The 72,089-nt window shown below is 34.2% G+C and overlaps 2 protein-coding genes across 9 annotated transcripts in view; both read right to left on the bottom strand.

The window, feature by feature from the left end:
- The window catches only part of LOC117915385 (high mobility group B protein 15), a 9,194-nt gene extending 3,512 nt beyond the window's left edge, over positions 1-5,682 (bottom strand). For 2 of the 6 annotated variants that reach the window (XM_034830955.1, XM_034830959.1), the window contains exons 1-2: positions 4,746-5,150; positions 1,897-1,975 (exon numbers count right to left, since the gene is read on the bottom strand). In XM_034830955.1, the coding sequence (XP_034686846.1) occupies positions 1,897-1,975; positions 4,746-4,972 (306 nt within the window). In that variant the 5' untranslated portion in view covers positions 4,973-5,150. Of the gene's footprint in view, positions 1-363; positions 733-1,896; positions 1,976-4,112; positions 4,236-4,745; positions 5,151-5,283 lie in introns of those variants that run through there. The other 4 variants (XM_034830958.1, XM_034830957.1, XM_034830961.1 and 1 more) reach the window with 4 other exon arrangements.
- Positions 5,683-36,186: 30,504 nt separating this feature from the next.
- LOC117914581 (myosin-binding protein 3) lies at positions 36,187-44,793 on the bottom strand. 3 transcript variants are annotated; one of them, XM_034829963.1, is made up of 6 exons: positions 44,682-44,793; positions 43,704-44,592; positions 40,461-42,124; positions 40,085-40,211; positions 36,836-36,900; positions 36,187-36,605 (listed from the first exon to the last, which is right to left on the bottom strand). In XM_034829963.1, exons 2-4 carry the CDS (start codon positions 44,416-44,418, stop codon positions 40,197-40,199), a joined length of 2,394 nt encoding a protein of 797 aa, XP_034685854.1. In that variant the 5' UTR covers positions 44,419-44,592; positions 44,682-44,793; the 3' UTR covers positions 36,187-36,605; positions 36,836-36,900; positions 40,085-40,196. The 3 variants fall into 3 exon arrangements, with proteins under 3 accessions (XP_034685854.1, XP_034685853.1, XP_034685855.1); XM_034829962.1 differs by lacking the exon at positions 40,085-40,211 and having other exon boundaries at positions 44,682-44,792; XM_034829964.1 differs by lacking the exon at positions 40,085-40,211 and having other exon boundaries at positions 43,767-44,592; positions 44,682-44,792.
- Between the last annotated feature and the right edge of the window lie 27,296 nt (positions 44,794-72,089).

The following is a 72,089-nucleotide window of genomic DNA, read 5'->3' as shown; positions in this document are numbered from 1 at the left end:
ACAATATGAGTTTACAACAAGGTTTTCAAAGGTGTTTTTCAAGCATGACTTGAAGCACGCCTGAGGGTGAAGCGTAGCAAAAACACCTTGAGGCATTGAAGAAAAAGTGAAACTCCAGAAAGGCATGCTCCTTTCACAGCAAGGCATGGCTGAGGCATGCATTGGATGCACCTTTTACGCACTGAGGATTTAGGTGTACGCCTCTATGGGTCTTTGTGACTTAGGTGGCCATGTTAGAAAAAACCAAAAATTGAAGAAGATATCAACACTTTAACCCAAATATCCCATGGAGAGTGAATGAGAACTGAGAATAGAGAAGAAAATGGAAGAAAAACCCTAACCCTACATTTATGAAATACTTACCTCATGATTGTGGCTTCTCACTCCGACAACACTCTCACTCTGACGACAACCTGTCTGCCTCGTCTCAACAGTCGATGCCTTCTCCATGTAGCCTCTTTCCTTTCTCCTTCATCCTTTCTACTTTCTTCTTTGTCCATGCCTTCACCACAACCAGTTATTTATTTTTTTATCCTTTTTCTTTTCTTAGGCAAAACCAAGATATTGTTTTCTTGCTTTTACTCTTCAGATCTTCATCACCATGCCCTCTTCGCCATGACCACATTTTTACATCTTGTTTTATTGTCTTTAGTTTGACCACCATGAACACTTACCTCCCCTTACTAGGATGTCCACCCACTTTCCACTCTCACCTTTCATCTTTCTTTTCTAATGGAAAATTGTAAAATCATATAAATAATTAGGTTTTTATATTTATCTTAATGATTAGTTATGATAATATTTAATTTTAAAAGTTTTATTATTAAAGTTTTATTCTCTTATGTTCTAAAAGAATTATGTAATTTATTTAAAAATCTTTATGTAATAATTCCGTATTATATTTTTGTATATTTATTAATTATAAAATTCCGGGTCTCAAAAGACTTACACCTTAATGCTTCAAGGCTTGCACCTTACCTCACAGAACAAAATCGTCTCACCTTAGGCTTTCGCTTTTAAAATCCTCAGTTTACAAAACCCTAACAAAACACAACATGAGCTCACAATACCCTCAAAATATAGAAATTTCATACCCCTCAATCACATGGCACATTGTGATTTGACCAAATATATGCTAGTGAAGCCCTGATGAGTTTTGTAATTTTTTTATCCCACCATTTTCAACAGGTAGATTTCTTGCATAAATGTGTAGATCCTTTTTTACAATGGTGATTTAAAGATGGTAAGCCATTAAGAGGTAGATACATCTCACACAAAATCAAGCAGTAATACCAGCAGGACTAGAAATGTAATATTAATATCAATTTCCATTAAAGTATGAAATGTGAGTAGGCAATAAAAGAAATGCAACCCAAACCCAAATCCCACCACCCTTGTATTGGCTTGGCACAACCATGAATGATGTCATTGGTGCCCACAAGGAGTTTAGAACCCCCCACCCCTCCTAAATTAAGTCCTTGAGCTACTGCATTCCATCAGATCCAGTCATTAGAATGTCGGAAGTATCACATCACTTAAGTCTATGCAAGTAACAGAAACCTATTGGTTTTGGGATCTTGTACTAGGAAATTAGTAGCACTTGAAGGTGTCAAACAGGATAGAAAGAAATGAAAAAGAAAAAACAAAAACACGTTACTCTAGATGCAACTAGAATATAATCAATTTTCACCTTTCAATTTCAAATTAATCATGAATCAACAGAAGCCTTTAACTGATTACAATCTGAATTATGGCTCATTAGAACATAAAAGGTTTTTGCAAGCACAAAATTTGCTAGATTACTGCATCTTTGTATAAACCATTCATATCAACAAAGGAGTTCCAATCTTTCTATTTGAAAGAAAGCATCAACTATTTGCACAAATTTCAACTCACCTTCTCCAAACCACCACGAGAGGTTACCTCCACAAAAAGCCGATGCAGATCTAGCTCCTTTCCCCCTATAATTGGTATCCTACAATTAGCATCACATAAAATAAAACAATGTCAATTTCAGGAGAGAATTTCAGGAAGTACTCAATGAGAACAAAAGACAAACAGCATATGCTTAATGAAACTACTACAGTTCTACAACTCAATCTAAGAAAAGGTATACACTCTGAAGAAGAAAGACATGTAAATGTAAGATAAGGCATACAGTTTTCATGAAGAAAGACAACCAGGTGATTCCTATGGTAAGCAGTCATCCTTCAAAATAATTGGCCTCAAGTCTAGTATAGACATTTAGTGGAGGAGATTATGGCATTATTAGTCCAACTTCAAAGAGATGCAGTTATAACTGTTACATTATTAACCATAAACCTTTCTCCACTCTTAATGGTCTAAATCCCTACAGCCTAATATCTACAATATTCTTGTTTGGATTCCTTTTCGTATTTTGGTTATCTGGTTTGCCCATGTTTTCTCTCTCAGTAACAACTTAGCTCCTCAAGCAGTTTAGTTTGTTTTGGTTGGGCATTGATACCACAATCACATCAGGCATATATCAAAAATCCCTGCCATAATTTAAGAACTCAAGCAGATTAGTCAATCTGACTCTGCCTATCATATATGGTAGAATATGTAAATTATATGGACAGAATTTGAAAAAAAAAAAAATCCCTATTTTAAGGGTCAAAATCCATATATGATCAAATAAACTAAAGCCTTTATCCACTCTTAATGATCAAAATCCCTATTTTGTAGTATTTCCAATGTTCTCCATTTGATATTTTTCTCTTTATTTGGGTAATCTCTTTTGCCCATGTTCTTGCTTTCAGTAACAATAGCTTAGCTCCTCAGCAGCTTTAACCTGTCTTGTTTGGGCATTCTTGCACTAAACATCTCAACCACTTCAGGCATAGCAAAATGCATGCCGAAATTTAAGAATTCAAGTAAGTCGATTTTTATCATATATGGTCAGATAGGCAAACTTTATGGAGGGAATTTAAAAAAGATGATTCTTTTCCCCCTAGGCCACACCTCATTAGGGGATGCCAGATCACACAGGTGCACCTGATGCTTTCCTATAGGTTCTGAATCTTGGATATGCATATATATTTATAGAAATTAGACAAGGATAATAACTATCAGTGAGTTAAATGTGGCAAATTCCATCACAAGAAGTTTTCCTTTCAGCTTTCCTCCCCAACAAATATGCCAAAATATCTGTTGGATTTTTTGATAAATATGAAACTCCATTGTGCCTCTTGTTTCCTAAACGACAAACCCATCAGAAAACTTGTGCGCATTTTGTGTGTGCGTGAACACATATATTATTTTAATTTTTACTCCAAACACAAAGACATACAAAAGATCAAATAATTCAAGGTCTAGATTTGCATATTTAGGGGAAGTAATTGCATCCTCAATGAGGTTTATACAATCCTTTTACCAAAGGTTGGGGAATTTAAGAAAAAAGAAAAGAAAAAAGTTTTGAAATCCCACATTGATCCAACCATCCAAAAGCCTTATGAAGTTCTATCAACCAATATCTTAGTAAGTGGCCCTCACTTCAAACATAGAACCAAACCAATCTAATGGATATGAAAGCTTATGCATATTAAATAATCAAATGTTAGGACCTGGCAAATTAACCTAACAAACCCTTGCAACCCTTTGTAGCAGGGTTTATAATTAATGAACTCAATTCTACTTTAAATAGAGCTTAGTAGTTACAGAAACTCATTATCAGAATTGGCCAACATGCATAAGAATGAGTCACGATTTAGAACATGCACAAGAACCAGGTCCCATAAAAGAGCAACAAACTACTAATCTATTTTCAGTATACTCTTATGGCTCAAAAACTGATGCATCAACATTTGATAGCCACAATAAATAACGTTAGAAAATTTGTAATTTTTTTGTGAACATATTCTTTGCAGGTTAGCTAGTTTAAGCTCATGAGCAAAGGTAAATAATAAGACTTCAACCACCAAGCAAAGCCACAAACCGACTGCTAAGTAAAACCTGAAAACTCAACAAGACATCTTCATAACAGCACTAAAATTGTTGAAACAGTAACCCTATCAATAAAAATGGGGTGAGACCATGAGAAAGAATCCAGCAAGGCACAAGATGAAATGAAATGATGACAACAGATTAGTTACATTCCTCCTCAATAAACTGGCATGGAGAGTTAGAAGAAGTGAAAGATTAACATGCTTCAACCATCCATTTAGGCATATACTAAGCAACTGAGGGTTGGATTGTGGGGAATGTGAAGGTTATTTGGGGGCCACAAAGACATGAGAACCTAAAAGCTTCTGTTCACATAATATAAAAAGTGTAGATAGATAAGGCATCCATATCATGAGGTGCTAGTCGCAACCACTAAATAAAACATATCTTTAAATAAAAAAAACACTAAATAAAAAACACTTGTTTGTCATAATTTCTTTCCATTTCACAGAGAAATCACATCCTAATCAACATACCAACAAGATCAATGCCTTTTACCTTTCATAAATATATATTGGCATACTCATCATATTAACTAGATCAAGGTTTATACTTCAATGCAAAAGGTAAAAAAGAAGAGGAGGTATACTGTATACATCATATCCATCCTGGATTTCTAGATGAACTTGATATTATTCATGGACTGAAAGAAAAACTAATTTCTAGATGTATAAACCATGCATCAACATCATTATGTAGGAGTTTACAAGTGAAAAGAGAAGAAACCAGGGTAAGCTTAAGCAAGGGTACCAAGATGAAAAACTAGGAAAGATAAAGCTTACATGAACTTGGTTCCCATTACTGCATGGAGCTTCTCCAAAGTGCCCATGAAAAGTTTTGGACTGGAAACGATATCTTCGTATTTAGCAAGTGGTGGTGGATATGGATGATAGTTCGAGACTGTTTCATTCCTGAGAGATGGGCTCTGATTTGCAGAAGACTGTGATGTCATTCCCAACTCTTTCCCACCCCCACCACCTTCCTCTGTCTTTCCCTGTTCCCCCATCATCCACTATCCCATTTACCTATTTTTCACTGCAAAAGAACTATACACACATTAAGCCAAGTGAAACTAGAAATCGCCAAAAGAAAGAGTTGAAAACCATCAAACAGAAAGGTATTAGCAGGTTAAACTAACTGCATGCAAAAAGCAGGATCCAAAACAGAGAAACCCAAAAAGAAATTTGCCAGAAAGACCTCTTGCATGCAGAATCCAAAAAGGAGGAAAAAGGCCAAAGTCTGAAGAGAAACAGACAAACCAAACAAGAAAAGGTAAAGAAGCTTTCATAAAAACCAATAAACAGAAATACAGAAATTCACCATGCAGATCAGAGTGAACTGAAAGGTGCAGGGAGGCTATCCTGATCTATGATGGTAACAGGGAAGAAGAACAATCCATTTGGTGAAATAACTCTCTCCAGCAAATGGAGAGATTCAAAGCCCAAGAAAAGTTTATGGTACAGCATAGCTGTCACAGCCATGAATTCCTTCAGAGTACCAAGGATGGAACTGAAAAAACCCATCAAAGACAGACCTCCTCTCAAGAGAAAGGCTAGGAAGCAAGAGAACCTCTTAGACTCTCCTAATAAAGAACAGAATACAAAGGCCCTCACAGGCCTACTTGGGCTATAATCTTTGCCTGACATTCCAAAGATATGATATCCAATATTTATGTAGCAGGGAGTATATGTATGACCATAGGATTTTTCTGTGAACAAAGTCCAAGACCCTTTTCTTTTTTCCCCTCTCTCTGACACTGTTTCAGGAGAAAAAGATTTTAGAAGATACCAATACCATTACCATGGGTGAGGGGTAAGCCCTTGTGGGGTAGCGCCAATCAATCAAGAAAAAACAAAACCAAAACTCACCTTTGCCCGATACCCACCTTGAAATTTCTAATCAGAACTGTCCTTCCTCTTTCATGGAAGACAGAGAAAATATTTTTTAATATTAACAATTACCCACAATGGAATGCATCACTGTTTATTATTATTTTAATCTTTTTCTATGTATATACAGTACATAAATTAAAATTTTTAAAAATAATATTATTATTAAAATAAAATGCAAAACCCAGATGAAGAAATGGCAGACGGAAAGTTTTTACTAGGGGAAAAAAAAAAAAAAAAAAAAAGGAAAAACTTACCACCACCAACAGTGAGAGAGATTCGGGCAAGCCAACCGATGGTTTATTTATTTTTATTTTTTTTGAAAATATAATTTCAAGATTGGGGGATGGAGGGGAAGAAAACTAACCCTAAAAATATACATACCTTTTTCCGAGGACGATTTTGCCCTCACTAACTTGCCCTATAGCCCTAGATGTAGAAGGGCAGGATGGGGTTTTGAGAGCCTTATTAAAAGGAGATGGTGCGGGGTGCCCAAATCAACAGACCCCCTAATTATAGGAAATACACAAAATTATGTAGTTATGGAAGCGGGTGCAACGGGGGAAATCAAAAAGCGTCGTTTTGAGTGCCCAAAGCAAGACCCCAACGGGTGAAATGGGACATCTCCCACCTCTCACTCCGTCTTTCGTTACCTTTTTTGTATGATGTGTAAGAGGGAGAGATAAAAAGTCTGGATTGCAAAGGAGAGATGAGATATGAGTGCCGTAACAGCTGCACTTGAATTAAAGAAGGGCATTTACGCCTTGGACTAAGTCCCTCGCCCCTTTTTCTCTCCACATCTCTTCTTCCCCTCTCTCCCTCTCTCCCAAGTCTTTTTAACTCCATATTTAGCATATTTAATACCCCTTTAATTACCACACCAACCCCTTTATTTGGTAATAAAGTTGTTAACATATTTGGTGGTTGTTTCTTACCATCTTTGAGCCTTTTTTTTATTCTTAAGAAAATATTTAAGGCAAGCTAGTCAAAGGGGTGCCCCACAAAGCCTAGGGCTTATGTCTCTGTAGTTGTACCTATTCTTTAAAGGGTCTCTCTTGGGGTACACAGAGAAAGTGATTTGGATAGGTCCTATACAATCTCTCATCCAAGTTTTCAATTACCATTATAATTATTTCCACCCCAATCCTAAACTTTATCTCATTCATTAATTCTTCTTTCCAACCCATCCTTTATGTTCTCTCTCTCAAACTCTAAGAAAAGTCTGGAAAATTTGGAACCGTGTCTAAAGAGCCTGTGAAATTTAAAAATTATAATAATAATAATAACTATGTGCTCAACATGATTTGGGAAAGTTTTCCAATAAAGTAGGGTATGAAAGGAAAGAGATAAATTATACCAAATTTAGTAATTAAGTACATTTTATATATGTTGATACTTTATAATAACATAAATATTAAACAATTTTATATTTTATAAAAGGTTGTTATAATAAAATTAAAAATTATGACTTTACGAGATCATGATCAATAGACACATACTTGAATGCGGTGATGGGGATTCAAATTTTAAGTTTTGTTTTCTTTTTTCATTTACTAGTTGATGAAAAAGTGTTATACATGTGGAAGTGTATTTGCAATTCAAGTGAAATGTGAAAGTAGAGATGATAATGGCATAGATTTTTTTGGGTACTCATCCTATCATGCTACTGATAAGATAAGGTTTTTTGGGTACTCATTCTATCATGCCCCTAATAGGATAGGTTTGAGAAATATGTAAATGGCTTTGGACATGATAGAGAAATTTTTTTTAAAACTCCTAGTTTGGGATGGGCTTTTGTTGGACTTTATCTCACCATCCCACCTTGATTATATATAATATTAAATAAAAATTTATTTTTATTGATTTTTTTTTATTTTTCAAAATTTTAACATATATAAAATATTTTTTTTTAAATAAAATTATAAATACTTATAATATTTAGTAATTTATAAATTATATTTATTTTTAACATCATTTTAAATTTTATAAGTAAAAAAATGAAACAAAAAACTAAAAAAAAAAACAAGTAAAAAGGTAAAATGGGGTAAGACGGGTATGAAAATTTCTTATACCCACCCTGTTCCATTTAAATTTATTTTTTGAATAAGAATAAGAATAAATATAAATAAATGGGATAGGGTTGGAATCAGAGTGACCCATCTTGAACTTACTCCATTGTCATCCTTATGTGAAAGTAAACGTGGATGGTGTGTTGTTTTTCTAATTTATTTATATTAATATTTATATGAATTATCATTTTTAAATAATAAATTTATTGTAAAAAATTTGTATGCATTTGTTTTTAACATTTTATAGTCATCTAAACTTTTATAAAAAAAAAAAAAAAAATTCATTTTCATTTCTAAATAACAAATTTATGGTATAAAAGCTTACATATGCATTTGATTTTATAGTTATCTAGACTTTTATCTAATTATTATTTCCATGAAAATGTTTTAAATAAAATATATTCAAATAACTCTATATATTAGATTATTTAATGTTTAAAAATTAATTTTTATAATTAGTAATGATTTGTATTATATTTTATAAATTATTTCATTTTTATAATTAATGATATTCGTATTATACTTTTTTTCAAAAGAGATATTTAGATAATTAGTAATTATGAAGATTTGATTTTATTATTTTAAATACACTTGTGAATTATTATTTTTTCCATATTTAATGAATTAATTTAAATTAAATTTATATATATATATATATATATATATATATATATATATATATATCCATTATTAAGAAAAGGAATTTGAGACAAGTTATTTTCTTTAAACCATTTATAAATACTTAAAATTAATTAACATAATATATAAAATAAAATAACATAATGCACCAATAAGTCGGTTAAGAATATGATATTAATCATAATATTATAATATATATATATATATATATATAATATTTCATTATATTAATAGATAAATTGAAATTTATTATGGTAATTTTTATAAAATAATTATTAGTTTATGTTTGGTTTGAAAAACATTTTTTATTTTTCATTTTATGTTTTCTCCTTTTTTGATAAAAAAAAAATGTGAAAACTATTTTTAAAATATAAATTTATAAAATCTTGTTTTTAAGCTTTCATTAATGCAAAAACATGTGAAAAAAAAATATAAGTAAAGTTTTATATAATTTATATGTAATGTTATGAGATTTATTATTATAATAGATGTGATATTAGGTAATAATAATAATAATAATAATCATCTATATTATATTATTGTATTAAATATCATATTTTACATACCTCACATTTGTTTATTATTTTTTATTTTAAAACATTTTAATAGAATATTCTAATATATGTATAATTAATCAACCAAATTATTATTATTATTATTTATAAAATTAGATTGATTTACAATAATCTACTATAAAAAAATATACATTTATAAGATATATAATAGTTGATTTCAAATATATACAAAATAATGTTTTATTTATATTAATATTTTTTCATATTAATAATATTTTTTTTTCTTATACACATTTTATATGATTTTATTACCTTATTGGTTTTAAAATTTTGAATAATTTAAATTAAATTTAAAATTTATATATATATATATATATATATATATATATATATATATATATATTCATATATTCATTATTAAAAAAGATAGTTTGTTTATAAATTATTTAAAGAAAATATTTTTTATATATTTTAAAACTAATTGAAATATTATATAAATATATAAAATAACATAAATAACTCCCAACACAATTATCTTTATGAATTTTTTAAAATATATATATATATATATATATATATATATATATATATATATATATATATATATATTAGTGCATTTATAAAAGAAGAGAATGAAAGAAAAATATGTTAATTTTTTTACAAAAGAAGAAGAAAAAAGAAAACAAAAAGTGTTTTTATTTTCTTTTTGCTTTTCAACAATAAATTTGTTGTCATTATGTTAAAGTAAAAGCTAAAACCCTACATACATCAAACTTCAAGTAACTTTTTACAACTTATATTATAATACAATGGATAAAATTTAAGAGTTTTAGAGTTCAGAAATAATGTATTGATACTTTCAATATTATCTCCTATTTATCCCAATTAATAAATATATAATAAATCTAATTTTATGTATGTCAAGCATATGATAAATACTCATTTATGAATTTTAGTGCAATTAGAAATAACATAAATGATGAATTTGTTAGTATTATTAAGGATGGGATGATAGATAATAAGTTATTAATAATAGATAATAAACTATTTTTATAGTATCTTGAGTAGTTATAAAAATGTCCCAATATAATGTATTCAAAGATTTAAAGATTTAATACTTAGAAATAGATGTATAAAATATATTGTTCCAACTATTAGTAGCTAATATAATGTAATATATTTTAGTAATACAAAATTAATGTAAGATTTATCTTTTATTTTTTAAAATTATTTTATATTTGTTTATAGTGGAGTTAATTGGAATATCTTATAACTATTATTTAGGTTGATCATTACTTAAAATAAATTCTTTAAATTGAAATTTATTATAATAACTCTAAAATTATAGAATCTCATAAATTTCATATTTTAAAATTAATTTAATTATTAAGTTTTAATAATTAGTAATATTTTCTATAACTTTTTCTAATACAAAATTTTAAAATATTAATAATTACATAAAATTAAGTTATTATCTATTTATTATTAGTAATTAAGTTAAGATAATAGTGAAATTAAGCTAACAAGGCATATAGGTGATCCCAAGGTTAGAAGAGATAACTCTTCATGAGGATTTGAATTTACCATTTTAAATAATTAGACTTTTGTGAATTATTTTTTAGCATATTAGATGAGACAATTTACATTAAGTATTAAAGTTTTCTATTTAAAATTATGCATGCTATGTTATATAATTTGACTTACTTTGGCTCAATTTTGGCTTTGGTACTGTATATTAGACATAATGAATATGTTATATAATTTAGACTTGTCCTAACCACTCTAATTTTTTTGGATGAATCTTATAAATTATGCATGCTATCCAGGTACGCTCTTTATCACTTACTTTTCGAAATTTTATGAACATGCACGTTGTTGTGAGCCTTATTTATGTTTGATTCCATCATTAGGTGTCTAGATGTCCGTGCAATTTGCTTTGATAAAATACACGTCGTATGTTAAATTTTTGTGCTAACTTTAATGTCTTATGATAGCGATTGAGAGGCAGTCTAGGTACACATTCTAACCTTTCTTTGCGATTGTGATTTGATTTCCTTTCTGTCATGCTAGTTTTGAAATCACCTTAGTCTACCTAGGTACCTTCAATCAATTGATTAATTGCCACTTTTCCCTCAACTTAGTCATTAGAGACCTCTTTAAGGCTTAGAGGGGTGCTATCTCTTAGAGGTACTTTTCCAATAGGTAATCTAATCCCCGAACCAAGACTTGGGTTTTTCAAGACTTGCTTTTCCAAAACTATGGAGACACTTCTTTAAGGTTTTTTTTTTTCTTGTTTTATTTTCCATTTTAAAATAAAATAAAATGAGTGGCGACTCCAACTTTTCCAAAATGAATTTTTCACCAATAAAAATGAGTCCTGCCATTGAGTGGGGACATATGTGAAAAATGTGTATCCACAAATTGGTGGCTCCACTGGGGTTTTTGAGGATTAAGCTTGAACACTAGATTGACGAAAATGTGGCATTTAATTGATTGATTAGAGAGTACACTTTTTTTTAGGCAAGGTGATCTAATCTGCTTGCTTGTATGGTATCTTATCTTAACATGTTTGATTACATTGAATGATCACTTGATTGCTTGCTCACTTAAACATGATTCACTTTCACATATGTTAGATAGGACTTTATTTGTATGATACCTATCTACTTGGTATGACTGCTTGTTACATGAAAACCCTTGCTTCTGCATGATTGTATGATTGCTTGTCTCTATTTACTATCTCACTTTAGATCTTAGGTTTTTCGAATGCATCCACATCTTTCACTGTGCACTTTAGATTATCCTTGAGTGTTGAGATATGAGAGAGCCTTCACCATTAAGAAACCCCTTGGGAAAGCGAGGAAATACATGTATGAAGGTGATGACCACATTATATGGAAGCACACCGTCTCCCCTAAGGTGTGCAGAGGCTTTTGTACCGCCTGAGAGTATGATTGCTTTTGCTAAGGATCCTTTAACCCACCCATTATGTCTTATAGAGCCACATTAACCTTGTAAGCTGGCCTAAACCTAATTAAGATTTCATTCCTACATGTGGGTGCATCTTTGGACCTTCAGAGCTACCTTGATCATAGTTGGGTTCAGTTATCCTCTCCGTAGTCTTCTTTTGGTGTGATCAAATATGGGTATCAAATTGAGTACATTTGGGTTATATTTCTATGCACTTATCAGCTGGTTACTATAGAGCTACTTTCATAACACACCTTATCCAGTGTTTCCATATTTTTAGGAAGATTACATGACCAATCTAGATTTGCCTTCGTGGATTAGAGTTGGAGGTAGATTGACTAGAGTATCAGACCAGTTAGAACAAGGATTAGATCAGAGGGATATGGACTCACAGATAGTTACTGTTAACCAGTTTGTTGTAGCCATGGCTTCGATCCAGGAGGCTTTAGCTAGCCTTGGCCAAATGATAGATGGGTAGTAGGCCCAATAGGTCCCATTTCAGGAGAGTGCCCAGTTTGATACTACAGTACCACCACCCCCTCCACCTAGTCAGTTAGCACCACAACCTATACCTTTCACTCTACATAATCAGACCGAGGTTGCCCTACCTCCTGTCAAATTATCTATCCCAACCTTAGAGGACCCACATGCACGTGTGGACAGACCTGAGCAAAGGATGAGGCGGATGAGGATTTCAAATGGAGCTATTACTTGGGAGGATTTTGATGGAGCACTAGTGGCCAATTTACCGACTAAGTTTAGGATGCTTGAGATAGAGAGATACACGGGCATAGGTTGTCCTTGCATCCATTTAAGGCTCTATAGTACGTTTTGAGGGCCCACATATTGGATGAGGTCCAAATGGTTATATTTTTCCCCATGTCCCTAAGCGGTGAGGCATAGCGTTGGTTTGCTTCATTGGATTTATCACGTCGTAGGACTTGAGATGATTTAGCCTAATAGTTCTTGAGAAAGTTTGCATTTAATACCGTCATTAATGTTTTGGGGAGAAAATTAGAGGCTTTGAGACAGAGGCTAGACAAGTCAGTCACCTCATTTATCTCCCGCTGGAAGGAAAATATTTCACAGATTATTGATCATCCTTCAAAGAAAGAGTAGATTAGTATGATCATGAGGAGCTTACAACCTGAGTTTGCTAGGCACTTGATGGGATTTCCTTATACTGATTTTGGATCTTTGGTACATGCTTTATATGGTACAGAGGAGGACATAGCTAGAGGTTTGTGTCCCGAGTCTTCCCCTACTGACTTTAAGGGGAAGAAGCCTTTAGGAGGAGAGAGATCAAGAGATATTAGTACTATTAGTTTAGTAGGGTTGAGACCTCCTAGACACTATCATACAGTTGGGCAGACTTCTGGATTCTACTACCCATTATCACCTCATGTGCAGTATAGGCCACCTGCTCCTCCCAAACCTATGACTCCTACTTATCTACATCTAGTCTCACAGTTTGTTTTTGCTGCACATGTCACAGAGAGACCTCCTGCCTCATACACTCGACCCCGAGCTCTGTAGACTACTACTTATGTGCAAAGGCCATCATGTCAATTTGCTCAGTTGGGTATGCCTCTGAGTCGAGATTTTTAGAAGCTCATGAAAGGTGGATTATTGACTCCATTGGAACCTAAGTCAATACCACATCCAGTGCCGCCTCGCTTCAGATTAGACTTACACTGTTCTTATCATTAAGGGTCAGGATATGACATGGACCATTGCAACACTCTTAGACATGTTATTTAGGATTTGATAGACCAGGGTTTGGTTAACCTAGGACAGCCAAGTGTAACCACAAACTCTCTTCCTACCCATTCTACACATGCAGTACCTCCACCTCCAGGAGATATCCATCACATAGGCTTTATAGAGGATGACAATATACATATGTTGAGTTGGGATGATGGATTACCTGAGTCGATTGTTTTGCATGACAATTATGAGGTTGATGGTGTTTCATTGAGTCCTTAGGTTCCCGCACCATTTAGTTTGATCCTAGATGGGGCATTGTTCCAGTTGACTCATTCTACACCTTTGGTTATCAAACGTTGGGATACCTTTGTTACGTTCACTTTATGGCCAGAGGATGATGATTCAAAAGAGAGAGATATACAGATTGTGACTTGTAGTGGGAGGATAGCTCAGTCACCACCACCAATAGTCAGGCCATTTGAGGATACAACCTCTCTAAGGAGGTTAGGAGAAAGGATGATGCGGTTTTAAGACAGTTATAGAGCATCCAAGCTCGTATTTATATTTGGAGTTTATTAGCATCATCTAGTACTCATAGAGATGCTTTGATTTAAGCCTTGAGTCAGATTAGGGTAAGGACTACCACCACTCCAAAGGGGTTGATTTATATGATGAAAGGCTAGTAGGGCCATTTGCATTGTGTTTTTAGATGATGATTTGCCACCTGAGGGTTTAGACCACGTACGCCCTCTATATATCACAGTTGGTTGTTTAGGCCATAGAGTTCCATTTGTCCTATTAGACAATGGCTCAGCCCTGAACATTTGTCATTTAGCCACTGCTATAGCCCTTGGTTTCGCACCTTCAAATTTTGTTCCTTCTACTCAAACAGTTAGAGTGTATGATAACACTTAGAGGGAGGTTATGGGTACCTTGGTGATTGATTTACTGATTGGTCCAGCCACATTTTCTACTTTGTTCCAGCTTTTGAGGATTCTTACATCCTTTAACCTGCTACTAGGCTAACCTTGGATTCATAGAGCTGGAGTTATTCCTTCTTCCCTTCATCAGAAGGTGAAGTTCATTCATGATGATCAGGTTATCATGATATAATCTACTAAAGATATGTTTGCCTCTTCTGAGCTAATACTTCAGATCAGCCACAATAAGGACGACCTATTTTTGACTGGGTTTACTTTTGATGAGATACAAACTCTTGAGATTGAGGATTTTTGCAGAGATTTTGTAGTTATGTCATTTGATCAGCACAGTAGCACAGTGGTTCTTGACATGATGAGGGGTATGTCTTTTCTACCTGACATGGGGTTAGGACTACGTTAGTAGGGACCTAGTGAGTTTACAGCTTTCATTAACCATGATACAATATTTGGACTTGGGTTCATTCCTACTGAGGTCGATTATCGATACATGGCATGACTACACAAGGAGAGAATGAAGGCTTGATTGTTTCACACACCATTTGATTATCCTATTCAAACCTATAGGAAGAGTTTGGCTGATTACTTTGTCAGAGGATTAGAGATTTAACTCCGTCTAGATAAGATTGATAGTGTGGTTTATACATATAGACAGATTGAGCTTCAACATCTATTTCACCAGTTATAGTTGAGTGATAGGGCTCCTACCACTTTTGTTTCTATGGCGATTACTTCTTCGTCGCCAGATCGAGCTAGTTTGTTATCCTTATGCTTCCTAGATGAGGTTACTGATGATGGAGTCGTCGTTGATCCCACTGAGATGATTGGTGGAGTTTTTCCCCATGATGAGTACCGAGATGAGATGGACATGATGCTCAACTTCAACATGTTTCACCATTTGATATGTTTGGGGTGTTTATCACTGAGGTTATTGAGAAGACCCAGACTATTCCTGTTCTAAAGCTTTTTAGACGATGATAGTAGTTTATTTGAAGACACTATTAGCCCAGTTGAGGGAGTGTCCGACCTTGTGGACCCACCTCTTTCTTTTGATGTTTTATCGGGATTTGTTTTCCACTCTAACGATGTTTATATTACTTCATTTATGGATTTGAGTATTTTTGAGTATTCACTTGTCTCTTGTGATTGTATCTCTATATCTGCACCCCAATCACCCACTCCATAGATATTTGATATAGATGATGAGATTGCACAACCCGATTCAGATAGAGATTCATTTTTTCATGACTCAGATCCCATAGATGAGAGAGCTTTACCTGCTACAGGGGATGTTGAGACTATTGATTTTGGCATAGAGGATCAGCCTAGAGAGCTGAAGATTAGTTTACCCCTATCTACGAATGAGAGGGATAGACTTATTTATTTACTCAGGTCATACTTGGATGTCTTTGCATGGTCTTATGAGGACATGCCTGGTCTCAATCCCTCTATAGTCCACCACCACTTGCCTATCATGCCACATGCTAGACCAGTTAAGTAGAAATTGAGACGATTTCACCCACGTTGGAGTCTGTAGGTGAAAGAGGAGATTAAAAAATAGCTCAGTGTTGGATTCATATCAGTGGTTGAGTATCCAGAGTGGTTGGCTAACATTGTCCCTGTTCCCAAAAAGGATGGCAAAGTTAGAGTTTGTGTTGACTTTAGAGACCTTAACAAAGCCAGCCCTAAAGATGACTTTCCTTTCCCACACATTGATTTGTTGGTCGATAGCATGACAGACCATTTGATGTTGTCTTTCATGGATGAGTTTTCAGGGTATAATCATATTTTGATGGCTTTAGAGGATATGGAGAAAACAACCTTCATTACTGAGTGAGGCACCTACTGTTACAAGGTTATGCCATTTGGATTAAAGAATGTAGGAGCCACTTATCAAAGGGCCGCTACTACTTTATTTCATGACATGATGCATAGGGATGTTGAGGTATATGTGGATGATATGATTATGAAATCCTGAGGTAGAGTAGATCACCTAGCAACTCTAGAGAGATTCTTTGAGAGGATTCAAAAATTCAAATTGAGGTTGAATCCCAAGAAATGCACCTTTGGAGTGACTTTTGGGAAATTGTTAGGGCATATGGTTAGTGAGCGGGGCATAGAGGTCAACCCAGATAAGATCAGAGCCATACTTGACATGCTTGTGTCGAGAACTAAGAAAGAGATCAGGGGCTTTTTGGGTAGGTTATAGTACATCAGTCATTGCATAATCAGATTGACAGACATATGTGAGCCCATCTTTCGTCTTTTAAGGAAGGACCAACCAATAGTTTGGAATGATGATTGTCATATTGCATTTGAGAATATCAAAGAATATTTGCTTTCTCCTCCTGTTTTAGTGCCTCTCATGCCAGGACATCCACTTCTTCTATATTTGTCAGTTTCAGACATGGCCTTGGGATGTATGTTAACCTAGCTTGATAACTGAGGGAATGAGCGAGAGGATGCTGGAGTATAAGATGAGACATGTTATGATTGAATGCCTTTCCTTAGCATTAGTTTGGGCTACTAGGAGATTGAGGTATTACATGACAGAATATTCAGTGCATTTAATATCCCGCTTAGATCCGTTGAGATACTTATTTGACAGAACTGCATTGACTGGTAGACTGATGAGGTGGCTCGTACTTTTGACAGAGTTCGATATCTAGTATGTTTCTCAGAAGTCTATTAAGGGGAGCATTGTCGCCGATCACTGAGCCTCATTACCAACATCCGAGGATAGACCAGTTGATGATGATTTTCCAAATGAAGAGTTTGTTGCTATGACTAACTTATCAGGATGGTGCATGTACTTTGATGGTGCAGCCAATCAATCAAAGTATGGGATAGGTGTTCTGTTGGTATCCTCTCAGGGTGATCATATTTCGAGGCTTGTTTGTTTGGCCTTCTCTGATCGACATCCTACCACAAATAATATAGTTGAGTATGAGGCTTGCATCCTTGGTTTAAAGACTGCATTGGAGCTTGACATTAGATAGATGAATGTATTTGGTGACTCCAATCTAGTACTCAAACAGATTTAGGGAGATTGGAAGACTAGGGATGTAAAGCTTAGGTCGTATCACGCTTATTTGGAGTTACTGGTTAGGAGATTTGATGACTTGAGATATGTTCATCTGCCTAGAGTGTAGAACCGGCTTGCTAATGCTTTAGTTACCCTAGCTTCTTCTGTAGACATTCCGATTGATGTGGTTGTACGTCCATTGCTGATTGAGTTGAGGTATGCCCCCGCCTACTATTGTCTGATTGGAGAAATAGAGGTCTAGGATGGTCTACCTTGGTATCATGACATTTATCAGTTTCTCATATTGGGCACATACCCTGAGGTAGCCATAACCAAGGATCGGAGAGCACTGAGGCAGTTGGCCACTAGATTTTTGATCTATGAAGAGACCCTATATAGGCGATCAATTGATGACATGCTTCTATTGTGTTTAGATTGAGATTTCGCAAACCGTATGATGAGAGAGGTTCACGTAGGAGTTTATGGTCCACACATGGGAGGACACATGTAAGATTATGAGGATGAGTTATTTCTGGTTGACTATGGAGACAAATTGTTGTTAGTTTGTTCAGAGGTGCTCGGAGTGTCAAATTCATGGTGATCTCATTCATGCACCGCTATTAGAGTTACACGCTTTGACCTCGCCATGATCATTTTCAACATGGGGTATTGATATTATGGGAAGATCTCACCAAAATCTTCCAATGGTCATGAGTTCATCCTAGTTGCCATAGGTTATTTCACCAAGTGGGTGGAAGCTACATCATATGCGAGGTTGACATATGTTAGAGTTGCCATTTTCATCAGGTCACACATCATATATCGTTATAGGGTTCCTCATGAGTTGATTTCAGATAGACAAGTGCACTTTCGAGCTGAGGTAGATACTTGATTACAAAGGTATGACATCTAACATCACAAATCATCCGCATACAGACCACAAACCAATAGGGCAGTAGAGGCTACAAATAAGAACATTAAGAAGATTTTGAGAAAGATGGTTGAGACTTCTCAAGATTGGTAAGAGAAACTCCTTATTCCATTGTAGGCATATCGTACATCTTTCCGCATCTCTATAGGAGCTACACCTTACTCTCTAATGTATGGTATGGAGGCTGTTTTGCCAGTCGAGATAGAAATGGGTTCATTGAGAGTAGTTCTTGAGCAACAAATTTCTGAGACAGAATGAGTCCATGCTCGATTTGATCAGCTTAACCTTTTAGATGGGAGGAGATTGAGTTCAGCGGATCATGTTTAGGCCTATTAGAGAAAGATGGCTCGTGTCTTTAGGAAACGGGTCAAGCCTAGACCATTACAGAAAGTGGGTTTGGTTTTAAGGATTCTTAGAGGTTTGGTTGGAGACCTTAGAGGGAAGTTCAGACCTAGTTGGAGTGGGCCTTATGTTATTCGAGAGTTGACTCCAAAAGGGGCCACATGGTTGACCGACTTAGATGGAAACCAGTTTTCAGAGCCGACTAATGTGGATCAACTAAAGAAGTACTACGTTTGAGACTATGGTCACAGGATGGGTGACCATAATTTTGGTTAGCCTTATACCTTATCACCTTTATTGATATATTAGACCATTACTAGCTCATTGAGCCTCATGTGGTACACTATAACCTTTTCTTTCCTATAGCCTTGCTTATCATTTCTACACCTAGGTTGGGGCCTTTTGATGTATAGTTACGCTTTGCTAAGAAAGTCTCATGAGCTTTGGACTTATAGGTTTATCTTCCTTATCCTTGCTACTATCACCTCATCACCCTGTTTGTTACATTTCATTATTTTCACATTTTCACTTCAATCCTTGCTTTTTATCATTGGTTGCTATGTTTCATATTTCCTTCACTTGGAATGATGATTCTTCACATATTGATGCATACAGGGTAGTCATATCACTCATTTCATTCCATCATTTGCCACTGATTTGAAGATTTCAATTTGAAAGGTTATCTCATGGGATATGGTTTCATGTGTTTGTCAGTGATTTGAGAGTTTATTCATTCCTTGTAGTTTCTCATTGGAGTATGATTTATTGATGTCCAGGGTATGCACATTCAGTAAAAAAAAAAAACAAAAAACAAAAAGTGCAGTGATATGTTTGTACTTGATATCCTACTCTATTGAGCATGTGTTGTTATTTGAGGGTTATTTATTAGGTTTATCATTGAGGGTTTGTGCGAGTTTTCCATCAGGAATTTTCGCTCCTTGAGTCACTTTTGTTATGCAGTTGGAGGGATGAAAGTTTTTCGTGAGAGTTTTGAGTTTTGTGAGATCCTTTGTTTCTTGGATCAGAGTTGTTGTACACTATAGGTATGAGAGTTGAGTAACCTCATTAAGGTCTCCGAATCAATGTTTTCTTTACTACTTCATTATGGGTGATATGATTTACCTTTGTTGCATTGATATGCGTTGCTCATCATTCCTTTTCACTTTCTCACTACCTTTATTTGATTTCCCATCATTTCTTTCCTACTATTTATTCATTTTTTTCCTCCCATTCCAACACCTATACACCTTCCCGATTCGACACCTTTCTTCACATTGTTTACATGATCCACTAATGGCTTGACCACTTTTTTTTTTTTCGTTTCACCATCGATATTACCATTGACTCCTCTTAAGTTCACATGCTCATGAGATTCTCCTACGCGTTGTACACTATACATGAGGGTATGGGTTTGATCATTAAGTATTTGAGCCTATATTTCGTTTCTTTGTCTTTCATCCTAGCCTATGTTACGTCCCGTGTCTTAAGACCACCTTGAGGCCATGAGATTAGACGTTATCTTTGACAGTCTTCACTTGGATAGGCTTTTTCAAATTGGTTGAAGTATAGTCGTTACTATATTTTCTCTCATGGAAGATACTTTTGGAAGCATTTGGTTTCTCTCTCTTGCTTAGCATATTGATGTTTGATGGATTTTTGAGTTTGGAGACAAGTCATTGATGATATTAGATTCATCTTTCTGATTGTCAATAAAATATCCATACTAGGGCATATTTCTCTATTTTTTCTCCAAGGTTCCTAGTTGTTGTTGGGTGGTATGGTTATCCCTATTCATGGTTATAAGGATGTTTGATGGATCTTGACAGATTCTTTATTGTACATTAGATATCCGTACTAAGGCATATTCATCTCTCCTTAATGAGATTGTGTTTGGGCAGTGGTACGAGGATGAATGATCATTATTGTTTGTTTACCTCATGAATTTGACATTAGATATCCATACTAGGGCATATTCCTCTCTCCTTGATGAGATTGTGTTTGGGCAATGGTACGAGGATGAGTGATCATTGTTTTTTGTTTACCTTATGACTTTGACATCAGATGTCCATACTGGGGCATATTCCTTTCTCTTTGATGAGATTGTGTTCAAGAAACAGTACATAGATGGATGATCATTGTTGGTTGTTTACCTCATGACTTTGACATCAAATCTCATACCGGGGCATATTGCCCCATTTTCTTTAAGTATCCTTGAGATTGGGACAACGACCAACTTGGTTTTAGATTGAGTACTAGTCTGGGGCTTTCGACGATTGATTGTATCAAGACCACCCTACATGGATTTGTTGAGATAGAGATGGATCACAACAGGTTTCACTCGAAGAGCATGGATGGATCCTTTAGCCAGATGCTCAGAAGATAGATTGTTTTTGTCATTGTTACCTTGCATATTGGGTTATCCAGATGAGCAGTATTTTTGTGCACTTTGAGATTTGCTTTTAGATGAGTCGCACATACAAACTCTGATATTTACCTTTTGAGATTCGTTGATATTAAAGTTTTTGAGACATAGAGAGTTCTTTCGGTTCAGATTTTTCAGAGGTTTGTCATGATGCATCAGTTTCTGACCCATTGATTTCAACGGATGATTGATTTACTGGTTGTTTAAGTAGTGCGAGCACCCTGGATACTAGGGCATATTTTCCTTCTTAAGTTTAGTAGTTCGACCCTTGGCATTTTGAGTATACGACTTTGAGCCCATTTACTTCCTATCCACTTTCGAGTTGGTCTTCTTTATCTGTTCCTTTTAGGCCCTGAGTCTCCTTGCTTTGAGCTATCCTTCTCTTCTTAGCCTCTGAGCCTTGTAGCCTTGAGCTATCCGTTTCTTCTAGGCCCTAAGCCTCGTAGCCTTGAGCTATCCGTTCCTTTTAGGCCTTGAGCCTCGTAGCCCTGAGTTATTCGTTCCTTCAGGACCTAAGCCTGGTAGCCCTGAGCTATCATTTCCTAAAGGCCCTGATAGCCCTGAGCTATCCTTCTTTCCTTAGGCCCTGAGCCTGATAGCCCTAAGCAATCACTTCCTAAGGACCTAGAGCCTTTCCAGCCCTGGGCTGAGCCTTCATCATTTGGTCGCCCATGAGTGGTTTGACCTGGAGTTTGTGTATCACACTCTCCTTCTAGCTGATCAATCATAGAGCCTAGAGCTTATAGCCCTGAGCTATTCATTGTAACCCTAAGTTACTCATTGTATCATGACCCAGAGTTGTTCATTCCATCCATGACCCTGAGCTATTCATCATGACCCAGAGTTACTCATTTCATCAATGACCCAAAGTCATTCATGGAATCCTAAGCCCTGAGCTTACAACCCAAAGTCGTTCGTATCCTTCACATCCTTGAGATGTTTCATTTTCATCATTCTAACCATTTGTGAGTGGCCTCGACCCGGCACCATGAGCTGGAATGTATCTTGATCGGGTATCCATTTAGAGCCCTGAGCTCACGACCCTAAGTCGTTATTCTTTTTTATGACCCAAAGTCATTCTTAGCATTTAGAGCCCTGAGCTCACGACCTAGAGTCGTTCTTCTCATTTGTGACTCAAAGTCATTCTTATCATTTAGAACCTTGAACTCATGACCTAGAGTCGTTCTACTCATCCACGACCTAAAGTCATTCCTTTCATCACTTTCCATCTTTGTGCTACTTATCATACACTTTTCTCCCTTCATTCTCATCCCTCCACATAGAGTCGTCCCATCCATGTCATCGCGACTCCATCTTTTGACCTTACCTCTTCATGTGCTAGGACAAAATTTTTGGTCCTTTTCTTTTAGTTCTTCGGCACAATTCACTTTGTTCCACTTATTATTCATATTTCAACTCACATTCTCTACACTCGTGATCTCTACTGAAGAGAGGCATATTTGTAGACCCTTCATTTTGTCCCTTTAGCACATGTGTTTAAGTTCACTTCCAGTGCTCCATAGTAGTTCTTTTGTGGTCCATTGCTACTCATACTACTTACCCTTTTTTTAGCCACCTTGGAGACTTTGGTTAAGGGATTTATCTAACCCCATTATGACTCTTAGCAATCCTAATTTAGACTTAGGTTTTTCATTCCCTTTTAGGATAGCTTTTAGCATTTTTAGGATAGCACACTTAGGCATGTTTAGGTCACTTAGATAATGTCCTGATCACTTTAGGTCGCTTAGACACTGTCCTAAACACCCTAGGCCCACTTAGTTACACTTGGCCCATCTAGGCATACTAGGCCCATTTAGATGCATTTGGCCCACTTAGGCCCACTTAGGCTCACCTGGGCCCATTTTGGCATGCCTTAGCCCATTTTGGCACGCCTTGGCCCACTTAGGTTTACCTAGTCTTGCTTCGGTCACCTTTCGAGTATGAATGCATGGCTTGTATGACTAGCATATGCTTGATCTTTATTTTATTTTATTTTATTTATTAGTTTTATTCATTTACAGATTCATTGTTTAGAAAATTGCATGAGAATTGAGATTTAGTTTTTCCTAATTACATGAATTGATATATCATATATATTTATATATTTACTTTATTTATTTATTTATTTTTGCAGAAAATTGCTTAAGCTTCATGATTTTAATTTTTTAATGCGATTGATATTTTAGTTTTAATTATATACTTTTAATTTTTTATTTTCAATTACAAGATTTTTTTTATCTTACTTTTTAAGTTTTTCAAATTTTACTATTTTATTATTAATATATGGTTAGTAACTTCTAATTTTTTTTTTATTTTTTTATAAAGAGGATGTCACTTTGGAAGGTGAACTTACCATTCCGAAAAGGAAAAGAACCCTATGAGCTTCACATTTAAAGGACACGATTCCTTACATCGTTTGAGGATTGATTAAGTGGGCGGATTGCATAATTCTCGGTAGACACACAGACTTAGACATTCTTTTTATTCTTATTATTTCCTTCATTTTCTATTCTTCCATATATTCTTTACAGGCTGCTATGTAAAAATGGAAACATGTTGCATATAAGAGCAAGGTCAATACACTGCCAAAGGAAAATGTGGCATACCTACCATACAATAGGAATTCAGAATCACATTTGGTGGAGCTTTTGGAAGGATGCTCAGCTTATCATTCTGAACATGGCAGAATGCTAAAGTGAAATAAGGAATGAGATATTCGGTTAAGATTGAAGGATTTTGAAAGATTGGTCAAAGGGAGATTCAGGATATTTTTGGAAGGAAGATTCTTTAAGCAAGATCCAGCAGCACGCAATAATCAAGAAAGGGGTTTTGTCTTTGGGAAGAGCACACAACACACGCAGGATGGTGGGGATTTTTCTCTAGCAGACACAATTGAAGATTTTCTGCAAGGTAGTATAGACACACTATCATTGAAGATTCTTCTTGTGGCACACATCATTGAGGCTTCTCCAATAGGCACGCACCATAAGTTTGGAATCGACCACATTGCCAGATTTTTGGAGTAGTAACCGCACTGCCATATTTTTAAAGCACGCACATGGGGTTGAAAAAGGATCACACGACTGCCACTTTGGAATGGAGACATCAACAATCATCATAATTTTGCAAGGGTTGAGGCACCATTAATAGGAAGGACTTTTCTCCAACATGGAAAGCACTATTTAGCAACCTTTGAAAGTAGAAGCACGCACCTTGAGGACACATAGCACGCAATGTCAATAAAGTGGGCTGCATCTTTCGGATTTTTAAATAAAGTCACACCCTTGGATTGATTGTTGGAAGGAGAAGGACGACTGCTTTGAGAAAGAGGCACGCACCGTTGGAGGTATAAGGATCATCAGATTTTGAAAAAAGAAACAGGGATAATGTGAGGTGATAGGCACCATAGAACTTTTTCAAGAAGGAATTACGACTTTTGAAAGAAAGATACCTTTTTTTTAGAGGCGACACCAGTAATGCACAAAAGAAGGGGGCTGCAGAATCCTCAAAGAAAAAAATAATAATAACACATTGTCACACCATTGGGCATCAAAGTTGATCATTTAGGAGCCACCATATTTTTCAAGACTTTGTGGGCTACAGTTTTGGAGAGCACACAACTACATATTTTGAAAATGCAGCAGGCCACCGTGGCAAGATGCACAAGTGTGAAATCTTCTGTCTCCACCACACATGGGATTGGTGGCCACTTTGAGAGCATAAAGGCATACAGAGCCGCACCACTTTGGATTCTCTCTAAGGAACACACACAACCCATATAAAAGAACAACCACACCACTTGCACCAACACAACACATATATATTCATGGAAGATCATTTTTTTTTTTAGGCAGTGGGAAGACTCCACACATTTCTAGCAGCACACCACTTTGGAGAAGAAAACAACTTGCACCTTTGGATTTCGAAACAACCCCTATGCATTGATCTGAAAGGTAAGTTCACATTCTTAAACTCATTTTATTTTAGTTTAAATTTATCCCTTCGGTTTAGATTTTTTATTTCTTGTTATTTCAATCCATTGGTAAAATTGTTTTTGTGCTAAAGTTTTTTTTTTTTTTTTTTTAAAACCTGTTTTTATCCACTTTAGTTAGTTTGGATTTTAGTTTTGATAAGTACCGATGTATTCGCTATATTAGCTCTGATGATTGGATTTTAGTTTTGATAGGTACAGATGTAGTTTGTTGTATTGGTTTTGATGAATAATGGACTTTAGTTTTTTAATAACTGTTGATGCTAATTTGGATTTTAGTTTTTGATAAATAATGAGGTTAGTTTGAGTTTTCAAATTTTCATTAAGTATTAGTTTCTTTAAGTTTAAATGTTTGATGCCTTTAAAAAAACTTATTGAGTATCCATTTGTTTAAATTCACATGCTAGATGACTCTTAAAAATGTACTGAGTTTTAGTTTGACTAAATTCACATGGTAGATACCTCTTAAAAAATTCATTGAGCGTTATATGGGATGTTATATGTGATTGAATTGTTAGTTCTCTTTATCTTTTATACTTATTTTATAGGCACCTTAAGGAATTCTTGAGTTTGAACTTTCTTTTAGAAAATATTTTTTGTTAGATTGATATTTTGAGTTGATTCAAACTTTCTTTTTTTCAAAAATGAATTTTTCCATCATAAGTTTGGCTCCTTGATCCCAAATGAAAGGTAGTAAAAAAAGGGATCCAATTAAGCTTTTCTCTTATTTTCAAAACCCTTTTAAGTTAGAAATAAAAAATCTCTATGTTATGTCTATTGATTGGGATTTAACAAATCATTGGGTTTTTTTTTTACTTCCCTTAAAGTCATTTTCAAAAGCATTTAAATCACCAATAAAAGGTTTTAGAAAACATTCATTCTAGCTTTAGGCAAAGAACACACTTTCTATTAAAATTATGCAACTCATTTCATTTAAGTTGCATTTCTCCTTTGTCGGCTTTTCAAAAATTTGGTTTTTATTCACATAGGTTTGGACTTGTGCTCCCAAACTAATGGGGATACACGGCAAAAAACTTACGAAAATTGAATGGGGACTTGATGGAATCCCTACATAAGAAATTTTTTCAAAACTCTTCCTTGTTGCTAGTTTTCACTTAACCATTGACCCTTTAGCTTTAAAATTCATTTCAGCAACTTCAGAATATTTAAAAAAAAAAAAAAATCTAAAACTTGAATGATTTTCCTCACTTTTTGAACTTGAATCTAAAATTTTGTTTGATTTAGAAAGCAATTCTGGAATAGAAGATATAAATGAGTTTTTAAGAGGGCTCTGTTTTCACCTAATTCTGGATACCCGAAATCTTTCTATAAAAATAAAATAATAGATGACTCTTTAAATTTGACTCGATATTTTTCTTTAATTCTAGACTTCTTGAAATTGATTTTAGACATATAAAATATTGAAAAATATGCATTTTTTTATGAAGATATGATTTTTCAAAATTGTACCTACTGTACATGATAGATTCTAGACATCTGATTAGCTGGAGTGTTTTAAAAATATTTTTGAGTACTACCCAACCCTAGATTCATTTTTTCTATGATATAGACACTTTGAAATATGTATGTGATTTTTCTTAAGATTTTATGTGATCTCTTATTATTTTAAAAAAAAAATCATATATGCATGCCACTTTTTTTTTACTTAATCTAGACTTTGTAGAACATTTGGGTGTCTTTACTACAATATATCATTTGAATGAGTGTTTGGTTTTTGGTATGTTGTTCTAGATGTGTAGAAATTGTTTCTTGAATTTTTTTTAATTAAATTCCACTCCGAGACATTTTTTTAGAAATTGTTTTGTGATGCTCCCTTTTTTAATTACATGTTGATGATCTTGTGCCTTGCTTGAATTTGTTATCTGCTTTTGGAGTCATTTGACTTACCTTGGCTCAATTTTGGCTTTGGTACTGTATATTAGACATAATGAACATGTTATATAATTTGTACTTGTCCTAACCACTCTAGTATTTTTGGAGGAATCTTATAAATTATGCATGCTGACCAGGTACACTCTTTATTACTTACTTTTTGGAATTTTATGAACATGCATGTTGTTATGAGTCTTATTTATGTTTGATTCCATCCTTAGGTGTCTAGATGTCTGTTCGATTTGTTATGATAAAATACATGTTGTATGCTATATTTTTGTGCTAACTTTAATATCTTATGATAGCGCTTGAGAGACAGTCCAGGTACACATCTTAACCTTCTTTTGCGATTGTGATTTGATTTCCTTTTTGGCATGCTAGTTTTGAAATCACCTTAGCCTACCTAGGTACCTTCAATCAATTGATTAATTGTCATTTTCCCCTCAACTTAGTCATTAGAGACCTCTTTAAGGCTTAGAGGAGTGCTACCTCTTAGAGGTATCTTCCCAATATGTAACCTGATCCCCGAACCAAGACTCGAGTTTTTCAAGACTTGTTTTTCCAAAACTATGGAGTCATTTCTTTAGGGTTTTCTTTCTTATTTCATTTTTCCTTTTAAAATAAAATAAAATAAGTGGCGACTCCAACTTTTCCAAAACTATTTTTTTACCAATAATAATGAGTCTTACCATTGAGTGGGGATGCATGTGAAAAATGCAGGTCCATAGGGACAAACTGTCTCAATCCCAAGAGATATCATGGTGCCTCTATTGAGAATACATATTGCTACCAATTTCCATCAATAGTGACCATAAGGAATATATGATCAACTTACGATCTCGCTTGTAGGTCAAAGTCACTACTAACTTCAGCACAAACTCAATATTCTCTCAAAGTTAAGAGACAACACAATAAAACAACTTGGTAAAGTCATGACTACTTGATAGCCTTAAGTCATAACTCACTATAGGTCATGTCCAATATACAACCATACACACAAGTGCACTCACCATGAGAAGCCCATCCCAATAGCCAAGACCAATCATCCTTCCAATTAGGAGGTAATGCACTACAACCTCTAATGGGTTGCCTAGACACATGAACCGATTGTGAACAAGTCATCTATTTTCAAGAAACCCATTACTTGGATCTTTCATGTAACTCCTAATACACCCATATCATGTACAATGCAAAAGATGCATGCCAAAATGTTTACAAGATATAATGCATGGAAAAAGGATAGATAAAAGTGAACTAGAACTTTATTAAGTAAATAATAAAAACCATGAGTTTATTACATTATGTCATGTTTTTAAGGGCTTTATCCTAGTAGTAACATTAGAGAAAAATCACAACTACAAAAAAAAAAAAAAAGTGAAACACCAATAGCATTAAAGAAAAATCATAACTACAAAGAAGAGTGAATACCAATTGCATTAGAGAAAAATCACAACTACAAAGAAGAGCGAGCACCAATCCCTTAAAATTAGAAAACCCTTAAACCCTTCAAAAAATGAAAAAAAAAAAGGAAAACTTATAAAATGAGAGAAAATGCCCTTAAAAAGGAAAATATATAGAAATGAAACTGAACAATTAGAATAAAGGAAAGAGAAAAAGAAAAATAGAGAATGAAAAGGATGCATACCATTGAGGGTTTTCCAAATGGCAATGCAATAAGGAGAATTAATTATTGTTAATTGAATCAAAGGTGAAAACTCAAAAGACAAATTTGTTGAAGGGGTGCTATAGGAAGGTGTCAATTGAAAAGGCAACACCAATTTAAGGGTAGGTGTTAATTGAAAAGTTAATCAAATCAATGGTGGAAACTCAAAAAGGAAAAATGGTGATTGAAGGTTTTTGTTGGAGGAACGTTATGGATAAGTGTCAATTAAAAAGTTAGCATCAATTTATTGGAAAGTTTTTTTTTAGGCTTATAAGGTGATAAAAATTTTTGAAGGGGTATTTTAGGTATCAAAAGTTTTACAAGTCCCTGAAGCTATGCATAAACCTATTCACATAAAGTAAAGTTATTTATAAAATGGGGATTTGTATCAAATCTACTACCTAAATAACTACTTTACAAAAACCAAGAGTCAAGAAAATATGTGAAAAAATTTACCCTCATAAGAAATCATGTGTGAAGCCATAATTCCATGTGGAATTCACCTTTCCATGGCTTACCCTTCATGTATCAAAAAACTCATATTTAAATCCAATTTTTCTGCTCCACATCAAGGTATTATTTCAATCCATAACAACCCATCTCTCAAAATCAATTAACAATCCATTGTATCTAGTTTAGATATATCTCACTGAAAAACATAACCCTATTCTTCAACGCCATCTTTGTTAATGTTTATTAATGTTTTTCATCCAAATTGATCCACTTTGAACTGTCATTTTCTACTAGTCTAGCATTCAATGACTCTCTTTTCATATCCTCTTTTTTCTCGAAAATTTGAGCTCATATCAAACCAAATGGTTCTTTACATTTTTCAAGCCCTCTTCATGTCCATTTATGACTTTTTTTTTTTAAATTTTATTTATATGTTTGGTTCCCATCAAATTTAAAGAAAAATGCAAGAGAAAGAAAATATAAAGGAAAAGTAGAAGGAAAGAAAAAGTGAAGGAAAATAAAAAAACAGATTAAAATTGATAAATTATTTTTTTTGTTACTTCAAACTCATTTTATTTATTTTAACTCATCAATATAAAAATTAAATAATTTAAAAATACATAATTTTTTAATTAGTTTTAATTATATTTGATTTTCTTTGATATTTTTCATAGGATAACCAAACATGAAAAAATCATTTTCCTTTACATTTTTTTTCTTTCTATAGTATTTTTTGGAACCAAACATAACATTAATATTCACCAAGAATGAATCCTTTCTAATATTTTTCTTATTTTTATGAATTCATGAAAACTAATTTTCCAAGACATATTAGTGAAAAAAAACATGATTGAGAAAATTTTCATAAGTATCAAATTTTATTGTAAAATGACTTGTATATATCATAAAATTTTATTTTTTTTTATTTTATTTTATTATTATTATTATTTTTTGCTACAAGAATGTTGACTTATAGCCATTATACACTATCAAAATAAATATTTACCATTAAGTAAACCCAACACATGGCAATCAGGGAAAATCTATCGATAAGGTTTTTCTGTCACCAATAAATTTTTTTTAGCAATAGACTAACAAATGGATTCTAATTGTCTCCATTGCCAATGGATTAAGTTGGCTGGGAAATGCAAATAAAATTCTAATGACTAACTTAGCAACAAAACAAAATTGTTACTCTTGCCAACTTATTAAGTTAGTCAACATAAACTAAGAATAAAAAAGTTTTAGTCATCAACTAGCCATCGACTACACTTGAAAACTTGTAAAAACAATTTCATATAAATTGATAATCCACACTTTTTAAAGTAATTCAAAATTATATTTAACTAATTAAAAAATAGTAGAAATTTAAACTTCTATATACACAAATATGAAATATTCTACAACATTTAAATAAGACCCTTAAAAAGTAATATAAAATTCAAAAATGACCTTTTTCCACCACAAAATGTTCATTTTCACTTTTCCTTCTAACTAGTTTTTGAGAGTAAGCCCTATATGACCTTTATTCAAAATCTCTTGAATTGTATTAATTTAAAAGGATGACTTGAAAACATTGGCTTGCTCTCGTTCGTCTATGTGATATAAATTCTAAAATATAAAATGAATTAGAATTCCAACTTACTCGCAAGGAGAAGAGAGGATTCTTTAGAGCAAAGTAGTTTACGCAAAAAGAGCAGTCCTTCCAATTAGGAATGGCAACGGGGCAAGTTCGGGACGGGTTGCCCCCATCCCAACTCCGCCCCGTTTATTCAAAACAAATCTCATCCCCGTCCCATTTAAAAAATTAAACGGGGGGGGGGGGGGGGGGGGGGGGGGGGGGGGGGGGGGGGGGGGGGATACCTGCCCCGCCCCGCCCCGTTTTTTTTTTTTTTTGAATTCATAACTAAAACAGCCGTTGCCCCTCCTTCGCGTACTGCCACAGTGCCGCTGCGATCAGATCTCTGACTATTGAATCTGGCGACATCACAACCTGGACTGGCCCTAAACTCTTCTGAACGGTGAGATTGAGCAGCAACTTGGTCAACCGTGGCCCTCCCTTCGGGGACAGTCCAGAGACACTCCTACCTGAGAGCAGGTCCAGCAAGGTCTTTGGACGGCAAAGCTCTGCCTACGGGGCTATAGTCATCGGAATACCGGAGTAGAACGACAACGATCTCTGGGCCAACTTCCCCTTTAGGTTCTTCTCTTCGTGTTCTCTCCGGTGAGTCTTAGAAGTAGACATGATGATAATAGTAGATTTCTAAAAGGGCGGGAAGGAAATTTCAATGAACAGATTATCTCAATCGATAGTAATGGAAGAATATGAGGTGAGGGAAACCAAAAAATGGAGAAGAGCTAGTGCTCTTTGGTTTTCGGCGACAGGAAGCCATACCCAGAACGGTGGAAGAGTGAATAAAAGAAACATTAATCGGGGCGGGGCGGGGCGGGTTGGGGTGGGGCAATACCCGAACCCGCCCCGGGTTTTTTAAACAATTTCCAAACCCGTCCCAAGCCCGTTTATTTAAATTTAACCTTGTCCCATTAGGGACGGGGCGGGGCGGGTACCCGAAAAAACCCGCCCCATTGCCATCCCTTCTTCCAATAACAATCTAAACTTTTCTTTATATTAACGTGAAATTAAAAGGATTTTGAGAGACTAATTAAATTAAGGTGGTGTTTGTTTTTTTACTTAATTCTAAATAGAACCTTAATGCTTAATAGTGTTAAATATTAAGTTGTTTGTTTTTGTAGAATTTTATTTCTATTAAGTATTAAAAAGTAAAAAAAAAAAAAAAACTAATATGTTGTTTTTTCTATTTATAAAAAACTACATATTTTGACTTTTTCTATTTAGGAAAAAATTTATAATTAGTTATGAAAAAAATAAAAAAATAAAAAACCTAAATTCTGAAAACAAAATGCTTTTAGTAAAAAGTAAAAAAAACAAACACCACCTAAGTTGTTCAATATTTGGTTTTGACCAAAATCATCTTGGACTTTCCTCTTCACTTGGCCCAAACGACCCAAACTCTCCTTCTTAGCCCAATGCCCAAGAAGCGTACAACCCTTATAGCTAGTACCTATAAGTGCAGCTAATTTATACAACTCAAAAGGTTTGTGATGTTCTGATGTGATTATAAAAAGAAAATTTTGTCTTGGAAAGCATTTGAACCTGGGTTCTAAGGTTCTCAAAATGACAAAACAACCACCATGCAACACAATTCCTTTAACAAGTATATTGTTACATATTATATTAATGCTCTTTTCAAAATTTTATAATATAGTGCCTTCTGTTTATATTCATGTTTATTTTTATAATAATTATTAACAATAAATAAAAAAATAATATGAATTAATTAATATAATAATTTTTAAAATTTTAAAATAATAAAATGCATAGATAGTAGATACATGGATAAAATTAAATATTATAATTTTCTTTTTATATTTAAATATGATACATATTCTATTTAACAAAATTTGACATAGTAATACATTTATATAAAAAAAAATGAAATGTTATTAAAAAATTTAATTTCATATATATATATATATATATATATATATATATATATTAAAATTATTTTTATTTTTAATAAAATATAAATTATATATTTATGACATCACCAGTTTGATTGTAGTTCAACCATTGGGAACCGTGAATCGATAACTTTTCTGATTCAATGACCAGTATGATTATAAAAATATTTAAATTTATCATAAAATAATTTTACCTTTGAATGTGGTTTTCTATATTATTCATAAATAAATTTATCATGATGATAAATACAGTTAATCAATAATGCATATCTCGTGACCTAAAACATTGTTTTTCACTTTTGAATAATGAACCTGCTATTTAACAAAGTTTTACTTAGAAAAGTAAAAGGTAAAGATAATTTTATTATTTACTTGAATGAACTTGCAAATGATAAGTCCAATTGAAAGTTAAAATTTCCATAAAAATAATCTAATAAATTGTGCATTATTAATCTAGTTTATTATTTTGAAATAACGTCATAAATTATTTTATATTATCACATCAATATAGTATATTTAATAAATTTGTTATTTTTTTGTTACTCCTTCGGAATATATTGGTCAAAGAAAAAATTATAAAAATTTAAAATAAAAAACTATATAATATTTTCTTATTTTATTATAAGAAATTAAATTATTTGAAATACACTTTTTTTTCAAGTTTTTTTTTTTCAAAAAAATTTGAGATTTTTTAGAGAATCGAGTAAAAAAAAAAGTTAATTAATATTTCTTAAATAAACACCATAACTTAAGGTTATTATGTCATTATATATATATATATAATACAACAAAAAACTTTGTTACCCTAATAGAAGGAACAATTATTTTTCATGAGCACTTATCAATTGAATAATAAACAACTATTTATTTGGTAATATGGTATGTGAATTTTTTTAAAAAAAAAGTAAATTAAATGACGTTATAATGTTAGTATATTTGTATTATAAGTATAATACATTTATATCATACCTATATTTTAGGATGAAAGCAATAAATTAATAATTCTAGAAATGTCTATTTATAACTAATTGATATTGTTACTAACACATGATATCAATGTATTAACATCATTCATTTAATGCATTAAAATTATTTAATAACTTTTATATATTAAAAAAAAAACTACAACCTCGAAACTATTACTTTTATAAAAAAGTTCAAAAATTTTCCAATTAGATTTTATTGTAATGTATTATAATATAAGTATATTTATATTATAATTATAATATATTTTTGTCATACTTGTATTTTATAATAAAAACAATAGTCTTAGAGATCTTGTTTATACCTCATTGATATTATCATAAGCGTTAACACAGTCCACTCAATGTATTGAAAATATATATATATAAATTAAGAAAAAAACACTGTGTAAAGGAAAAAAAATAGAAAAGTTATATAATTTTTAAAAATAATTTTATTATAAAAAGTAAAAAACAATTAAACATTCTCTATCATTTTCTTATTATGTTTAAACAATCCAAGTGAAAAAGTAAACCTTCTATCTTCCTAGAACTTAATACAAAAACATGATTTATCAATTTAAAATTATATATATATCTATATATATATATATATATATATATATGGATAGATGGATAGATATATAATTCATCATTCTTATTACATAATTATGAAAATTGTTTTGTTTCTAATAAAATTAAAAATTAGAATAAAAATAAAAATATGTAGAAAAATACATTAGATGTTATTTTGAAAATATTTCTTAAAAGTAATTTGGTTTTAAATAACAAATTATACAATTATTATATATAATAATTGAAAGGGTTTAAAACCCAAAATTTTGATTTAAAAATTGAGTTGTTAATGATTACAACTAAGATGGGGCCACACACCTTAAATGTCATAACAAGAAAAGGTAAAATGTTTAAAATGCTTTGAATTTAAAAGCTTTTGGTCGAAAGACATTCACGGTATTTCAACCCATATTTGTACGGAATGGAGTTGGCGAGAATTCTCTCTTTTGTCCTATTCTGCCTAGGAATTATCAAAGTAGATAACCTTGGTCATTATCATACCCAACCCACTTCATATAATAATTTCCCCCAAAATTTAAATAACAAGACTTGACTCCAACAAAGTTGGAGTAGAGATTTAGTCAATGATAACTTTCTATTTGATCTTATATCTTCAACAGTAGTAGTTCAAATGAAATTGCAAAAAACTCAAAACTAGAAAGAAAAAAAAAAGAAAAAAAGAAAAAATGAAAAGAAGAATGTTAAGGATATTGGGGAAGAAAGAAGAAGGAGAGAACTTTGCTTTATGGCTTTAAAATGGATAACACTTCAATCTTTCTTTACTCATTGATCTCTGGTCTAGGATTTGGACTTCATAGATCAAAAAGAGAAAACATGAACTTGGAGAGAACTAGGTATCGAGAAATGAGTAAGAACGGGAGAAAAATGACAATTTTAAAGGAAATAAAGTACGGTGAAAGTGCCTAAAATGGATCATTTCTAGTAAAAATGAATAAAAGAGATTATATTTCCAATTTCAACGGTATTTTAACCCTTTTAACCAAATATTATTTTTTTCTTTAATTGTTAAAGTATGATTAAAGCACTTGCCGGAGGGGTAACAAGTTTGATAATAATACCTCAGCTTTTCAGTGCTCCAAGGTGTTGAATTATATACTGAAGCACTTGAAAACAAAAATGCTTTTAACAAAGCCTGATTCATTTTAAACATAGAAAGAAGTATATGCCCATTAAGGGAGCATTGATTGCTGGAACCTCATTTCTGCCTTGAACTCCTTTTTGGGCAGGAGAAGGCACAAGAATGGCAGTTCAAAAGTGCTCTTTTCTCCTCCTCCCTTTCCACATATAAACAATGAACATCTTCATGCTTTATGAATACTCCTTTCAGAATGTAAGTGTGGCATTGTAATTTCCATTTGGCCATTTCTACCAACACCACACTTGTCAACAATCCTTCCCTAAAACAAACAAACAACACAACACAACACAACAATTTTCAGACAATGTAGTGTTCTCTGAAAGCATCCCTTTTTAACTGTTTCTTCAAACACCGTTTGTTTCCAAGTGTAAAACCAAACAGGTTTAGAAATTCTCTCTTCTTTAGCAACACTGGAACAGGTTATTTCAACTGTTTTCTGTTTTTTCTCGTCTCCAACAGAAAGATTAATGTGAGACATACCCAAACAACCCATTTATTTTTCACAAGTGTTCAAAAAATTATTCCCAACATAGTAATAATAACAATAATAACAATAATAATAATAATAATAATAAGTATTATGTACAACCTAAAACTGCCTCATATTACTTTTATTCATCCATTATTTCATTGTCTCCTGACTTTATCCAACTAGATATGTACAAGCACGGGAACTGAATCAATACAAGTACAGAGTAAATGCAGCTCAAGATGCAATGTACTTGGCTGCCACTATTGTCTAAGAGATTACCCAGCTAATAAGAAAGACAAGAATCAAGATAAACCAACTTCCTGAGGGGTAGCTACCTGGCTAGAACTCTTCACAAACTATGCTGCTCATTAACTTTACAACTGCAATCCTACCATCTCCTGTTAATGATTAAGTCGCAACTTCATCCAGTCTCAATGATAGACATGCTGTTTGAAGGCTCAGGTAAGGCTCTCCAGAGGAGTTCTACAGCACAGTTTGTATGTCCACAGAAATTAATGTCAAGAAAAATGACTGTAGAATACTAATACAACCAAAGCCCATGTAAGTGAACTCCCAAGTAACAAAAAGAAACAGAATGCTCAAGTGCTAACCATCTTTCTTGTAAATGATTCCAAGTACAAGAAAGTTCTCAAGCATTTAAGGTAGTCAACACAACACAACCAGCTCTGTTGGTGTATAAGTAATAGTTTTACCTGATTTAAGTGCTTTGATGCACTCCTAAGGATGTACTTCGCCAGCGCCTTTTCTTTGACATAACCTGAAAAAATAAGCTCTGGCTGATTAGCAACAATTATAACATTTAAATTGACAATAAAACCATCAAAACTAAAAACCATTAGGAAAGGAGACGGTGATTCTAACTTCCTGTCGCACCAAAGTCCTTCCAACACTTAACAAGGCTAACAACTTGCATGACTTGCAAACTTAACTTTACTGTCTAATTTGTCTTAGAAGTAAATCCATCTAACATTTCTTAGCTTCCAGTTATGAAAACTACATCTTGTCACATGGATGATTGGGATGCAAAAAAGAAGTGGTCAAGGAAGAATCTGAATGCCCACAGAAAAGGGAAGATAACTCTGAGTAATTTTACTTCATCTAGACAAAGTGGATTTACTAACTATGACCTGAAAATAAGTGAAACTAAATAACAAGATACCAATTGTTCTTTTCATTTCTTATATAGACCCAAAACTTCTAAACCAGAAACTTACACAATAAGTACAAAATTACATGGTACATAAAACCAACAAGAAGCTTAACAGGAAGCTTAATAAGGTTCTGTATAACTCCAAAATAAAAAAGAAACCAGTGGGTTCCGCAGGGAGATTGAGACAACATGACTAGAGTGCACCAAAATGTAGTCCCCAAAAAATCAACCCCAGGTTGAAATTCCCTAACCTGAATCCTTATCAGAAATGGAATCTGCCCAAATTAAGTCAACAGCAGTTTGACCTCAACAGATGGGGAAAAAAAAACCCTTTGCCTTTGCTTCTTGCCATTTAAAATTATGTTTTAAGCCTAAAGCAATTGATTATGTTCAATTGGGCTTCGGCAAGTTTCAAAACCACCCAGCCCATTTACTAGGAAATAGGACAGGAAACAGCCCACAACCTAATTACATTGAAAAGATCTTCAGAAATATTAACAATATATAAACACAACCTATTGGATTAATTTGATGCATATAATTTTTTATATCATGTTAAAAGTTGTCAAAAATATCTCATAACATATAAAATAGAAAATACAAATTGAATTTGCTAGGCTTGGGTGTCAAAGGACAGCTTTGCTGTCCACACTTCTTTTCTTATTTTAGCCCACAATTGTTTCCTTATTTCTCCATTTATTATTCTGTACAGTTAGCATACATTATTTGATAGATTATAGTTTACATGTATAGGGTTAGAATCATGCGAGAATTTATTTGCTTTTATTTGCTTTCCATGTATAGCATCCTTGTAAAGTCTATATATAATATACAAAACTCAAGGCCAAGGTATTTGGCCATTCACACAATATTTTGACATTGGGAACTAACTGGAAAAATCCACCAGTTGGGTCAAACAAAGGCAACCGTTTCAGGGGGTTTGGCAGTTCCTCCAAGTCTGAACTGTACTACCTCTTAATTATTTTAAGGTCCTATCATCAGAATTCATCCTGTATACTAAATGGACGGCCAAATAATGTTTTAGTGATGTAGAGGTTTCTGCCAAAGGATGTTTCAGGTCCTTCCACTTCATCAAAGATAGAGTTCTTCACCAGAATGGCAATTTGGAATAAGATATCAACAATTAACGAGCAAATGCAGATGGTGCACCAGACTGAACAGGTGTTACAAGCACAAGAAGGAAAAGGAGGGTGATTGCACAATCATGTCTGACTTATAATCTTATGCATTTTGTTGGCAAATGGTGTGTGGAATATTGTTAAGATGGCATTGGAAGTCTGTCAGAAAAGGCAGGAAGAAAGCATGAAGAACAGCCATACTGTGCTTGCTATGGTGCTTATGGAAGGAATAATATTTGAGGATTGTACATGGGGGTTGCAACCCCATGGAAGAAACCGAAGGACCTTGCTCTATGATTCCTGTGCTTGTCGACTGTGTCCTCTATTGATGATACAGTCTACCTTTTTATTTAATAGGTCTGGGAGTGCTTTAATTGGAGGGTAGCCTTTTTATTTCCTTTATACTTGGATTTGTGCCCCCCTTCTGGTGTTGTTGAATTTGCTTAACATAAAAGAAAGAGTACAAATAAAGTTAATCAAGATAGAGTTCGATTCCAATCAACTAGTTTACAATGCTAAAGCCACATCTTCTTTCAAGTGAAAAAACATCATCAGTCAATACGGATGTTTTCTCCCTGATGCCCTTAACTACTAATATCTCTTTAAATCTTCACAACTTTCTAGGATAAGATCCTAGCATCTTGAAATCCATGAAAAGTGAAGCACATCTATGTATTGGTAAGGGTGGTTTAGTTACAGCAAAGAAATGTATCAGAGGTGCTTAATGAGGGTAAAGGTGCTGGTATTGCATCCAAGAAACCTAAGAAGACATTGGATTTGATACCAACATTTTGAATTCCATGAAAAGAGGGGAAATATATATATATATATATATATATATATATATATATATATATATATATATATATATATATTGGTCAAAGTGGTTTAGGGTAATGCACTCATTTTCCCAAATATCAAGTTTTTCTTATATTTCTGATTCATACAGTTGCATTACAAACAGTAGGGCTTGGAGAAACAGCTGTGACTACAATCATTTTAATTTTACATGCATGAATGCAAATAAAGGTTGTTAATTGTGAACAATAAGGTCAACGACAATTGAGCATAAATTTCAAGTGAAGAAAATGAGGCAGTTATTCAAAGTTAGGCAGAAGATTTAACCAACATCATTTCTTGTCTATTAAAGGAAAAATGAGAAGTTGTGAAGAATAAAAGGATGAAATGCTTCAGGACATATAACCATTATAAAGAAATGTCCAAACAACTCTATAATTGTTTAAATCAATCTAGCCCCCACAAGTATCCCTTCTATAACATCAAATGGAGAATGTATAGCAAACATTTCCATATGCTGAAATGAAAAATTTGCAGAAATTTCATCCAGATTTTATCAATTAGGCTAAAGCCCACTGGGGCACTCTACTGAGTGAAAAAGCCTCCACTGAGCTGTGTTACCTAGACTAGAGTACAAGCGTGCAGTGTTGGTATGTTTACATGTCAAGGCTTCAGATTTGTTCATTCCCAAGATCTTATGGCGCGTGGACACAATTAAATAACTCAATTTCCAATTTTTTCTTATTCTAAGTCTTAGGTCAAATTGAAGCAAAAAACCATGGTAGGATGTCCAGTATGAGTTCAAGGTTACATAGAATGAACTAGGAATCTTTCTTTTTCTATTTTTAACACACCTGCTGGACACATATCCATATCCAGAAACCTTGTCATGACCCATGTCATATCATGTCTGACACACAAACTTCATATGGTTTGAAGCATCCATGTAACATCGACATTGAAACATCAACCTGTCATCTCCTGCATAAGAGGGCAGAAAGAATATATTTGGCTACAAGATCTAGCTCACTGCTGAGTTTAATATGCACTAAAATGACTAAATGCACTAAAATGCAGTTCAAGAATGATCTCATGGAAATTTGGCCCTATCAAAATCATCTGAAGATAAATTTCAAATCGAGAAACAAGAATTAGATATAGGCATATATGCTACTTTATACATTTGATATACATGCATAAAGTGATTAATAAAAACTCTTAACACCGCACCTTAGAAGATGGAGGAGGCAAAGAAGCCTGGCGTACAGCCTTCCCAGGTTCAGTTAGCTGCCGAATCTCTCTAAGCTGGCTTGCTATATCCTCCAAAAGTTGCAATTGAATATTTTCCCTCTCCTTATGCTCCACAGAGAAGTTGAGCTTCTCTCTTCCTTCTTGCACAATCCTCAACCTTTCTCGGAGCCTCTCAACTTCAGTTTCAATCTTCAACCTTTCATTATCAACTGAAGAGATAGAATGTCTCCGCATATCAGAAAGCAAAGCTTTTCCTCGTGAACCACCCAGTGGTGGCAACCCATTAGTTATGTCTGAAAAGCTTTGGTCATTATTTGTTTCACTTTCCAATGTGCTCATCATCGGAAAATCACAAACAATACCAATCCTTTGAATCAGAGAAGCTTCAACAGGGGGGTCAAGTTTTGCAGGAATATCTGGAGTCTGTTCAATTTTGCTTTCATTTGCCTCATTACACAGATTAGATTCATGATCAATGACATGAACATCATGAACACGAGGCTCAATATCAAATGCTGAGCAACAGTGATCTTTGCTTTCGTGATCTGCAGTCTTTCCGAGCTTGTCCAGATCTTCACCATCATGTGGAACATGCATCTCAGCTTCAGCATGAGTTTTGGTTGTCTTTGATATAATTCCTTGAAATAATTTGATTTCATCACTTTGTTTTTGGTCTTCACCTATTGGGGCACTAGCTTTCTCAAGAGAAGAATTTTCTTGAGAACTGCTTGACCTATATAACTGTGAACATGCCCCTAGTTTCTGCACCCCTCTTTTCTGAGCACATTGATTCTCATCCACTGGTAACATTCCCTTCTCTTGAAACTCTTCATTGCACTTACCATTAAGTCCTGATTTATGTGAATGGTGTTTGCCAACGTTTGGCTTCACATGAATCTCCCCTCCTTTTGACAAGTCTGCATCTTCTTCCCAATCAGGAATAGGTAATTCTTTACTAAAAGCAAGGGTAGGATATTTCATCTCTATAGATGTTGATTCATAAACAGAACATCTATCTGCATCTTTTACCTTTTCCTCTTTATCAATAGATTCACTAATCCGCCGCAGCATCAATACTGGGTCCTCACTTAAATAAAGAGAAGAAATGGGCCTCTGTTCTGGTGTATCAACTATATCATGCGTATTACCTTCTACTAGATCATTTTCAGAGAACATCATTTGCCTATAGGCTTCAACTTCCTTCTCCAAGAAATGTTTCTCCCTTTCTCTCCTTAGAAGAATTTCTTTCAGAAGGTTCATTTCTTCAGCATCATAAGCAGATTTTTCTTCTATAATTCTCTGAAATTGCCGAGCTTCCATTTCTATTGATGCCTTTTCCTCTTGGATACGCAATATCATAGCCATAGCCTCATCTGCAGCAGTTGCAGCAGCGCTTCTCTCTTTCTCGAGCTCATGGTACAGAGCAGCACGAGCAGCATGCTCTTCTTCAAGGGCTTGTTCCAAGACTTTAACTGTATTTTCTGTGTTACTATTAAATGATAGCTTTCCTCGTGCATTGCAGTTCACCTCTTCAGCAGATGATGCATCCTTCTCTGAGGGCCTATCTTCATCAATGTGTTCATTCAACTTAATGCCATGTAGGGCTCTTTCTCCCAAATCAATAAGAATGGGAACCAACTCATCTAAAAGCACATACCATTAACAGCAGCATTAGAATACATCATCAGAAATAAGAGAGAGAGAGATAGAGAAAGCATGCACTTATACATTAGAAGCCTCCACATAAGGTATAGCATATCAACACAAAATTAAAAACCATTGTCATTTAAAACATTGTTTTTGAAAAGCGTCCAAGGTTTACTTCTTGAGACCTCATAAAAAATAATTCAAGGTTCAAACAGAGATCATACATTGGAAGCCTCCATGTAAGGTGTAAAATATCAACCCAAAAGTCAAAATAATTTTAGTTTAAAACATTGTTTTGAAAAGCATCCAAGGCTTACTTCATGAGAGCTCAAAGAAATGATTCAAGGCAAGAGAGGGAGGGAGGGAGGGAGAGAGAGAGATCCATGAAAGGTACGACATATCAACCCACAATTAAAAATAATTCTTGTTCAAAATATTGTTTTAAAAAGCATCTAAGGATTACTTCTTAATACCTTAACGAAGATAGGCCTCAAGAAGTAAGCCTGAGGTGCTTGTCAAAACAATGTTTTGACTATGAATATTTTAAATTTTGGGTTGATACTCAAAGAATATGATTAAGAAGAAAATGATACAAGGCTCAAGAGAGAGAGAGAGAGAGAGAGAGAGCCAAAATTAAAGATAATCGTTGCTCAACATTGTTGTGAAAAGCATCTAAGGCTCACTTCTTGAGGCCACAAAGAAAATGACTAAGGCTCAAACTGTCTATCTTGACGTCAGCAGCACATAATGCACTAATCTGCTACCATCAAGTTTTCAAGTATCTAAGGGTCACTTCTTGAAAAAGGCCTCATGGAAAATGATTCAAGGCTCAAGCTAAGGTCAACATAACTTTGAAGTGAAAGTGAGAGTCACTTTAACCTACCTCCTCCAGACCTATTCTTGAGGCAAAATCCATCGTCCATTCACCAAATCTGTGATTCATTTTCCAAGAGTTCTAGAGTACCCATGGAGGCTACCCATGCCTATTTCTTGTGGATATTGAACAGGGAACCATCAGGTAGCATTCAAATTTTCAAATGCATTAGCCAAGAATGTGCAAGGGAATAGTGATCATATACCACCTCTCTCATTGATATCCTTACTAAGTATATTTCCCAACCATTTTTACTCTCAAATTCCATAATATTAACCATACAAGTTCTTAAACCCTCACCCTCTAAGGTAGCCTCATTGGTCATGACGAACAATTGGAAGTGTGGTCCTAGTAAGTCACACATGATCCTGATTTTGAATCCTGCCACTAATGATACCCTGCATTTACCTGGTATTGGTTGTTGTGGGGTGGTTAGCACCCCAAGGTTTGGGTCCCCATGGAGTGTTCTAAGGGCTTGGTGATAGAAGGTTCCTCGGTTATATATATATATATATATAAGGTTCTTAAACCCTCTGTAGTAAAAACTTGGTCATTGCTTCTAAGCAATTATAGTCATTTGTATTTTATTTCTGTTTTATTTCTAAGTAAGCACACACACAGAGTCTTAAATCTGACCAGTTGCATCTGGTTAAAAATTAGACTAATTGGCTAAAAATCTAGAGAGCGAAAGGTATACTTGCCCTGAAAACCATCCTCCCCACCGGAAGCATCAGGGACCAAGGTTTTTCCAACAAATGCCTCACCTGTTTCACTGACACTAGAAGGAGCCCGAAGACCACTTGGTGCATCCAAGCGTGGAGGATCAAATGATGAAACTGAAGAAAACTTCCCATGATCAACTGCACTTCTCCGACGGCGCCGAACACCTGTTTTGGGCCTCTGATTGCTAACCCTTTTCCCCTTCGTATCGGACTTTCCTTCTTTCAAAGCCGGCGTGTTCATCACTCCACAGGATCCATTTCTTGAAATTGAGTCTTTCCCAGCTATATCAGGGGATCTCATCACATCCCAAAACGAGCTACACGAGGCTTCACCTTCCAATCCAACATCCCCATCATCACTGTTTCTCCCTTTCAGCAACTTCCAATTGGGATGGGGACTCCCTTCATTTGCCCGCACCGAATCAAAGGGGAATTTGCTCTTCACGCACAATTGAACGGAAGAGATCCTCTCAGTTGGGTAATCAACAAGAAACTTTTGCAAGCAATTGTCTCCATTTGGGTTGCCAAAGAAGCCGTTGCAAGGGCATGGCAAACACAAGCCAAAAAAGCTCAGAAACTTAGAGGCGAAAAAGGCAAGAGTTGATCCACACAGTAGAAGATAGGCTATAGCGAGATCAAGATAGGCGCCCACCAATCCACCAAAGGTCCACGAATGAATCTCCTGGCAAGCCATCCCCTGCCCCAAATCTTATTTCCAACCCTCCCTTGGGTCACGAACAAACTGCAGTGAAATAAAACAAATGGCCAGTCCGAATCAACCAAACCTCCTGGCTCCACAGCTCCACAGCTCCACAGCTCCACCCCCACTTACAAGCTTTCAGTTGGGGTAAAAGCAAAATTTCTTTCCCTGTTGTCAGAAACCAAAGAGGAAAGGAAATGAAAATTCCCGGGAAGGAAATGAAATTAAGGTGTAAGAACAGGACAAGAGGTTAATACCACGAAGGAAGGCCGCCGAGTGTTTGTTGAAAATTGAAATCACTCCCCTCCGATTCAATCCTTGTCACGTAAGCGCCCAGAAAGAGAGCGAGTTCGTCCATATGCCGTGCTTTATATTTCCCCCAGTCCATCCGACGTTGCATTTGGGGCCACCCACTTTGTAGTCAACATTCCTGATTCCAGTACCTCACGTCTCGACATCTCATAAAAGAATCAAAAAGTAAACAAGGTCGATCCACTATTCTAACGTAATTAAAATTAAATTTAACCATTTTACCAAATTTATATTTAAAATGAAAATTTTATTATCTATAGGAACCATATCATTAATTTAAGTTAAAATCTCAATTATCGACTCAGACTTTAGTTTAAAAAATCAAATCTTAATTATCATAACTTTATTTTTTTAACGTAGAACCTCAATTATCAATTAAAACTTTATTTTTATAAAAGGATAATATGACACCGATGGCCTAAAATACATACTTTTATGATCAAATAGGTAAAAGTGGGACTACTTAATGAAATGAGTTCCTACCAACCTAACTGATTAACACTCAAAAATACATCTTTTCTGCAGCAAAAATTATTTTTTAAAAAATTCTTTTGAGTATTAATATTAAACATGTTTTCTCAACTAAATACATTTTAAGTGCTCTTTTGGAGTTACTGTGTACATTTGAGTGTTTTAAAGCAACAACAAAGGAAATTCAAAAGTTTTTAAAAGAATTAGAAGAAAATGCATTTTTGAAAAGTTGGTGGAGGTTAAATGATATGTGAATTTTAACAAAGTTGAAAAAAAAGAGTGATAAAAAAAAAATGGAAAGTGGTGATAAGAGCTACACATAATGAGAGGAGTAAAAGGAAGCAATAATGGTAAGACGAAACCTGCTATCTAAATAGGCTGTCAAAATAGATACCAATGCTTGAGTATATCATTAAAAACTTTCTTTAACAAGGCAATTGTATGTCATCTTGTGTATGCCCACTTTTCTTTAGCTTTTTTTGAGTTTTTTATGTTAGTAGCTATATTTCTTGAATAAAAGGATCTTGAAATCCTCATGGGACATCTTGGATGCAAGAATGAAGGGCGAATTTGACCAAAAAATTGAAATTGTAAGGAGTTCTTGGGTGTTGATCATGTCCAACAAGTAAAATGTTTTGAAGTGGTAAAAGAGGTTAGACATGTTCATTCGAGTTGAAACAAATTTTGTTGGATTCTTTTCTTTCCAAACTTAAATCTAACCAACTTTTAGAATTTTTGGAGGTCATTTTCTTAAGGAATAAATTTAAGAAGCATAAGTGATATTTTAGCACATGTAATCACCATCAAGGGCACTACCAAGGGCCCCATATGGCCTCACCACTTGCGGCCACCCTTTTGGACTTAAAACTCATGTAATTGTAGCATATGAGAGGCCTTTTAATTGTCTTACAAAGAGGGAATGGGTTAGGCCAAAGTGGGGGACCAATTCCAACCCATTCTTGAGCCCTTAACTTGCATGGGAAAGGCTCTCTTATGAGGGAACTTTCGGGAAATGATTTAAAAGGGCAATGAGAAGCCCAAATTGAGAGGGGTTCATTCATCTTTGGTTTAGAGGATGATCATGAGGAGAATTGAAGAGGAGGAGTTCTTGGAAATCTTGATTCCACTTAGGTTCTTTAATTTTGCTTGTTATTATTTTCAAATTGTTTATCTTGTTTTTAGTCTTGGATTATTTTTTTTTTTCATCAAGAGCACAATTAAAACCATTAGTTTTGTTATTTGAATGTAATTTTAGATTTGATTTAAATATTTCAATGTTCAATTATTTATTTTGTTCATTTTTCTTTTAATTTGATGTAACTTCAATGAATTGGGAGTAATTATCTAGGTTGAGGAAAGGGACAGATGTCAGAAAAGTTGGTGCTAATAAGAGTTCAGACATCTTGGAATTAATTTGTAGTGATATTTGTGGTTCATTCCCTATGACTTCTTGGAATAGTCAATAGTATTCTATTACTTTCATAGACAATTGTTCTCGTTATAGGTATTAATACTTGACTCATAAGAAGTCTCAATCATTGGATGTTTTCAAATCCTATAAAGCCGAAGTTGAAAAGTAGCCTGGAAAGAAAATTAAAGCTATTAAATTTGACCATGGTGGTGAGTACTATGGTAGATATGATGGATCAGGTGAACATCGTCCAAAGCCTTTTGTAAGATATTTATAGGAATGTGACATCGTTCCTCAGTACACCATGTCAGGAACTCCAAGTCAAAATGGTGTAGCTAATAGACGAAATTGAACCCTAAAGGACATAGTTAGAAGTATGATAAATCATTCTTCTATGCCAGAATCGCTTTAGGGAGAAGCCTTAAAGACTACAATATATATCCTTAATCAAGTTCCAAATAAAGCAGTAGTTAAAACCACATATGATCTATGGACTAGAAAGAAGCCTAATATTATGCATCTTTATGTTTAGGGTTGTTTAGCTAAGCCAAGGCCATACAAGCCTAATAAACGAAAATTAGACTTAAGAATAGTACATTGCTATTTTGTTGGATACTCAAAGAGATTGAAGGGTTTCAAGTTTTATAATTCCTCAAGCATATCCTTTTTCGAGACAAGGAATGCAAAATTTATTGAGGATGTTGAATATAATGGGAGTGCTAGACTTAGGAACATTGTATTTGAATAGGAATATATCACTATTCCTATTATTGCAACTAATAATGAGCAAGTAATTGCACCTATCATTATGCAAGATGCAAATACGGATAATTAAGACGCTCTTGAGATATCTCTTGCTCATATTGAAGAATCACTCCCACTCATATAGAAGAACAACAACATCCTCAATTGGAGGTGCCATTGAGGAGATCCACTATGGAGAGGAAGTCAATGATTTCAAATGATTATATTATGTATCTCCAAGAACATGAGTTTGATATAGGATTGGAAGATGATCAAGTATCTTTTAATTAGGTCAAACAATGAGTAAAGTCCCAAAAAAGGATAGATGCCATGAAAAATGAGATGAAATCAATGGAAAACAATGACGTTTGGGATCTTATTGACTTGCCTAAAGGAGTAAAACCAATTGGTCGCAAATGGATTATTTCAAAACCAAACAAGATTCGAAAAGCAATTTTAAAATATATAAAGTGCGTCTAATCACCAAAGGTTTCACACAAAAGAAAGACATTGATTATAAAGAGACTTTATCTCCAATTTCAGCGAAAGACTTTTTAAAATCATTATGACATTTGTAACTCATTATGATTTAGAGTTACATCAAATGGATGTTAAGACTACGTTTCTCAATGGTGACATTGAAGAAACAATAAGCATGGTGCAACCAAAGAACTTTAAATTTAATGATTCAAAACATTTGGTGTGCAAATTAAAGAAGTTTATCTATGGTTTAAAGCAAGCATTTCGTTAATGGTATTGAAAGTGTGATCAAGTGATTTTGGTTTTAAGGAAAACACTGTTGATCAATGTATTTATCACAAGATCAGTGGGAGCAAATTTATTCTTTTGGTGTTATATGTTGATGATATTTTGCTAGCTAGCAACAATATAGGCTTATTGCATGAAATTAAGAGATTTTTAATCAAACAATTTTGAAATGAAAGATCTTGGTAATGCATATTTTATGTTAAACACACAGATTCATCGAGATTGTTCTCGTGGTATTTTTGGCTTATCACAAAAAGCATCTATTGATAAAATGCTTAGTAGATCTGGTATGAAAGATTGTGTGCCAGGAGATATGCCCATTGCTAGGGATGGAAAATTCAATTTGCTTCAATGCCCAAGGAATGAAATTGAGAAGAAAGTGATGGAGAGGATTTCTTATGCTTTAGCAGTAGGGAGTCTTATGTATGCTCAAGTTTGTACGTGTTTGGATATTGCATATATAGTTGGTATGCTTTGCAGATATTTAAGTAACCCAGGAATGGATCATTGGAGAGTAGTTAAGAGGGTTATGTGATATCTACAAAGAATAAAATATTTCATGCTCACATATTGGAGATCTGATCATTTAGAGATCATAGGGTATTCTGACTCCAATTTTTCTGGTTGCCTTGATAGCAGAAGATCCACTTCTGGCTATATTTTCATGTTGATTGGAGGAGCTATGTCATGGAAGAGTGTTAAGCAATTACTCATAGCTACTTCCACCATGGAAGTAGAATCTATAGCTTGTTATGAGGCATCAAATCAAGGAATATGGTTAGAAAATTTTATCACCGGACTACGTGTTGTTAATGGCATTGAGAGACCATTGAGGATAAAGTGTGGTAACAAAGTTGCAAAATTGTATTCTAAAAACAACAAAAGCTTGTCAAAATCAAAGCATATTGACTTTGTTGGGAACCTTGGATTACTCCGTTTCCATTCCTTGGATCTCAAGGAAGCATGTATCTATCCTTAGGGCTCTCTAGATCTAACCTAATGGAAAATAATGTCTTTAAAACCATTTTAGAATAAAGATCTAGAGATTTGAAACCCATACCTATGATCTGGATGTTCCTAGATCAAAATCCATTTGTTGAAGAACATGCCTAAAAAAACTGGAGTCTCTTTTCTCATGTTGCTACCAACATGCATGTCCCATGTGATTCTTGTGCACGTCCCATGCACTTCTCATGTACATGGCTTGTGCACGTCCCATGCGTTTCTTGTGCACGTGACCTGTGCACATTATATGTTGTAGCTTTTCATCCAAGGAGGTAAATCTCATGTGCCCAAGATCTTTTGCTTGATGACTAGAACCACGATATTGGCACTCCAAGGTGTGGCTTTAGAAGGGAGAAGGCTATGGCTCTCTCTCTTTTTGGAGGTGGAAGACAACTTTCACCAAAAGTCATTAGGAAACCCTAACCCATAAAGAGTTATTTATAGGGTTGCCCATTGGACTTAAGTAACTTAAGCCTATCAAAGCTTGGGTCACTTAATTTAGCCTAAAACATGCCCTAATTGATTAATTAACCACATAGGGTCATATAATTAATAAATTAGCCCAAACTAAAGACCTTGTTCACTATCCTTTATGCATCATTATGTAATTACCAAAATACCCTTATACACAAGAATGAACCTATTGCCAATCCAACCTTCATAAATGGAGTTATCATGTTATATGAGCTTAGAATGGGGACCACTAAGACCCATAAGAGTATTGACTCCCTCAAAATCCAATTATGAAGTTAATTCAACATTCCATTAAAGAGAATCAATTGTACTCCAATACCTTATGTAAATAACAACGAGATGAAGCTCTGGTTTTTAACTCACTATCCACTGCATACAGACTCCCCAAGAACTAGTATACGTAATCTAACAAGGTAATGCTATCACCTATCAAGATTGCCTCTCAAATCCTTAAGTTATAGATCACACTTATTATATGATCAACTAACGTACCTTAGCACCAAGGAGCATATGTCAAATTCCATTAAAGGAATTATTGTGGCCACATATTTCATGATCACATGTCTTGGATCCCCCAATAGGACACACTATCTCTATTCTATGAGATATAATAGTGCCTCTATTGAGAATTTCTGTTGCCACCAGTCCTCATCAATAGTGACTCAATCCATAGGTATATATGACCACTTTAGGGTCTATCCCATAGTGTGGACCCACATTTTTCACTTGCATTCCCACTCATTGGCAAGACTCACTTTAGTTTAATGAAAAAACCATATGTTTGTAAAAACTTGGAGTCGCCACTTACTTTTATTTATTTTTAAAGGAGAAATCAAATAAAAACAAAACCCTTAAAAGGACTTCTAATTTTTGGAAAAGTTGTTTGTGAAAAACCTGAGTCTAGGTCCAAGGATTAGGTTATCTATCGGGAAGGTACCTCCAAAGAGATAGCACCCTTCTAAGCCCTAATGAGGTCTCTATTAGCTGAGTTGAAAGAAATATGACAATTAGTTAGTTTATTGAGGATACCTAAGTTGATTAAGGTGATTCCGAAAGTCTGCTAACTTGAGCATTGTCGAACAAAGATTCAAACCATAATCATAAAGAAATGATAATATGCGTACCTGAATTGCAACTGAAGCTCTATCATAAGACACCAAAGTTAGTTCAAACAATAAGATATATATCATACAACATGCATTATATTCTATTCAAGAGACCAAGCACTGGTTAGAGTTATTTGAAACATAATTAAGCATGAGGATATTTTACACACAAAGCCTATCTATTTATAGAACTAAATGATAATAATAATAATAATAATAATAAATAAATAAATAAATAAATAAGGTGTACCTGGATAGTGAGCCAAGCATTTTCATGAAAAAAAAATTGGGTCAATTCACAAGTAATAAATAATAAACTTAAAATCAAGGGTTAACCCCGCAATATATAGAGTACATATCAGGAAATAAAGAATGACAAGAAATGAATACAAAGAAATGAAGTAAAAGAATTCACAAGGTATATACTATATTAAGATAAGAATTTTTATCTAAAGGATATTCAAATAAAGTGTATAATATATCTACAACACGAATCAATATTAAAAAAAACTCACAAGTATGCACTAAGGTGATTGGATTATTAAAATGATTGGAAGAGTAATTTGATTCCACAATATGACATATTATTGAAAGATTTCACAAGTGTTTATTTATGTAAAAAAAAAAAATATTCGAATACCAATTCAATAATTTTAACGAATTTGATTTATAAAAGAAAGTTTCAATTAATAAAAAATGCTTTAATTTCATTTGTAGAAAATACTTTTAAAAAGTTAATTTACAAGAAAATAATTTGTTACTTTTATCATAAAACAAATGATTTAATACAATTCTTATTCAAGTAAATGTTCCACTTTGGCTTTGTTAACAAGTGAATGATTTTTTTTTTTTAAATAATAATAAAACTTAATATATAAAAGATTATTTCATCATTTTTAAAATATTTTATAAATACAAACATATTTTATAATTTTATTTCATTTTTTAATTAAAAAAATGTTTTAAAACTTTATTTTGTTTACAAAAGGATGATTTTCGCAAGAGTTCAGTAAAAAAGCAAAGAATTTTACTTTTTTATTTTTTATTTAAACATAATCAATTTTAATAAACAAAATAAAAAATTATTTTATATTTTAATCCAAGAGAAAAACCAAATATTTAGGATACCACATTTCAATTTAAATATTACATTTTTTGTTCCAACAAAATTATTATAAACAATATCATTATTAATAGTTATGTATATTTATGCACATCATTTCCTCACTTTGCCATTACTTAAAGAATCTTTTGGAAAGGAGCTTAACTACACAATGCGATAAATGAATCAAAAAGCATTTCAAAACACTTATTACAAAGAAATTGATTTTTCATTCTTTACTTCCAGAAAACATGGTTTCATAATTATCCACTACACAAACTCCAAATGAATGCCACATCTCCACACACTCATTTCATTTCATTTTTCCTTTCTCAATAAACACCCAAACCACCAAATACGTACTCCATAATCGGCTACACCACCATTGATTTTTCCATTTTTCTCAATTCCATCCAAAACACACCACCATTAATCTTTATATTTCCACAACATTTGCATGAATCTCTACGTTAAATCCCATTATAGCCGGCCATGATCTCATTCTATTGATTTAAAAAAAAAAAAAAAAAAAACTAAAAAATGCCAATGGCATCACTCACATCATAACCAACCATATATTCACATTCATAATTAAAACATCAAAAGAAAATACCAGCCATATTTTCAATCACATTTACGTTTTGATTTCAGAAAAATTCAACTCAAAAACCACTCACAAAATTTATGGTCGGCCACCCATTTCTGCATTCACTTGCATTTTTAAATTAAACAAAATAAAATCAAAGAGCACTAACCTTGCTTACTTGCTTATGGCTACCCTAACTCAAGTTTCTTACCAGAATGTCTGTTAATCCTGCTCATTATTTTAGCTAATGTTACGACAATGTGAGAAGTGTGGCAATCAAGGACAGAGATATGGATAGAGACACCAAGTACCGAGTAAAGTGAAGCAGAGACTGCAATTGGATAAAGCTTAAAGGAGAATAAACAGTGAACCAAAGGGTCATGCAAGCAAAATTAAACTTTACATATATTATGATGTGTGCAAAGCTCACGACATGGAAAGGATATTAGTTGAGATGAAATCTGGAATGAGACAAATTGGTAGAAGTGAAATGAGGGATTTGGGGAAGCATAGAATTGAGAAAAATTAGAAGTGGTCAAGGCTTATTGACCATTATGCTATAAAATTAGAAAAATTATAACTAACGTTGTCTCATTTAGGCTATAAAACAAGCATATAATTGACAAATTAGAAGTGGTCCCTAATGGCCATACCCAAGCATGCAATAAATCACAAAAACAGTCAATGATAGGAATCTAGATAGGAGCAGGGGTTTTATAGCAATAAACCTACCTAAAAAAGGAAGCTAGCTAGTCAATCCATTTTCCCCCTCTTGCTTTGCCAAAACTTTTTTTTTTTTTTTTCATCTAGAATTTTCCCAGAAGAAAATTCTGGTGTTCTCTCACTTTTTTTTTTTTTTTTTTTGTCTCTGATTTCCTTTTTCTTTCCCTCTCAAAAATCAGAACCTCTCTGTTCCATAATCATTTTTTTTTTCATTCAAGGCTTTTTCCATCCCCTTTATGTCAAAATCTTTTTCTCCTAAAAATACCCCCTCTTTTCCCATGCAAGAAAAAAAAAAAAAAACCCTTCGAAACTCTCACCTCTACTCTTTCAAATTATGGCAGATCACACCTCCTCATGCCCACGTGCCCTTGCTTATTTCCTTTACTTGTTGCATGTCCATAACATGGACTTCACTTGCATCCTAAATACTAATAAAATATGAATTATGTCTTGTTGACTGCATGCATACTGAGAGGATTACCTGCACCCGAGTGGTTTTTTTTCCCGAAGTGGTAGTCCTTAATCTTCAATATATATAGTACTCAAATTTCATGCTAAATAAAATACAGTCGACAGTAGGTAAATTGAAAATCAAAACTAAACATCAAAATTATGCAATAAATAATAAAAACTAACTAAATAAGTAAATAAAAATAATAATAATAAATAAATAAATACATAAAGAAAATATAACCATAAATATCATGTTTGCAATCCAATGAATTTAAGATGTTCAACAAGCTCAATGGATAGTAATAAAAATAAAAATTTTAAAAATTAAAAAAACAATGTCAAATTCACACAAACCAAGATCAAAAGATTCATCCCAAGTAATTTATAAAAAAAAAAAACTAAAATCACACCAAAGTTTACTAACCTTCAAAATCAAGCAACCAAACTCAAGAACTAACCTAAGTGAACTAGGCTTATAAAAGCATCTGAATGAGATCTAACTTAAGCTCAAAAGGTAGTCAAATGATGACTACGTGTCAAGAGAGAAGTATAGGAAGGCACCTAGTGCCAAATGTGCAAAGATGACAAAATAAAGGGTCTACACATAGGTTAATGCCTCCTATTGACTTTGACACAAACTCAATATTCTCTCAAAGTTAAGAGTCCATGTGGTATGGTAACTTAATGAATTATAAAAATTGACAGCCTTACATCATGATTCATTGTAGGTCTTGTTTAGTGTGCATCACATACACTAGTGCACTCACCATGGGAAACTCATCCCTACGACCAAGACAAGTCATCCCTTCAATTAGGAGGTGACGCATTAGAGTCTCTACTAGATTGCTCAAATCCATGAACCAACTGTGGACAATTTATCTACTTATAAGGAACCCATGACTTATATCTTTTGTGTAACTCCTAATGCACACTAGTCATATACAATATAAGAGACATAGGTTCAATGATCAAATCAATGTCAATACACTAAAAAGATAAAAAAAAGTGACAGTTAAGTGTAACTTTGTTACATCATATCTTACTTTTAGAGGCTCAATCCCAATAAACTTATGGTTTCTGGTTGTTAGGGAAAGAGTTCAAAGTCTTCAAGTGTCCATTGAACATATTAGTACAAACTTCATGATTGCAGATCCACTTACTAAGGGTTTACCACCTAAAGTGTTTCATGGGTGTGGTTCATCTTAGTGATATGCTAGTTGTTGGCATCTTAGATCTAAGCAATGGAATCAATATCAATTTTTTGTTTAAATGATATTTTAGGGTTAAAGAACTAACCTTTAGGTTTGAATGTTCCCAAACCTTAAAATCCAAGTGTTGAAGATGGCCTTGAAGTTGTTGGAAGTCTCATAAACCCACGATCTTCCGCCCGATGGCTCAACCTTGCTCTTGGCACACTTTCAATTGGAAGGAAAAGAGGATGAAAGTTATGGTTCTCTTTCTCTTTGGATGGTGGAAGACAGAAGTTATGGAAACCTTAATCCCTAAGGGGTATTTTTATAAGGTCCCTAATTGGGCTTAAGTGACTTGAGCCCACATGAGCTTGAGTCACTTAATCTAGCCTAAAATGGGTTCTAATTGATTAATTAACCCAATAGGGCTTACTAATTAATCAATTAGCCCAATCAGAGACTTTGTTTACTTATCCTTGTGCAACCTTGTGTAATTACCAAAATGCCCTTATGCACAAAAGTGAACCTAGAGTCAATCTAACCTTCATAATCCATGCCAACAAGGTATATGAGCTCAAAGCGGGGACCACTATGACCCATAGGAGTATCGACTCTCTTAGAATCCAATTCTGAAGTTGATTCAACATCCCACTACAAAGAATCAACTAAACTCTAGTATTCTATGTAAATAACAACAACACACTACATGCTTGGGTCTATGACCTACTATCCATTGTGTTCAGTCTCCCCATGAGCTGGTGTCCATAGTTTAACAAGGTGAAAGCTATCCTCCTATTGTGTATTCAATTGATGTCTTAGTTCTCAAAGAGCCTATGTCAAGTTTCACTAAAGGAACTACTATGGTCATAGTTTCCATGAACACACCTCCTTAGGATCACCCAAGATGACACATTGTCTCAATCCTATGAGATATCATGGCTTTATTGAGAATGCCTATTGCTACTAACTTCCATCAATAGTGACCCAATCTATAAAGAATATATGATTAGCTTACGATCTCACCCGTCGGTCAAAGTCATTGCTAACTTTAGCATAAACTCAATATTCTCTCAAGGTTGAGAGACAACACAATAAAACAGGTTGGTGAGGTTATGACTACTTGACAGCCTTCAGTCATGACTCACTGTAGGTCTTGTCTAGTGTGCAACCATACAAACTAATGCACTCACCATGGGAAACCTATCCCGATAGCCAAGACCAACCATCCCTCCAATTAGGAGGTGGTGCATTACAACCTGTAATGGGTTGTCTAGACCCATGAACTGGTTGTGAACAAGTCATCTATTTGCAAGGAACCTGTGACTTAAATCTTCTATGCAACTCCTAATGCACCTAATTCACATACAATGCAAAAGATGCAAACAAGAATGCTCATAAAGTTTAATACATGGAATAAGGATAGATAAAAGTGAAACTAGAACATCATTAAATAAAAAACAAATTCCAAATTTATTACATCATGTTATGCTTTTAAGGGTTCTATCATAACACTAGTATAGTGGGAGTTTGTTAGTTGATGTTCATTTCTTATTGATATGTTTTTCTAATCAGACTTAAGTATTGTTCTTTCTTTATTGAAAACTCTTAAATAAATTTATATTCTTTCAATTGTAGTTTTCCATAAAGTTTGAAAGTGTGTTGTTTAATTCTTTTGAGTTATAAAGTTGGACTAGTTGGAAATAGGCATGTTAAGGGATCACATTGTATGAAATTTCCATGTTACACATCCACACTTGATTTATGTCATTGATTATGTTGATATATGTGACCATTGATGAGTCTAGTTATGAAATACGTAATAAAGATGACTTTGATCCTATACTGGTGTAATGGATGGACTGGATTGTTTAAAGATGTTACTTGGTGAAGATAGAAAATATTGAGCTCATAAAGTTGTTTAATAATGTACAATTGTTAATTGACATGTGTGGCCCAAGTGGGAGATCATTAGGAAATTATTAAAGTGGGTCTACATATGTTGATTAATCATAAATTATTAGCTATCATTTTTGTTTGACTCATCAAATAAGTGTTTTTTTTTTTAAAATTGGGCTTACACATCTCGTTAAGTGTGGGCTTTAGAGTGTAGATCACTTTATTTTATTTTATTTTATTTTTATGATGGGTCAAAAATAAAATATAAATATAAATATAAATAGGTTGAGGTCCCGAGTCTAAACAATTTTTTTTTTTAGAGAATTTACTCATGTCCTATTGTTCAGTGAAATAAGGCTTTTATCTCTAGAGAAGAAAGGTTTAGACATGAAAGACTAAAACCCCATTCCATTGCATCACAATGGATCCAAGTACGCTTCCGGCTTATTTTTCTTAATGATTTAACATGATCTGATTTTAGGTTTTAACATGATCTTATTGTTTTTAGCCTATTAATATGAGATCTTGAATGGGTTATAATATGAGATCTGACATTTAGGTACTTTTACAAGTAGTTTGGGTAATCCCTATAAGGTTGTCAAAGACCAGGGATCAAAATTTCCATTTATATCGATGAAATATCACTAATGTATTGCATATCGACAGTCACCGAAATGATATGGGGTAGTGATATATCGAGAAGGAGAAATTTCAGGAAATATTGCCATGTTTCTTCGATATATCAGTGACATATCGACATTTGCCAATAAATTGATGACATCATGAATTAATCAATGCGAGATGGAATTAATCGCCGATTTTTATGGAAAAATCGATCGAATTTTTTTTTTCTTTTCAAAAATCATAAACTGGGTTAACCTACTAGCCCAACCCACATTTTTACATAACTGAATTGCCAGCCCAGCACACTTTGCGTGCTTAGGAGTGTCCCATGACTCCTATGCTTAATAAACTTTTCTAGTGTCATAAATTATTGATATGGGAGACCTCACGGTCAGAAATTCTCCCACTACAAGCCGACCAACCATGCCATACTATAGACCCTCCATTTTGTCCATTTAACACATATCTTTAAGTGCTCTTTCAATACTCCATAGTAGTCTCTTGGTGGCCCATGGCTACTCATACAACTTATCTTTTTTGAGCCACCTCAGAAACTTTAGTTGAGGGATTAATCTGACCCCTCATGGTGAACTTGGCAGCCCCCAATTTAGTCTAGATTTCCTTCACCTACATGCACTTTAGGTTAAACTCATTAAGGTACAACCTTAGGCCCATCCAGTTTCACCTAAGCCCACTTAGGTTCACTTTGGCCTGCTTAGACTCACCTAGGCACACTTATTCCACTTAGTTTACCCTAAGTCACTTATACACTTCTAGACTCATTCCTTTCTTGCATGATTCGCATAGTCGCATGACCTGCATGGCCCGCATGGCCTTCACAATTTGTCGATGTAGGATTGGTCACATTGTTGTCTTATTTGGGATTCATCAGAAACTGTACCCGGTCTGATCAATCACAACAGTTCAGTATAGTCTTTGGTGTACAATGCATGTGCATGAACGGTAAAGTCTTTGTCCCATTTGGTTTTCATAATAGACCTCACCTGGTTAGATAGGTCTCGACTATTTAGTTTTGGTTTCGACGTAGACCAGATCTATACGATCTATCACGTTGTTATCCTATCTTGTTTTTATCACAGATAGGACCCGATCCGATCAGTCATGGAAGCTTAGTTTTGTTTTTGGCATGGACCGCATCTATACAATCAGTCACGTAGTTGTTTTATCTAGTTTTTATCTTATTCGACACCCGATTTGATCAGTCATGACAATTCAATATCATTTCCGTATAAACTGCACCTATACGATCTATCACATCATTGTCTTGTCTAGTTTTCATCATAGATCATACTCGGTTAGATAGGTCCCTATAGTTCAATTTCAATTTCGGCATAAACCAAACCTATGCGATTGGTCACGTCATTGTCTTGTCTGGTTTTCGTCACAGATGGGACATGGTTAGATATGTCACAACAACTCCGTTTCATTTTCGGCATAGATCGCATCTGTACAATTAGTCATGTAGTTGTCATATTTGGTTTGCATCACAATTGGCACCTAATCTGATCAGTAATGATAAACCATTATTGTTTTCGGTGTAAACCGCACCTATAAGATCAGTCATGTTGTTGTCCTATTTGGTTTTTTTCACAGATGACACTCCATCCGATCGGTCATGACAACTCAATTTCATTTTTAGTTTAGACTACACTTGTATGATCAGTCACGACGTAGTCCTATCTGGTTTTCATCATAAGTCGCATCCGGTCAGATAGGTCCCGACAGTTCAGTTTCGTTTTGGATGTAGACTGCATCATATGATTGGTCATGTCATTGTCTTGTCTAGTTTTCATCATAGACCACACCTAGTCTAATAGGTCTAGACAATTTAGTTTTGATTTCAACGTAGATTAGACATATAGATTGGTTACGTCGTTGTGCTATCTGGTTCTCATCATAGAACGCACTCGGTCCAATCAAACAGAGAAGTTCAATTTTATTTTTGGCGTAGATCGCACCTATACGATCGGTTATGTTGTTATCCTGTGTGGTTTTCATCATAGACTCCGATCAGATAAGTCTTTATAGTTCAGTTTCGGTTTCGACGTAGACCAAATCTATATGATCGGTCACACCATTGTCCTATTTGGTTTTCGTCAGAGATTGTACCTAGTCCAATCGGTCATGACAACACAGTTTTGTTTTCGGTGTAGACCACATTTATATGATCAATCACTTAGTTGTCCTATTTGGTTTTCGTCGCAGATGGCACTTGGTCCAATATGTCACAACAATTCAGTTTCATTTTCAACATAGACCCCACCTGTCCAATCGGTTACATAATTGTCCTGTCTAGTTTTCATCACATACCAAAGTCAGATAGGTATCGAAAGTTGAGTTTCAATTTCAACGTAGGCCAGACCTGTATGATAGGTCATGTCGTTGTCTCGTCTGGTTTTCGACATAGACCGGACCTGGTTTAATCGATCACGGGAGCTTAGTTTCATTTTTTACGTAGACCATTTCTCTACGATTAGTCACGTAGTTGTCTATTCTAGTTTTCATCATAGTCAACATCTTATCCAATCAGTCTCATCAATTTAGTATTGTTTTCAACGTAGGCTACACCTATTCATTCAGTCACACCATTGTCCTATTTGGTTTTCGTCAATGACTACACCCGATCGAATTGGTCACAACAACTTAGTTTCATTTTCGGCGTATACTGCACTTGTACGATCGATCATGTTGTTGTTATGTCTGGTTTTTGTCACAAACTACACCCAATCCGATCGGTCATAACTACTTAGTCTCGTTTTCGGTGAAGTCTTGTACTATCGGTCATGTCGTTGTCTTGTCTAGTTTTCTTCATAGACCGCACCCAGCCCTATTGGTCAAGACAACTCAGTTTCATTTTTTTAGCGTAGACCACACCTATATGATTGGTCACTGTGCTTTCCTATCTGGTTTTCATCACAGACTGCACCTTTGGTGAGATAGGTCTTGACAATTGAGTTTTGGTTTCAATGTAGACCAGACCTCTATGAGTAGACACATTGTTGTCCTATCTGGTTTTCATCATAGGCCAGACTCAGTCTAGTCAATCATGGCAACTCAGTTTCGTTTTCAGTGTAGACTGTCTCTATATGATTAGTCACGTAGTTATCCTATCTGGTTTTCATATCATATCGTACCTGATTTGATATGTTGGGCAACTCAGTTTCGTTTTTCGGCATAGACCACATCTGTACAATAAGTCACATAGTTGTCTCATCTGGTTTTCGTCACAATCAACATTCGATTTGATTGGCCATGATAGTTTAGTATCGTTTTCGATGTAAAGTGTACCTACATGATTGGTCACGCCGTTGTCTTATATGGTTTTCATCACAAATGGCACTCGATCTTATCAAACACGACAACTCAGGTTCTTTTTTGCGTAAACCGCATCCAGTTGAATAGGTTCTGACAATTGAGTTTTGGTTTATGTGTAGACCAGACCTATACAATCGATCACGTCATTGTCTTGTAAACCAAACCTATACATGATTGGTTACAAATAGAACCTAGTTCAATTGGTCACAGAAGCTCTATTTTGTTTTTTACATCAGTTGCATTTGTATGATCAATCACATAGTATTCCTATCTAGTTTTCATCATAGTCAACACTCGATTCAATTGGTCATGATAATTAAATATCATTTTGGCATAGTATACAATCAATCACATAGTTTTTTTATTTGTTTTTCCTCATAGTTGACACCCAATTTGATTGGTCACAATAGCTCAGTGTCATTTTTGGCGTAGATCGAACTTATAAGATTGTTCACATCATTGTGTTGTTTGGTTTTCGTCACAATCTCCACTCGATTCGATTGGTCATGATAGTTCAGTATCATTTTCGATGTAGACTGGACCAATATGATCAATTACGTCATTGTTCTCTCTAGTATTTATCACAGATTGCACTCGATCTAATCGGTCATGACAGTTCAATATCATATTTGATGTAGAACACACCTGTACAATCAATCACATCATTGTCTTGTCTTGTTGTCATCATAGACCGCACATGGTCAGATAGGTCTCAATAGTTCAGTTTTGATTTCAACTTAGACAAGACCTATACGATCGCTCACGTCGTTGTCCTGTCTAATTTTTGTCACAGATTAGACTCAATTCGGTCCATCACAACAACTCAATTTCAATTTTGGCGTAGACCACATCTAAACAATCAGTCATGTAGTTATCCTATCTAGTTTCCGTCACAGTCGCAGTAGATACCCAATCGATCAGTCATGAAAGTTCAATATCGTTTTTGACGTAGATTGCACCTATACAATTGGTCACATTGTTTTCTTTTCTCGTTTTTGTCATAGACGACACCTGATCTGATCAGTCATGAAAGTTCAATATCATTTTTGGCATAGACCACACATGTTCGTCTGATCACGTCATTGTCCTGTCTTGTTTTTGTCACACACCACACTCAATTGGTCAATCATGAAAGCTTAGTTTCATTTTTGACATAGACTATACCTATACGATCGGTCACGTTGTTATCCTGTCTGGTTTTCCTCACAAACCACACCTAATTAGATAGGTCCTGATAGTTTAGTTTATGTTTCAGCTTAGACCAGACCTATACAATTGGTCACATCATTGCCTTGTTTGGTTTCCCTCATAGACCGCACCTAGTCAGATAGGTCCCAATAATTCAATTTTGATTTCAGCGTAGATCACATCTATACGACAAGTCATATAGCTTTCTTACCTAGTTTTCATCATGGTCGACACCCGATTTGATTAGTCATGACAATTCAGTATTGTTTTTAGCGTAGATTAGACCTATACAATCAGTCACATCATTGTTTTCTTTGGTTTTCATCTCAAACTGCACCTATTTAGGTCAATCACAACACTTCAATATCATTTACGACATAGACCGCACCTATACGATCAATCACATCGTTGTCCTATCTGGTTTTCAATATAAATCGCACTCAGTTGAATAAATCTTGATAATTTAGTTTCAGTTTTGACGTAGACTAAACCTATACAATCCATCACGTTGTTGTCTTGTTTGGTTTTTGTCACATACTGCACCTGGTCTGATAGATCACAACACTTCAATATCGTTTCCAGCATATACCACATCTATACGATCGGTCACATCATTGTCCGTGAGAAAATAAAGACTAATCTTAAAAGGGAAAACACCTAAGAAGAAGAGGAGTGAATTAGGTTTAAAAATAAAAATAAAAATTCAAACATAATAAATTCAAGCAAAAGAATGAAAAATATAAAGAGATAAGTTTAGAGACAGTAACATCAAATTCTATAGTGGTTTGACACACCTTGCCTACGTCCACTCTCCTCAAGCTTCTAATCAGGTGAGGGTTTCACTATACTTGAAGCTTCAACCAAGCTTCTAACACCTTTACACTTGGATTCCGATTCAAATGGGCTCTTACACAATCTCTTCAAGTCTCTACTCACTTGAAGCTTCTAACACTCAAATAAAAAAATTAAATCTCTCAACCTAGCTTAACAAAGGATCAAATACAGCTCAAATGCTAGGATGAATAACAAGGGTGCACTAAGGAATATGCAAGTGGAGGTTTAATGCACCAAAGAAAGAATAAGAGCTTTTGAGGCAAGAACAAGTAGGTAAACAAATAAATGCATTTATTCTTATGCTCATAAATGAATTTAAGCTCTCAATTTATAGGTTTCTACCCTCAAAATCCAAAATGCTAAAAAGCAAGCTTGACCGGTTGATTAGCCATTGGGCTATAAATGCATGGTAGATGATCGTTAGGCCTCTACCAAGACTCAATCGGACCTCGACTGGGAAGGCATGGCCATCGATCAGGAATGAAAGGCTACTGCAAGAAAGAGAAGATTTTTGCATCTCTCAATCGGACCTCGATCGAGAAGGTATAACCAATTGACCGATACCCTAGCCAATTGAGCCGATTGACTAGTGTCTTGACTGGTTCACCATTTTTGGCCTGAAAACCTATCTTTTTTTGTTCTTTTCCCTTCTAACACTTAGGTAAGATCTTTAGGTAAATTAATATATCAATTTTGAAATGATTTGCCTAAGATTCATTTGATAAAACTCGGGTTTTGATGGAAATGTGACTTTAATGCATAAATTGAGTTTTTAAAGATGTGTGAAAATCCAAAGTGCACCCATGCATTCATCTCACATATGTTTCCTATGATTAATCGGTCTTCTAATTCTCTTGATCTTGCATCCATTGGGTCATTTGACGAATTTCCAAACTAACACCTGAAATTCTTTTTAATTCAAAACGATTAGCAACTTAACCATGGTTTGTTACCATCAAAATACGATTAGGAGAACCCTTGAGCTAACAATCGCCCCTTTTTTATGATGACAAACCTTGGTTATCTAAGAGTAAAAAAATCTCTCACTCAAACCAATCATGGATCAACAATAAATATTTAAGAATTTAAAACAAGATGACTAAGACATATTAAAGAGTATTGCAACAAGAAACATCCAATGTAAGTCATCAAATATATAGGCATATTATATATCATATGTCAAATTTATCAGTCAATACATCATATGTCCAATAAACTAAAGTCACTAAAAATAAGCAATATATGATCTAAGCAAAAATAAAAAATAAAAATGATATGCATGTATGAGTCTCCTATATTTAGCCTCCTAGATCCTAAAATATCTCCCTCTTTGGCAACATAAACAAGGAACAAAGGAGGTATCCAATTAATCATCAAGGCTGAGGAGGTGGAAGTAGAAACACGAAATGCAAGTAGGATATCATATCCTCATGCTGATGCTCTATGTGATCCTCAATGTGATCAATCCTCTACTGGAGATATTCAAACTGAGAAGTGAACCCAGTCTGATACTGGTCCAACCTATCCTCCATGGAATAAAAGCGTGTGTCATTGACCATTGCAATCTTCTTCATGTGAGTACCAAATGAGCTAATTTGGGTCAATAAATCCATCTAAGGAGCATAGTCGGGAGCATGGTTAGAACTCCTCCATGGTATTGAATAGTGCTATGTCAAAACGTGGCTTTTGGCATGCCTTTGGCTGTGACGGCTCAACTGGGTGCTTACCTTATGCCCTAGAAGCTGTGAGCTCTCGTTTGAGAGCCATGGAAGACGATGCTAGAGCAAGGAGAAGATGAGAAATTGAGAAGGTGGTAGTGAAGGGAAAAACTCAGATCTCTCTATTTCCGAAGTTCAGATAGGTTTAGGAACATGCATAACTATCCTAGGCTTTTTCTAAATCCTATGCACAATGGAAAAATAATATTTTTATACTTTAAAAGGATTTAAAAAGTGCTAACGAATACCATACCTCAGATTTGGATGTTCCCGAATTAAATCCACATGGTGAAGATGAAGATCGAAATCACAAAAGTCTCGTAAACCCAAAGTCTTCCGCCTGATGACTCAAACCTTGATCTTAGCACACTTTCAGTGGGGAGGAAAAGAGGGTGGAGGCTATGGTTCTCTATCTCTCTGGATGGTGGAAGATAAAAGATATGGAAACCTTAACCCCTAAGGGGTATTTATAGGGTTCCTAAGTGGGCTTAAGTGACTTGAGCCCACATAGGCTTAGGTCACTTAATCTAGGCCAAAATGGGTCCTAATTGATTAATTAACTAAAGGGGGCCTGCTAATTAATCAATTAGCCCAATCCAGAGACCTTGTTCACTTACCTCTATGCAACCTTGCGTAATTACCGAAACGTCCTTATGCACAAAAGTGAACCTAAAGCTAATCCAACCCTTATAACCCATGCTAACAAGGTATATGAGTTCAAATAGGGGACCACTAGGACCTATAGGGATACTAGCTCCTTCAAAATCCAATTCTAAAGTTGATTCAACACCCCACTATAGAAAATCAACTGAACTCCACTATCCTATGTAAATAACAACGAGACACCAAGTGCTTGGGTTTGTAACCTACTATCCATTATGTTTAGTCTCCACATGAACTAGTATCGTAGTCTAATAAGGTGAAAGCTATTAGCTTTTCATGAATACCTCTACCATCCTTGAGTTACAAATCCTCCTATTGTGTATTCAATTGACATATCTTAGCTCTCAAAGAGCCTATGATAAGTTCCACTTAAGGAACTACTATGGCCATAGTTTCCATGAACACATCTTTTTGGGATCACCCAAAGGGACACTCTATCTCAATCCCAAGAGATATCATGGTGCCTCTATTGAGAATACCTATTTCTACCGAATTCCATCAACAATGACCTAATCCATATGGAATATATGATCAACTTACAATCTCACCCATAGGTAAAAGTCGTTACTAAATTTAGCATAAGCTCAATATTCTCTCAAGGTTAAGAGACAAAAGAAATAAATTATTTTTTGAAAAATATACGATTAATAATTCATGATTAAGTAACTTACCAAAATATTGTTTCAAATAAAATAAATTAAAATTGTAATTTTGGATTTTCTTAAAAGATTTTTTTTTTTTTTTTTGAGTTTTATTTCCATTATTATTTATTTAAGAAATTGGTTATTGTCATTTGGAATTTCCAATTCCTTTTAGGACTTTCCTTTATTTGGGTTAGGAAACCGTTTAGTTTGAAAAGGAAAGTTCAACAATAAGGAATATGAAAGATATCATTATTTGGCACAGAAGTCTCAACTCAAGTAATAAATAAAAGTTTTGGAAATTCTCATGATAGATAGTTTATTTTAAGATAGTTACCAAAATTATCTTAAAGTCTTTCTTTCAAAATATTAAGTGGGAGTGGGCCATAGCCTCCAAAATCGAGCCCATCTTGATTTTGGGCCCATCACCATCCTAAAGGTGAGGTGGCCCAAGGAATCAAGGGATATAGATTGTCCTTTATGGACAAGACTATATATGTTTGTAATGAGAGTGACCAATCCTAAAGATGGAACTCTTCGCTTGGTAACATTGATATCAAGGATCTTGGTTACACACTTAACTTAGACATGAAGGGGTAGAATCACCTAAAGTGGTCCCACTTTCATGGGCTAAGGGCTAAACATAAAGGTATGTTGATCAATGCCTTAGGATAACCTTAGGAGGTTTAAGATAGGTTGATTAATTAGAGAGGGTCTCTACCTAGTAATAAGAGTCATGACCTACCTAAAGTAGGCTTGATTCTTATGATACTAGGATACCTTGCATGGATATATGTAGTTTGAGAGCATTATATTTTTGCTAAATTAATTACCAATTTGCCTTGAATGCTTAGTTTCTTTTCTTTAATGCATGGAACTATTATATTTGTTACAAATATCATGTCTTTAACTTGTCTCCTATTATATTTTGTTTAAATTGGACCTAATTATATACTAAAAATAATCCGGATATAGTATTAATTATATAAAAGCTGATTTTGGTAGAGTTTGTTATTTCCTTTGAACAATCCTATCATAAAGTAAAAGAAGTATATCAAAGGTGGCATTAGATGGATCAAAAGACTAAGTCTTTCATACTTGGATCTTTAGATAATGTGTTGAAAAAGCAACTCATATCTATTGTCATAGTCTATGATATTTTCTTTAAAGTTGTAAGGGTTATTTGGTGATAAAGGCAAGTCAACTAGATAAATTGCCCTTAAGACTATTAGGAACACCAGGATTCAATCTTAGAGATCTTATCAGATTCCTTTGGGATGGGTAAGAAGATTCTCAAATAGTAAAAGGGCGTACATATGGGTAAGAAGATTTATCATATACGATCGCTCACATTGTTGTTCTGTTTGGTTTTCATTGCAAACGAAACCCACTCAGTTAGGTCTCAACAGTTTAGTTTTGGTTTCGGCATAGACCAGACCTATATAATCAATCATGTTGTTGTTGTGTTTGGTTTTCATCATAGACTGGACCTAGTCCAATTGGTCAGGGCAACCAGTTTCATTTTCGACGTAAACCACATCTATATGATCAATCACGTAGTTGTTTTATCTGGTTTTTATCACAATTGGCATCCGATTCGATTAGTTACAAAAGTTCAGTATCGTTTTCAGTGTAGACCACACATGTACGATCGATCACATCGTTGTCCTGTCTTATTTTTACAGACGATGCCTAATCTCATCGGTCATGACATTTCGATTTCATTTTTGGATTAGACCGCACTTATCCATTCAATCATGCCATTGTCCTATCTGATTTTTTTCATGGACCACACCCTGTCGGTAGGTCACGATGGTTCAATATCTTTTTCAGTGTAGACTGCACCTATATGTTCGGTCACATTATTGTCCTATCTTTTTTTTGGCACAAACCGCACTTGGTCAAATCGGTCACAATAACTCAATTTCGTTTTCAGCGTAGGTTGTACTTGTACGATCAGTCATATCATTGTCCTATCTGGTTTTCCTCATATACTCCACCCCGTCCGATCGATCATGACAACTAAGTTTCATTTTCGGTGTAGACCACACATGTACGATCGGTCAAGTCGTTGTCCTATATGGTTTTCATCACAAATTGCAGCTAGTCAAATAGGTCCCGATAATTCAATTTCGGTGTTGGCGTAGTTCACGCCTATACGATCGACAACATCTTTGTCTTATTTGGTTTTTGTCACAAACTAGACACGGTTTGACCAGAGATGGTTCGATGAGTCACGCCAGCTCAGTTTCATTTTCAGCGTAGACCGTATATTTATGATTAGTCACATTGTTGTCTTATGTGGTTTTTGTCATAGGTGACACTCGACTTGATTGGTCATGACAACTTAGTTTCATTTTCGGCATAGACCACACCTATATGATTGGTCACTTCATTGTCCTATCTATTTTTCATCATAGTTCGCATCCGATCCGATCACACATGGTAGCTCAATTTCTTTTTCAGTGTAGATCATACTTGTACTATTGGCCTTGTCGATTTCCTATCTGGTTTTCATCATGGACCGCACACAGTCAGATAGGTCCCGACATTTTAGGAAATCAATTATTCTCATACCAAATAAAAAAAAAAACACATTCTAGCATCAACCTCACAAACAAACATAGAAATCAACAGATTCAAAATGAATTCTATAACACATCCATCAAGTAAACAAATAATACCCAAACATAATAGAGATAATGAACAATGTGATATGGGAGAGAACAGGGAATACGTTGTAAACTTACATAAGAAGTATTTCCTCATACACTTCTCTTGGTCTTAAGAAACCTGAAAAATCCCCTTATATGCTCATAAGTGGTTGGGAAAGAAACCGAGATCTATTGAAAAGACGAGAAAAGGAAAATAACATCCTATATCAAAATGAAATTAAAAGGAAATCAAAATCTTCTCATACACAACCAAAGAAATGAGAAATAAAAAATAAAACATCAAGCACACAAACAAACATAGAAATCAACATATTCAAAATGTATTCTATAACGCATACATCTAGTCAATAAATAATACCCAAACATAACAGAGATAATGAACAATGCAATACCAGAGAGAACAGGGAATACAGAGTAAGCTTACCCAAGAAGTATTTCCTAATATACTTCTCTTGCTCCTAAGAAACCTGAAAAATCCCCTTATATGCTTATCATTGGTGGGGAAAGAAACCGAGATTAGATGAAAAGACGAGAAAAGGAAAATAACATCTTATGGCATAATGTAGTTAAAAGGAAATCAAATTCTTTTGATACACAACCAAAAAATGAGAAACAAACAACCAAACATCAAGCTCACAAACAAACATAGCAATCAACATATTTAAAATAAATTCTCTAGTACATACATACAGTAAAAGAATAACACCTTAATATAACAAAGAAGAATGATGAATAGTGTGAAATGGCAGAGAACATGGAATACAGAGTAAACTTACATGTGAAGTATTTCCTGATTTCCTTCTCTTGCTCTTGGGATACCTAAAAAATTCCCATATATGCTTGCCAATGGAGGAGATATAAATCGAGATTATATGTAAATACGAGAATAGGAAAATAACCTCTTAAGGCACAATATAGTTGGAAGGAAATCAATTTATTCTCATACAAAAAAAAAAAAAACATCCTAACATCAATCTCACAAACAAACATAGAAATCAAAAAATTCAAAATGAATTCTATAACGCATACATCAAGTCAACAAATAATACCACAACATAACAAAGATAATGATCAATGCAATATGGGAGAAAATAAGGAATAAGAAGTAAGCTTACCTAAGAAGTATTTCCTTGTACACTTCTCCTACTCTTGAGAAACCTAAAAAATCCCCTTATATGCTTATAAATGGTGGGACAAGAAACCGAGATAAGATGAAAAGACGATAAAAGGAAAATAACATCCTATGGCACAAGTTAGTGAAAAGGAAATCAAATTCTTCTCATACACAACCAAAGAAATGAGAAATAAACAACCAAACATCAAGCTCACAAACAAACATAGCAATCGACACATTTAGAATAAATTCTCTAGTACATACATGCATTCAACAACCCTACTATAACAACAAAGAATGATGAACATTGTAAAAATAAGAGAGAATAGGGAATACGAAGTAAACTTACCTAAGAAGTATTTCCTCATACACTTCTCTTGCTTTCAAGAAACCAGAAAAATCCCTTTATATGTTTATAAATGGTGGGGAAAGAAACTGAGATCGGATGAAAAGACAAGAAAAGGAAAATAACATCCCTTGGCACAATGCAGTGAAAAGGAAATCAAGTTCTTCTCATATGCAACCATAGAAATGAGAAATAAAAAACCAAACATCAAGTTTACAAACAAATATAGCAATCGACACATTTAGAATAAATTATCTAGTACATCGATGTAGTCAACAAATAACACTTTAATATAACAAAGAAGAATGATGAACAATGTGAAACGGAAGAAAACAGGGAATACAGAGTAAACTTACATGAGAAGTATTTCCCGATTTCCTTCTCTTGCCCCTAGGATCCTTGAAAAATTCCCATTTATGCTTGTCAAGGGGGGGGGGGAAGAAACCGAGATTAGATGTAAAGACGAGAATCGGAAAATAACCTCTTAAGGCACAATGTAGTTGGAAGGAAATCAATTTATTCTCATACCAATAGAAAAAAAACAAAACAAAAATACACATCCTAACATCAACCTCACAAACAAAAATCGAAATCAACATATTCAAAATGAATTCTATAACGCATACATCAAGTCAAAAAATAATACCCAAACATGACAGAGATAATGAACAATGCGATATGGGAGAGAACAACGAATAGAGAGTCAACTTACCTAAGAAGTATTTCCTCATACATTCTCTTGCTCTTGAGAAACCTGAAAAATCCCCTTATAAGCTTATAAATGGTGGAGAAAGAAACCGAGATCAAAGGAAAAAGAGAAAAAAGGAAAACAACTTCCTATGGCAATATGTAGTTAAAAGGAAATCAAATTATTCTCATACAAAACCAAAGAAATGAGAAACAAAAAACCAAACAACAAGCTCACAAACAAACATAGCAATCAACGGATTTAAAATAAATTCTCTAGTACGTACATGCATTCAACAATTAACTCCCTAACATAACATCAAAGAATGATGAATAGTGCGAAAATGAGATAGAACAGGGAATACGAAGTAAACTTACCCAAGAAGTATTTCCTCATACAGTTATCTTGCTCTCGAGAAACCTGAAAAATTCCCTTATAAGCTTATAAATGGTGGGGAAAGAAAACGAGATCAGATGAAAAGACGAGAAAAGGAAAATAACATCCCATGGCACAACGTAGTGAAAAAGAAATCAAATTCTCCTCATACACAACCAAAGAAATGAGAAATAAACAACCAAACATCAAGTTCACAAATAAACATAGCAATCGACACATTTAGCATAAATTCTCTAGTACATTGATGTAGTCAACAAATAAAACTTTAATATAACAAAGAAGAATGATGAACAATGTGAAACGGGTGAAAACAGGGAATATAGAGTAAACTTACATGAGAAGTATTTCCCGATTTCCTTATCTTGCCCAAGGGATCCCTAAAAAATTCCCATTTATTCTTGCCAATGGGAAAGAAAGAAACTGAGATTAGATGTAAAGATGAGAATAGGAAAATAACCTCTTAAGGCACAATGTAGTTGGAAGGAAATTGATTTATTCTCATATCAAAAAAATAAAAAAATAGAAATACACATCCTAGCATTAACCTCACAAACAAACATAGAAATCAATTGATTCAAAATGAATTCTATAATGCATACATCAAGTCAACAAATAATAACCAAACATAAGAGAGATAATGAACAATGCGATATGGGATAGAACAGGGAATACGAAGTAAACTTACTTAAGAAGTATTTCCTCGTACACTTCTCTTGGTCTCGAGAAACCTGAAAAATCCCCTTATATGATTATAAATGGTGGAGAAAGAAATCAAGATTAGACGAAAAGACGAGACAAGGAAAATAACATCCTATGGCAAAATGCAATTAAAAGGAAATAAAATTCTTCTCATACACAACCAAATAAATGAGAATTAAAAAAACAAACATCAAGCTCACAAACAAACATAGCAATCAACATATTTAAAATAAATTTTGTAGTACATACATGCAGTAAACAAATAGCACTTTAATATAACAAAGAAGAATGATGAATAGTGTGAAATGGGAGAGAACCAGGAATATAGAGTAAGCTTACCTAAGAAGTATTTCCTAATACACTTCTCTTGCTCATGGGAAACCTGAAAAATCCCCTTATTTGCTTATAAATGGTGGGGAAAGAAACCGAGATTAGATAAAAAGATGAGAAAAGGAAAATAACATCCTATGGCACAATGCAATTAAAAGAAAATCAAATTCTT

The sequence above is a fragment of the Vitis riparia genome, chromosome 5 (assembly GCF_004353265.1).
Source record: "Vitis riparia cultivar Riparia Gloire de Montpellier isolate 1030 chromosome 5, EGFV_Vit.rip_1.0, whole genome shotgun sequence".
In the NCBI taxonomy this organism is placed as follows: Eukaryota; Viridiplantae; Streptophyta; class Magnoliopsida; order Vitales; family Vitaceae; genus Vitis; species Vitis riparia.
This window is presented reverse-complemented; position numbering and strand designations above follow the sequence as displayed.

Coding starts and splice junctions, on each gene's coding strand:
- LOC117914581 (XM_034829962.1), bottom strand. CDS start 44,418: ATGGCTTGCCAGGAGATTCATTCGTGGACCTTTGGTGGATTGGTGGGC. Junction 42,125..43,703: donor TGGGGAGGATGGTTTTCAGG/GCAAGTATACCT, acceptor ATGTGCTTTTAG/ATGAGTTGGTTCCCATTCTT. Junction 36,901..40,460: donor TGCCTCCTCCATCTTCTAAG/GTGCGGTGTTAA, acceptor TTATTTTTTCAG/GTTATGTCAAAGAAAAGGCG.